At 43.9% G+C, this 68,669-nt stretch overlaps 7 protein-coding genes and 1 long non-coding RNA gene across 11 annotated transcripts; 3 read left to right on the top strand and 5 right to left on the bottom strand.

Annotated features, from left to right (window-relative positions):
• Positions 1 to 12,390: 12,390 nt before the first annotated feature.
• On the bottom strand, positions 12,391 to 13,642 carry LOC120660477. Its single transcript, XR_005669620.1, has 2 exons — positions 13,490 to 13,642; positions 12,391 to 13,380 (listed from the first exon to the last, which is right to left on the bottom strand). It is a non-coding gene; the product is annotated as an uncharacterized LOC120660477 (long non-coding RNA).
• LOC120660471 (protein HOTHEAD-like) lies at positions 12,773 to 18,602 on the top strand. The gene is made up of 6 exons (XM_039939014.1): positions 12,773 to 13,157; positions 13,637 to 13,991; positions 16,306 to 16,619; positions 16,761 to 17,149; positions 17,647 to 18,218; positions 18,322 to 18,602. The coding sequence occupies exons 1-6, from the start codon at positions 13,082 to 13,084 to the stop codon at positions 18,374 to 18,376; spliced, it is 1,761 nt and encodes a 586-aa protein (XP_039794948.1). The 5' UTR covers positions 12,773 to 13,081; the 3' UTR covers positions 18,377 to 18,602.
• A 112-nt stretch (positions 18,603 to 18,714) lies between these two features.
• LOC120660474 (putative hydrolase C777.06c) lies at positions 18,715 to 22,870 on the bottom strand. Of its 2 annotated transcripts, XM_039939018.1 has the most exons (12): positions 22,568 to 22,870; positions 22,293 to 22,459; positions 22,067 to 22,179; positions 21,940 to 21,981; positions 21,786 to 21,841; positions 21,557 to 21,633; positions 21,273 to 21,392; positions 20,707 to 20,783; positions 20,556 to 20,619; positions 20,351 to 20,401; positions 20,219 to 20,267; positions 18,715 to 19,071 (listed from the first exon to the last, which is right to left on the bottom strand). In XM_039939018.1, the coding sequence occupies exons 1-12, from the start codon at positions 22,740 to 22,742 to the stop codon at positions 18,953 to 18,955; spliced, it is 1,110 nt and encodes a 369-aa protein (XP_039794952.1). In that variant the 5' UTR covers positions 22,743 to 22,870; the 3' UTR covers positions 18,715 to 18,952. The 2 variants fall into 2 exon arrangements, with proteins under 2 accessions (XP_039794952.1, XP_039794951.1); XM_039939017.1 differs by having other exon boundaries at positions 22,293 to 22,785.
• A 152-nt stretch (positions 22,871 to 23,022) lies between these two features.
• On the top strand, positions 23,023 to 26,074 carry LOC120660476. 2 transcript variants are annotated; one of them, XM_039939021.1, is made up of 3 exons: positions 23,023 to 23,173; positions 23,929 to 24,165; positions 25,609 to 26,074. In XM_039939021.1, exons 2-3 carry the CDS (start codon positions 23,967 to 23,969, stop codon positions 25,806 to 25,808), a joined length of 399 nt encoding a protein of 132 aa, XP_039794955.1. In that variant the 5' UTR covers positions 23,023 to 23,173; positions 23,929 to 23,966; the 3' UTR covers positions 25,809 to 26,074. The 2 variants fall into 2 exon arrangements, with proteins under 2 accessions (XP_039794955.1, XP_039794956.1); XM_039939022.1 differs by lacking the exon at positions 23,023 to 23,173 and adding an exon at positions 23,235 to 23,382.
• A 178-nt stretch (positions 26,075 to 26,252) lies between these two features.
• LOC120660475 (THO complex subunit 6-like) lies at positions 26,253 to 30,136 on the top strand. The gene is made up of 12 exons (XM_039939020.1): positions 26,253 to 26,586; positions 26,686 to 26,795; positions 26,894 to 26,970; positions 27,409 to 27,454; positions 27,576 to 27,636; positions 27,767 to 27,820; positions 27,973 to 28,053; positions 28,146 to 28,185; positions 28,580 to 28,686; positions 28,824 to 28,934; positions 29,570 to 29,686; positions 29,781 to 30,136. The coding sequence occupies exons 1-12, from the start codon at positions 26,341 to 26,343 to the stop codon at positions 29,874 to 29,876; spliced, it is 1,146 nt and encodes a 381-aa protein (XP_039794954.1). The 5' UTR covers positions 26,253 to 26,340; the 3' UTR covers positions 29,877 to 30,136.
• A 235-nt stretch (positions 30,137 to 30,371) lies between these two features.
• On the bottom strand, positions 30,372 to 33,907 carry LOC120660473. Of its 2 annotated transcripts, XM_039939016.1 has the most exons (4): positions 33,567 to 33,844; positions 32,680 to 32,721; positions 31,644 to 32,577; positions 30,372 to 31,277 (listed from the first exon to the last, which is right to left on the bottom strand). In XM_039939016.1, the coding sequence occupies exons 3-4, from the start codon at positions 32,555 to 32,557 to the stop codon at positions 30,788 to 30,790; spliced, it is 1,404 nt and encodes a 467-aa protein (XP_039794950.1). In that variant the 5' UTR covers positions 32,558 to 32,577; positions 32,680 to 32,721; positions 33,567 to 33,844; the 3' UTR covers positions 30,372 to 30,787. The 2 variants fall into 2 exon arrangements, with proteins under 2 accessions (XP_039794950.1, XP_039794949.1); XM_039939015.1 differs by lacking the exon at positions 32,680 to 32,721 and having other exon boundaries at positions 33,567 to 33,907.
• Positions 33,908 to 36,256: 2,349 nt separating this feature from the next.
• Positions 36,257 to 42,264, bottom strand: LOC120662613. The gene is made up of 9 exons (XM_039941723.1): positions 42,182 to 42,264; positions 41,748 to 41,769; positions 41,647 to 41,666; positions 41,332 to 41,408; positions 41,127 to 41,222; positions 37,545 to 37,875; positions 37,290 to 37,426; positions 37,130 to 37,182; positions 36,257 to 36,689 (listed from the first exon to the last, which is right to left on the bottom strand). The coding sequence occupies exons 1-9, from the start codon at positions 42,262 to 42,264 to the stop codon at positions 36,555 to 36,557; spliced, it is 954 nt and encodes a 317-aa protein (XP_039797657.1). The 3' UTR covers positions 36,257 to 36,554.
• A 1,060-nt stretch (positions 42,265 to 43,324) lies between these two features.
• LOC120660470 lies at positions 43,325 to 49,142 on the bottom strand. The gene is made up of 3 exons (XM_039939013.1): positions 49,053 to 49,142; positions 45,870 to 48,856; positions 43,325 to 44,150 (listed from the first exon to the last, which is right to left on the bottom strand). The coding sequence occupies exons 2-3, from the start codon at positions 48,845 to 48,847 to the stop codon at positions 43,586 to 43,588; spliced, it is 3,543 nt and encodes a 1,180-aa protein (XP_039794947.1). The 5' UTR covers positions 48,848 to 48,856; positions 49,053 to 49,142; the 3' UTR covers positions 43,325 to 43,585.
• Between the last annotated feature and the right edge of the window lie 19,527 nt (positions 49,143 to 68,669).

Below are 68,669 nucleotides of genomic sequence, written 5' to 3'. Positions count from 1 at the left end.
CCATCATACAACATAATTAATTAAAAGTAGTACTTAATCCATTACAGAACTTAACAAAGGAGTACTCAACATGCAACTTAAAAATTCGCACAACAACACATAGTTTTTCAACCGTCCTTGCATGGGAACGTAGAATGCTTTGACGGATTTCTTGCTGTCGCAAAAGAAGATGGTGGAGCTGAAACCTCCGAGTTTGGTGGCGACGAACAGTAATGCCGCAACAAATCCTCAAGATCAAACGGATGTTCCTCGCCCCTTGCCACACATTCTCTATATTCTTTTTCCAAATAACGGAGCGCTGCCCTATGAAAAGCGCTAGGTTTCTTGCACCGACGACCTACTAGAGTTGTGCCCTTCTCTCCAGAAGGACAACGATCACCCCCACCGGCGCCACTCCCTCCCGTTGCTGAAGCCATATTTTACTGAAAACACTTTTATTTTTCACAAAATTATAAATTCTTACAATTGCAATGCAAATATTATTTACTATTACAATTACAATGATCAGATTAATTACTCTTGCAAATAACAATGAAAACATACAAAAAAGACAAAATCACTAATTAATTGAAAGAAATCTCTACAACTCCTAATTATTTTGACACCCTTCAGTTCCAGGAGAACACTCTTTTCAATATCCAGAAACCCTCTAGAAGAAAAAAAAACTTTATTTCAAAAAATGTATATGTCGGTAACCTCGACCCTGCTGTGATGACACTGTCTTTCGGGGGGACACGGTGCTGTACAAGTACGTCACCAATAGGTCAGTCGCAACACCAACATTTACGGTTGATAGGAACACATCACTTGGCACAAACAGCATGCTCGTTGATATGCTCTTAGTGCAACAACGGCCACGCTGACTATGCCAAATGTTGTGTTCGTATTAACCGCAAAAGCTGGTGTTGCGACCAGCCCATTGGTGACGTCCTTATAACGCATCGTGTATCCCCAAAATGTAGTGTCATCACCGTTGAATGGAGATTAACGCCGTATACTTGTTTCGAAATAAAGATTTTTTAAGCTTCTAGATGGTTTCAGTGTGAGCATGAACGAATACATCACTAGAGTGTCAAAATAATCCATTCATAATACAAAAAATTCTAACATACTCATTTCATCAATTCATTCATTAATACAAAAATCAACTATCCACAATATGATCATATATACAAGTAAATCACATGAAGTATCTACACTCAATCTAAAAATTTCTACTATCCACATACTCATCTAAATCTAAAAGAAAATCACACCCACATATGCAATCTAAATGTCCAAGAAATGAACTACACATTTTCTCTATTTCTAAAGCATGAAATAAGCTACACAAGCAATGAAAGAAGAGAAAAACAAGCCACAAACCTTTAGAGCCGATGGATGGACAGGGGAATCAAAGATCTTTACAAGTGTGGTGAAAAAATGAGCAATAACTCCCCTCTCCCGAGCCAAGAACAACAAGAACAAGTGAGCTGAATGGCTCGGGCGGGGGATATGGAATGGGATAAAGGGGTCAAGACCTTTTGTCCTTGTTGGAGACACCAACCGGGACCAAAGAAACCCCTTTTGTCCCGGTTGGTGGCTCTAACAGGGACAAAAGGTCGCGCAGACCTTTTGTCCTGGTTGGAGCCACCAACCGGGATAAAAGAGGTTCCTTTGGTCCCGGTTGGTGCCTCCAACCGGAACAAAAGGCCTCTGCCCCCCCCCCTCCCCCGCTGGCCCGGCTAGCCGTTGAATCGGGGACAAAAGCCACCTATTGTCTCGGACCAAAAGGCAGCCGGGACAAATGGTCTGGAACAAAGACCTGCTTGTAGTAGTGCACCACTGGACCTATGCTGGGTCCTCCCCTAATAAACACTTGGTAAATTAGAAGCGTTATTAGTACGTGTCGTGGTTTATCATCATCACCCTGTATTATTGTAACGGTATCATTCTTGTAATAGACGTACGGTCCACATGTGAAAGATTGAAAGCAACAAAACATGGGGTGTGTAAAAATTGTCCTATAATTCATAGTGTGTGTAATTCGAAACGGAAAAGAGCCTTGATCGACGTACGTCTCAGTTTGGAATGCATGAATCCCGGGAGCGAACTGCTAGCACCGGGGGCGCACGGCTTGAACGGTTCTCCCATGTGGCCTTCCTGCCGCTCATTTAAGGGTCATGACGACACACGGCAACCCCACTTGACACGCTGCCTGCGCACGCACGAGCAAGACGCCAAGATCAGCAGCTCGATCACTGTGTAAGCTGATCTCTGTAAACAATCAACTAACTGCGACATGATAGATGTCATGGAAAAATTCACCAATTTTATGGTAGTGTAGAGCATATACAAATACAATGATCTACAGTTTCATAAAATTTGAGCTCAAGCACCAATTTGTATATATAAGGTGAAAAAAAGAGAGAAAATTCATCTTGCATTGTGACTAGTATCCAACCGTTCCAAATTGTAGGTTGTTTGATAAATCTAGATACATAGTTTTTGCTATGTATTTAGACATGAGCGTATATTTAGATACATAGCAAAAATCATATATCTAGATTTGTCAAAACGACCTACAATTTGGAACAGAGGGGGTACCTGTTTCTGAATAACTGAACATTATATTTTGTTGTCTCCTTATTCATGTTTGTTGCTTGAGATCAAATTTTGGGAAATGGTAGATCATAGCTTACACTGTCATATTTTTGTTAGAATATTTTCATGACCCATAGCATGGCGTTTTGGCTGGTTGGTTGGTTATTGCGTAGAAGCTGCACACGTGAAAATTTCTTGTTGTAGAGTGTGGACCTTTTTTGTATTTTTTGGCGCATTGCTCAATTAATCAGCCTATATTTATGACTTTTTTTTAGTCATGATGGATGGTTCAGTGCTCTACTCATGCAGAGACTAGAATAAAACTGTTTATTTATATGCTCTAAAAAAAGTCTCATGTGCCTTTTGTATCGTGTACATCTCATTTGAATTTGTAGTGAATTTAAGCAATCATTATATGTGCATGCAAAATAGGCCAATATAATATCCTGTTATACATATCCAGCTGCACAGGTACCGTTGGTGGATTGATAATTGAAATGACGTACCGTTGCGCAATTTAAGTTTTTTTTCCTATACTAGAGCACGTACCACAGCACGCGCATGCATGGTACAAATTGAATTTCCTGAACTCGCGCGGACAAGAGAAAAGAACAAATGCGCTGGTTTGCTGTCAGTGATGTGTGCTGGCATGTCATCATGCTGAAAAATAGTAAACAAGGCAAAAGTTTTAGGAATTTGTTGGAACTTATTTTGCAAGTAAATCAAACCATTTTTTATTTCGGCGAACTACGACCAAATGAGACAAGTATTGTACTGAATTAGCATTGTCATCCAAAATCCGTTCTTGTACAAACATCTTGATGAACAAAAAAAAAACTCGACCTGGGGGGAGACCTTCCCCACGACATTGTATTAAGAAGAAGACCTTCTTACACAGGTCGAGAAAATCCCGAACCCCTGCACCCACCCGTACACGGGGTCCGTCGCCTTGTGAGTTAGGCCGGACCATACACGTGCTTTGGACATGGGGCAAGCGAGGGGATTTTTTTAACCTCAACCTGAAATTCGCTTCCACATGGAGTCGAACCCAGGACCTGAAGAGTGCCGCTAGATTCCCCTAACCAAGTCAACTAGAGGCCCTTTGGCGCATCTTGATGAACACGTATGAGTGGATGCAAACTATGACCTGAAATTACGATTGCAACAAAGAAACAGATATTTTCTTCAAAAAAAGCTTTGTTTTGTTGTAATTGGGCCACAATGTTGGTTAGCAAATGTGAAAATTAAACATTTAGTGTCAAAGTATTTGAAGGAAAGTTAGTTACAAGAGTGGGATAACCAGTACCTTTCATTTACACAAAGCTATATATTGTGATTCAGTGTGGTCGTTTGGGTGTTTTCATCTGTGGCATTTTGAAACTTCATGAAAAGAAATCATTGCCTTATATTGGAAGACACAAACATTGTAACATACTGAAAGATTTTTTTTTTTGTTTTACGAATAGACACAAAATTCATGACATGCGATAGATACGTTCTTGAAGAGAGTAGTAGTAGGTGCAGTGGGCAACGTCTGCACTACTACTCATGGTCGTGCGTGGTCCATGGATGCGGACATGTATGCATACACAATAGGCGGAGCGCGTCACCACTATGGCAGTTAGCGAGTCATTGAGTGCCACCGCTCATCAGCTTAATTATTGGGGCCGGCAGACTATCAATTTGAAACTTGTACATTTATCTCTATCATTAATATAAAATAATATATTATCCTTCTAGTAATGGGAGGTGCATAGCAGATTATCAATTGAATTTCATCTCCAATACTAAAATATTTGTGGTGATGGTCAAACAACACCTCACTCTTTCTTTCTTAAATGTAGAGGTTTCCTCCTCCAATATCTCCAATGCGGTAGGACATTCGACTAATAATGTAGCACACCTCGCGGATTAAATTAATGGAGCAGTGGCACAGACAAAACGGTGGCTAGTTTGGCGCGATTAAATTGATGGAGAGGACAGAAGAAAAGGAAGGAATCATTGGCAGCCAGCAGGATTTCGGCAGAGCAAGCGGTGGAGAAACTCTTTCGCAAAGAACCTCCGTCGCACCACATGGACGTGTTGCATGACATATTTCCGATGTTGAAGAACAAGAGCAAGAGCTCTCCCTCCATGGGATGGAGCGTTGACTGAGGGCTACGCTTAGAGTCAGTCGTTTAGATTGTGCGGGATGTGAGTAGTTCATGTTGGAGTTTCTCTTTTGGGTTGTGTTCAGCTGACTTGCCGGCTTGTGTCCATCTGAAGTTCGTTCCATTTGGGTTCTAACCGAATACTGTACCAATTTCTTCTTCGTCTTAATATAATGATACTGTTTGGGATCGCTACTTCCTTAGGTGCCATACCCAAAGGATATGGGCAGATCAGTAATCGTAAACTACCTCCTATCATAACCTTCGATCCGTTGTTGCCATTTGTTGTCTCGCAGATCGGAGGTTTTTCCAGTACTCCGCTTCCGCGCAGGACCAACGGTGTTAAACCTTTGGAGGTGAGCGAAGGCCCCTCGCGACTGACGACCAAAAGCCAAGGATCTTTCAGGAACCTTCGAAGGTACGACGGAGGCGTGAAGATCACGACTCAAGCGAGCTTGCGTGCCGTGAACGGCACTTCAGCTAAGGAGCGAGTACAAGGACCAAACAAGACCTTCAAAAATGCTGCTATAAGAGAAATGAGCATGGGCGAAGGCGTAATTGTATCTGAGGTCATCGGGAAAAGACTAGTTAGGACCCTCGATAGTGCTGATGTAAGGTGAAAAAGTATGGGCAAGAGTGTAAATGTATCTCAGGGCCTGGGAGTATAAATACCCTCAGTTTTCTTCACTGTAACAATTTTTTGATCATCGGAGAATTCACATTGTGTAATTGCTGGAAGGTCATTGAGTATTAGTTCCTCCTTGTCTGTCTGGGAATCCCTACAACCTTCGGGTACAAGGTCCCAACATATACGCTGCGCGCGTATTGTAGAAAAAAAATTGGCAGCTAGCAGCGCCAAGCAGCACAAGTGTAAAGCATCGTCCTCGCAAAAAAAAGGAGTGTAAAGCATCGGAGATAGTACAGCGGAGAGCACGGGCGAGCGCCCGGCGGGAGCAAAGCGAACCGGTGGCACACACCGCACCGCTCACGTCGAGGTCCAGCAGCTAGCCCCTATCCCCCATGTGGCCTCTTCCTGCCGGCTGCATCTCATTTACGCGCATCGTCGCCGTGATCGGCTCAGTGCATAGCCCGCCCGGGCGGGCTAGCTCTGCTCCTGCCGCCTGCGTGGTGCGCGCTGCACGCGGCCGCATTTACAAGCCCCACCCGCCGCCTGGATGGCTCGGTCGTGCGCGCGCAGGCAGCATATGACTTGGTAGCATAGCAGCAGCATCCGTTTCATGAGACCGGCCAGCCCGGCCGCCGTGAACAGTCGCCGTCGTACCGTACCGCCGTACGTGGACCGTGGTGCTAACTGGTGTGTCTACCCTCGTGACCGGCGGAGGACTTCCCACCGAAGATCGAGCCCGGGGCCGGCCGAGACTGCTGTTAACGCTCACACAATCTCCATTCGGATGGTCTAAATCCGGCTGCTGGCTGCTACAGTGGCTGCTGTAAGCAGACAGGCGGGCTACTGCTAGCTCCAGTCAAAAACAACTGATTGTAGGATAGCCGAACACTGTCAATGATAGACCAATCGTCCGCCACCAGCTCAACCGTCACTGCAATTGCCGGCGACGAGGTTCTTCAACTTTATCGGAGCTCGATCACGAGGGCGCAATGCAATGCAGTGCAAACAAGGCCTAGAAGTTTCATGCATGTCTTTTCCTATTGACGATTCGCCATTGAATTCCGTGGCAGGGTGGGGGTCGCGGGGTTAGGTCGCGAGTGCCAATGCCAGATCCCCAACTGGCACTGCCACGGGCAACCAGCAGCGTAATACGTAGAATTCAAGCCGCGCTGGCCCTGGGTCGGTCCTTGCTGAGTCGAGGAGGGAGGGGAGGGCTAGGGCCAGCGGGTTTTAAAACTCCAAATCTAATGTGGGGGGCGCCGCCGGCCGCTCCACTACGGCAAATCGCTAGTTTGCCGTGTGTCTAGGTCTTTGTCGTGTATTTCTTTGCCGTGTGCCACGACGAAAACACACGGCAAAAAAAAAGCACAAGGCAAAATCCATGTTTTATCGTGTGCATTTCTTTTTGCATTTGCCGTGTGTTATTTTTGGCACACGGCAAAGTCATAATTTTTTTCCACTTCTCACCTCGAAACTTTTTCTACCCTCTACATACAACATTTAGTACTCCATGTTAAAATTTCGTATAATTTTAAATTATTTTACTATATTTAACTAATTTATTGTATTTCAAGCAATTTTTTAATCAAGTCAAATTTGAACCGCAAGTGACTCAAATAATAGAATAAAAGTAGCGAAAAAATTATATTCATGTTATTTAGTCCAATTTGAGGCCTTACACATGAAATAAAAAGAATTTTTTAACATCTTGTCTAGAAAAAGCCCCCACGAATGTGTGTCCAAATAATTTTAAAATTCTAAAAATAGCAAATGAAGTCTAAAAATCATGAGATTTGTCTTGATGTGATGGTATCACACGTGGATGCTGTGATAAAAAGTTGAGAAGATTGCGCACACTTTATCATGATGATGTTTACAAAATTGAAACATCTCATAAGAAGTATATGTGTGATTATATATGAGAGAGTTAGTGAATGTATTATTTGAATACAAACTTTTTCATATGATATCATATGTAAAAAAGGTTTATACCAAAGTCGTACAGCTCGATGAAATCTAAAACTTTGTAGTTGTCAATTTTTATATTTGAGAATGTTTAATATTTTAAAATATTATTATAAGTTGTCTAATTTGAAATCATAAATTTTAAAATATTCAAATGACCTCGGAGGTAAATAAGTTATATATGAAAGTTATAAAACTCAACAAAATATAAATCTTTGTAATTGAAAACTTTTTTATTTGAGATTGTTTAGTACTTCAAAAGTACATTATAAGTAATCTGGTTTCAAATTTGAAAATTTTAAAAATTTCAAATGGCTTCGGATGTAATTAAGTTCTAAACCAAAGTTGTAGAGCTCGTTGAGATCTGAAACTTTGTAGTTGAACACTTTTTTATTTGAGTTCATTTGCCTATCCAAAAATACAGTATAATATCATAAAAAAACACAACTCGCCACGTCAGCAATCCAGTTCTTTGAAACGAAGGCTTCCTATTGGCTAAAACACCTTCCCACGGATCCATCCCCACCAGCGGCCTTCTTCTTCCCTCTCTCGCGCGCCTCTCTCCTTCTTCCCTGCAGCGGCGGCCGGTGCGCTCCCGGCATGCGCGCGAGGGCGGCCTCGGGCGGCGGCGGCCCCGGCGGCCTCGAGCGGCGGCGGCCGGCGGGGGCGCGGCACCGGGCGACGGCGCGGCCACGGGCGGCGGCGGCCCCGGCGGCCTCGAGCGGCGGCGGCCGGCGGGGGCGCGGCCCCGGGCGACGGCGCGGCCACGGGCGGCGGCGGCGTGGTCCCGGGCAGCGGCCCGGCCACGGGCAGCGGCCCGGCCACGGGCAGCGGCGGCCGGCGGGGCCAATGGGGGTGCGGCCCGGCCACGGCCGGCGGCCGGCAGGATCCTACGGGCGCCGCCCCCTCCCCTTCTCTCCTGGCTGTCCGGTGTGGTGGTGGTGACGGCGGCGTGGTGGTGGTGGTGACGGCGGCCGGTGGCGTGGTGGTGGTGGCCAGCATGGTGGCGGCAGTGGCTGTCACTGGTTTTTTCTTTTCTTTTCTAAAAAATACTTTGCCGTGTGCTACGTCTACAGGCACACGGCAAAGGCGGCCACCACGCCACTTCCCAAGTTTTCTGTTTTTTTTTGCCGTGGGTCAGCTTTGGCACACGGCAAAGGCTTTGCCGTGTGTCCGATAAATGGCACACGGCAAACGACGCCTTTGTCGACGTCTGAATGCCGTGTGCTCTTTGTCATGTGCATATAGGGTTTTACCGTGTGTTTTGGCACACGGCAAAGGAGCAGTCTCCCCTAGTGCTCGGCACGGAAGTGGCTGCCAGCTCTGGTGGTGCCTGCGCCAGGCGATGCATTGGCAGATCGTCACCGGAATGCAGAGATGGCTGCCCGTTTTCTGCAGGGGCTTTGCATTGCATTGAGGCAATGCTCCGATCCAACAATGGGTCAGGAGGCAGTAACTTGCAACCGCAATGGGTTGGATGCAAACTCCTGCCAGGGCTGGTATTTAGCATTTGTTTAGTTGCATTCAAAATTCCAAAACTTTATAAGATTTCTCGTCACATCGAATCTTTGAACGCATACATGAAGTATTAAATATAGCTAGATAAAATAACTATTTACATAGTTTGTCTATAATTTGCGAGACGAATCTTTTGAGCCTAGTTAACCCATGTTTAGATAATAATTATCAAATACAAACGAAAGTGCTACAGTATCAAAATTTCAAAAGTTTTTGCAACTAAACAAGTGCTTAGTACTGATCGAGTAGTGACCGAGGGCGTGTTTAGTTCGTGAAATTTTTTGGGTTTTGCTACAGTAGCATTTTGTTTTTATTTAATAATTAGTGTCCAATCATATACTAATTATGCTCAAAAAATTCATCTCATTATTTCCAGCTAAATTGTGCAATTAGTTATTTTTTAAAACTATATTTAATGTTTTATACATGTATCTAAAAATTTGATGTGATGAGAAATCTTGGAAAATTTTTAGAACTAAACAGGGTCCGAATCCACCGGCTTGAAGTTGCCAAAACCCCTCCGAGATCTCGCGCGATCCGGGCACGATTACAGTTCTCACGGTCACGGGGGAGCACAGGGCTGCACAGCAGACGGGGGAGCAGAACCGGACGGGACGGCTAGCTACCAGCGAACCGTCGTCAAGCAGCAGCAGGTCAAATCCTGCTGTCAGGGAGGCTTTGCCTACCTGTGCGACCTGAAAGACCGGCACCAGCGCTGCTGCTTCTACTGCTTGCTTCTAACCTCTTTTTCCTTTTTTGCCCCCGTACGTTTCACCTAATTTTGCCGGCAGTAATTCTGCCGGGTCGCGCTTCACATGCCCTTGTGCCTCCCAACCCCAAGCAGCCTGTTTCAAAAAAAAAAAAAAACAAGCAGCCAAGCTCAGCTCCCTTTGGTGAAAAGACAAAAAATGACCCCGTAAAACACGAGCCTAACTGTCCAAGGAGCCACGTAGCACCTGCAGTTACATGATGACAAGTCTGCTTTGCATGAGCCTGGCCTGAATCAGCGGACAGTAGCAGGTAGGTCGGTGATGGATAGATGACACACGCACAAACCGTCCTTTCATTTTAAGTACCAATTTGAAACCCCTGTCGTCAAGCTTTTCCAAATCCAAAATAGTACACTCGATCGCGATCGCAAGGGAGATATGACGAGAACCGGTCCCTCGCAACAACTACCAGTATTTCGCACCATGACATTTTTTCAATTACACAATATAACTCAGACACTCACAACCCTCGCACAGTCACCATCTATGAACACACGTATATAAACTCTACTCTTATGAGTATTTTTGAAGACTGAGCCAGCAAATTCTTAAAATTGACGAAATCACTACAGACGCCTCGCCGTCGACGAGTCGAATGCGTAGTTCATTCGCATGTCTTTCGAAGAGTCTACTATTTTGTTAACAAACATTTTTATGATTTGTTACACTCGCTACAGTATTTTATTGAGTTTATTAAGAATAATATCATGACCGCAGAGATCGTGGAAAATAAAAAAATCCCGGTCTCCTATATCCTCTTTACAGGATGAATGAATGGTGCTTGGCTGTTCAGTCGAGAGTAACAAAGATAGTCATCACACTATGATGGGGAAAAAGCATCAAACGGGAAAGAACACACCGAGCACCTTTCTGGTCCTTGCACGGGTCTTGGTGGGCCTTCCGTACTTAAAAGAGCAGGACAGATGCCGTGTCCCTTTCGCCCCAAAATCTGCAGACACGTAGACAGCTAATTAAACCCCACAGTTGCAAAGGAACCAAAAAGATGGTTGCATCCTACACTTTTAGTGCCGTTTAGTTTCTTCCCAGAAGTACTAAAAGACACTTTGACCACTAATTGCGGATATTAGATAAAGACAGTTTACAAAACCAACTCCAGAACTCTTGCTCTAGGAACCCTGACGAATCAAATAAGACCTTTGATCACGTGATTAGAGGATGATTAATGTAGCATCACTGTAGCCAATCATCGATTAATTACTATTATTAGATTCGTCGCGAAAAGTTACACTCATCCATAAAATTTTTTTACAAATAGACTTTATTTAGTACTCTATTTATGCAAGATTTCTTTCTCGGTTTGGGTGTCATGGAAATCTAGAAGGGAAACCAAACCGGGCCTTCGGTTGTGAGATAGCTGTAACACTAGGTTCCACGCTCATCTATCTGGACATTACTCATAGTAAGTTTCACGGATGACTCAGGAAAGCAGAAAAGTGTAGCTGGCGTTGCTAAAAATAATACTAAGTACTTCAATTTTTTTACTCTTTATACAACTCAAAGGTTCCATGGTTGTAGGGGAATGAAAAGAGAGCAGCCTAGTTCGGTTAAGGTAGCTGTAATACTTTCGGTTTCACTCGTTTCTTGCGCATCAATTGTTAGCCGCAACATAGATGCCGGCAGTTGATGATGGTGCTTTTGGTACTGTTCACTTTTTTGCTTTGTTGCACCCGAGTCTAATATAGAGTTAGTACGTATTTCTAACTTTAAGTTATGTTTTCATGTACTGCTGAAAAAAATCAGAGCCATTGAATGGACAGGAGAAGCCCAACACCGGCATTGTGCCTGTCTTTGATGGGCCTGAGTTTGAGTGACCGACAAATATGATGATGCTCACTCCCTAACCAAATGAAAGCATATAACAATGAATGTCACTTATTGTATTTGCTATGGCCATCAATACATTGGTTGTATTTAAAGATTCTAGTGACATGAATCCATATATGTACATTCCGGTTTCAACAAATTAAAGTATAACACAAGTTTGGTATGAATCAATCATAGGATATCCTCACTTAACTTTCTGTTCTCGTTTTCATGTTTTGCAAAAAGAAAGGGGAAGGATTCTAATTTGTTTATTTGAATCATATTGACCATACCTTTGTAAGGTGCGCCCTATGTCTAGTCTTTCTTTTTTCCTTTTTCTAGATGACGTATGTCTAGTCATAGCTTCTAGAGAGAGTTGCATGAACGAACTCAAACACAAATAGCAGAGAACGAGCCACATGTGCTTTTGATTTGAGCCATCATCTATGGATGCAAACTTCCATGGGATTTGCCAGCACACATTTCCTCCTGCAAATGATGCTCTCGATGGCAGGACACATTTTGGCTGTGTTTAGTTCATGAAATTTTTTGAATTCGGGTACTGTAGCACTTTCGTTATTATTTGGTAATTAATGTCCAATTATGGACTAATTAGGCTTAAAAGATTCATCTTGTCATTTCCAGTTGAACTGTGTAGTTAGTTATTTTTTTCAACTGTATTTAATACTCTATGTATGTGTCCGAAGATTCGATGTGACGGAAAATCTTGAAAATTTTTGGAACCCTTTCTACAAACTGGCGCTGAAAACAGCACCACGCATTACCTGCTGCTGGCATTCATGGTCTCGTGGATGGCGGCAGTACCTACACTGTATATCCATTTAAAAAATGGAGCAAACAGGTGAGGGGAAATAAAGAAACAATATTAACTCGTTGGCTCAACCAATTGGCAAAAACACAGGTACCAGAACCAATAAAGAAAAGGCAGGAGAGAGAAGATAAAGGGAGAGCTGTGCTGCCTGTCATTCTTGCAATTTAAGTCCTGTTTGGGAGGATTTCACGAGCGGCTCCAGGCGAAGCCCTCCCAAACGGCCGTTTGGTAACCGGCTTCACGTGTGAATCCGGTTTTGAAGCCATCAGCGGCTTACACAGGCAAGGTGAAGCCATAAAATCGTGGCTTCACACGGCTTACACATCAATCTAACAAGTGAAGCTATTTTGCTAAACATTTTCTAAAACGGCTCCAGCTCTACCAGAGAAACCGCTCCATCTGAAGAGCCAGAGTCGGAGCTATTTTTGGAGAAGCCGAAACCCTGCCAAACAAGCCCTTAGGAGGGGCGCCATCGCCGCAGCTTTGTGATGGTTGGTTGGTTGATGAAGCCCATAAATCCCAGTTGTACCAAGGTAGTGCTCCCTCGGCATTGAATGGCCCTTACTGCAGCCGGTGAGCTCTCTTCAATGCACCCTCAGCCAGCACTCTGATGTTGCCTTCCTTCAAGCACTCGAAAGTCTCCAACGCACCACGCCGGGCTGGCTACATAAACCAGCTCGAACGCGGCAAGCGAGGTTGAGAGGTGGGGAGCAGAGGGTTGAGGGAGGGCGGCAGGTCGAGCAGCTGGCCTGTTGCTGGTGAAGAGCTCTTCCTTGGCTTTCTTGGTGGAGGCTTCTCAAGGTTCAGTCCAATGGCGTTGAGCAGGGGAGCGGTGCTCTTCTTCAAGCTCCTGGCGTGCCTCCTCTGGCTCTTCGAGCTGTCCCATGGTGAGCGCCTCTTTCACATTCTGATACTGCAATGCTGAAAGTGAAAGATTGTCTTTCTTAGAAGCGCTGAAGATATGTTTCCCACCTTTCTGTTTTCTTGTTTCCTTCAGAGTTATTCAGAAAACTCTCTTCTCTTTCCGCCATCTTCTGTCATTGTAGTCGGTGGCTTTTGTTTAAGGCTATCATCTCACCTGTTGGCGTCTGCCACTATCGTTTCAGAATGCTGAAGTGGCAGACCATCTGTTAGGCTATCAATCACGTATTTATATATATTGAATAAATTAATGTTTAGGAAGAAATAGCAACAGACAAGAATATAAAAAGATACGCACCTGGTATGTCATCCACGGTGGCACAATGTCAGAGCCTTATGCCATGAGCTCATGTAAGCTCGTCAATCAGATCAAAAACATGTTCCGCCAAAAAGTGATAGGCTCAGTTTCAGTTAACGGTAACAACGTAACCGTCTGTCCTTGTAGGCAAGAAGCAGTTCCCCTTGAAGAACCTCCCTCCTCTCCGGAAGGCCAGCAGCTACCCCACGGGGTGCCCGGCGACGTACGACTACATTGTCATCGGTGGAGGCACCGCCGGCTGCCCACTGGCGGCGACGCTGTCCCTCAAGTACAAGGTGCTGCTGCTGGAGAGAGGAGGCTCCCCATATGGCAACCGCAACGTCTCCTACATGGAGAACTTCCACATCGGGCTGCTGAATATGGCGCCGGACTCGGCGGCGCAGGCCTTCATCTCCACCGATGGCGTCATCAATGCCCGGGCGAGGGTGTTGGGCGGTGGCACCTGTATCAATGCTGGCTTCTACAGCCGGGCCAGCTCAAGGTATGCAATGCATTGGATGCATGATATACTGCAGCATTATGATCTATACTGAGTGTGATAGCTCCCCCTGTGCATGACAAACAAGAAGATTTTTACCTGAAAAACGATTTCAGTTTTTTTACTGCCACTGCATAAGTGGGCAGGCCACTGCACGTACAAGAGAGCAAGTGCACAGGTTGAAATCAAAGTTTAGCTTAGGGTGTGTTTAGTTGGTGAAAAAGTTTGGGTACTGTATCACGTTTCGTTGTTACTTGATAATTAATGTCCAATTATGGATTAATTAACGTCGTTAGATTATCTCGTGGGAATCAGTCAGACTGTGTAATTAGTTATTTTTTTAACTATATTTAATGTTTCATACATGTGTTTAAAAATTTGATGTGATGGGTACTGTAAAAACAAATTTGGAAACTAAACGGGCCTTATTAGCTTATGGGCCTGTTCGGCTGATCGGTTCTCGACTTGTCTCGGTTTATTTCCTCTCACATAATAATATTCATTCTACCAGCCGAATACTATTCATCAGCCAGCCAGCAGTTTTTCACCTAAAAATTTTCACCTCCCCTTTGAACACATGTATGAAGCACTAAATGTAATTAAATAACAAAACTAATTACACAGTTTGGATGTACACGACGAGACGAATCTTTTGAGCCTAATTTGTGCATGATTAGTCATAAGTGCTACAGTAATCCACATGTGCTAATGATGCGGTCAAATGCCTTAAAAGATTCGTCTCGCGGTTTCCAAGTGAGTTCTGAAATTAGTTTTTTAATTAGTGTTCGAAAAAACCCTCCCGACATCACGTCAAACATTGACGTGACACCCAAAAAATTTCTTGTTTGGAAACTAAACGGGCTCACAGCAGCACACTGACCAGTCACTTTCACGACTGTAGAGTCAGTTCTAGGGTAAATAGAGAGCAGTGATAGCGACAGGATGAAATAAATGGTAAGGTCTGCCTGACTGCTAGCACACTGCTACTATCTGCTACTATTACTCTGCATCTTAGCAAGTGTACAGAAACATTCAGCAAGAAGCCAAGAACAAGTAAACGCCTATCTACAGATCACTGTCCTCAATAGCATTCAGTTATCCATAATGAAATGTTTCAGGCAAATAGGACCCTCAGGATATAGCCTATAGGCACTTACACCAACTCACTCACAGAGAAAAGAAACTATCAAGTAAGGCTCTGTTTAGTTGCCTCCCGTAAAGTTTTTAAAAGAGCATCTTTCTATATTTGAAGTACTAAATATAGACTAATCACAAAATTAATTACAGAACTCGTCTGTAAATCGTGAGACGAATTTAATGATTCTAATTAATCCGCCATTACTGTAGAATTATGACCTAATTAAGTTCATTAGATTTGTGAGACGAATTTAATGATCCTAATTAATGATCCGTCTAATTATGGCCTAATTAAATTCATTAGATTCGTCTCGCGATTTATAAGCAAACTGTGGAATGCGCCTTTTATTTCGTCTAGATTTAAGTCTCCATGCAGGTGCCGGAAAAAAATTTTGGAACTTTGAATTTGGGAACTAAACACGGCATAAGCCAAATGCATGCCAAAGCAGCTAGCAACCATAGCAAAACCGGCACGAAAGACTTACAATATACTATCTCCTACACTTGCAGCAAAGGGGACACTCAAACGCTGCACTTGAATGTATCATATATTTCTCTGTCCCCCTGGACATGATGATTCTCGTTGGACATGTTCTAGTTTTAGGGCACCATCACAGGAACAGTTCTAAAATCAGCTATAGTTCTGATTCTTGAGAAATAGCATACAAAAGAGTGTTTCATGATAACCTGATTACTTAAAGAGAAACATTCAGATACTAGATTAGTGTGTTTTGAAGTGCTTCAGCTTTGTTAGTGTCAAGATGCGACTAGCGCTGCGGGTAACACATGCTGTGGTTCTCTCCCAACAAACCTTTTAAATACCATCTCGTGTTTCTTGTTAGAGTCATACGGCTATGTACCACTACAGTCTACAACAGCAACCTAGATTTAAAAGAGGCAACAAAACAATATCACATGGGGTCATAATTGCTTTGATGCTATGGACTATGGTAACTATGTTGACTGGACAGCCTGAGAAATAACCTAGCCCCTGTACAGCTCAGGCCAACTACAACTAGAATCAAGATCAACCTACCAAGACATCACTTATTTTTAATAGTTTTCATGAACCTAAATTAGGAAAATTCATTGATCAAAAGGTGCAATATTTCTTTTGCACAATATTCCTGTTGGTAATTCAGTTTCTGTGACTTACATACCTGTATTACTGTACCAACAGCTTCATCCAGCAGGTCGGCTGGGATGAAGAACTGGTGAACAAGTCCTTCCCTTGGGTTGAGGAGAAGATTGTCCAGTGGCCTAAGATTGCGCCTTGGCAGGCTGCATTACGGGATGGGCTGCTACAAGCAGGTGTAGCCCCTTTCAATGGGTATACCTACGATCATGTTTCTGGGACAAAAGTGGGGGGCACCATTTTTGACGAGACTGGGTACCGCCACACGGCTGCTGACTTACTTGCAGCTGGAGATCCTAACAACCTGAGGGTGCTGCTCCATGCTAGTGTGCACAGGATAGTGTTCGACTCACGACAAGGTAATCATTAAGGACATATGCATCCAACCTTCCTAAGCTGTGTCTGTTACAAATCAGTAGAGTTATTGAAATACAAATAATAGAAAGACTAGAAACTGCAGTCAATACGTACCATTCTCAGAAACATCATTTCTGATGCAGGATGCCTGAAGCCAAGGGCCATTGGAGTCCAATTCACTGATGAAAATGGCGGGCACCACCAAGCATTTCTGAACAACAAAAAAGATAGCGAAATAATTGTATCTGCTGGTGCAATCGGGACCCCCCAGTTGCTTCTGCTCAGCGGAATTGGACCGAAGAACCACCTCAAAAGCCATAACATTCCTGTGGTTCTCCATAATAAATATGTGGGTAAAGGGATGGCTGACAACCCCATGAACTCCATCTTCATACCCACAAGAAGCCCTCCACGGCAGTCCCTCATTGAAACTGTTGGAATAACTGAAGAAGGTGTGTTTATTGAGGCTAGCAGCGGTTTTGGCCAGTCATCAGAGAGTGTCCACTGCCACCATGGAATCATGTCCGCCGAGGTCTGGCATCAATCACTTGCGTACCAGTTTCAAGTTGCGCAATTTTTCCACAAGCTTCATATTACACTATGATAGGTTTCAGACCACAATTAGGGAACCTGCTTCTTTGAGCTTTAGCATGCATAAAAACTAGTAAATACCCGAAGTGCATGTAGCAATTCGTATTTTGCTACATGAAGAACATAACTTAGAAGTAAGATCTACCCATTAACTGCCAATGGATATGCATCTGTATGTTATCGCACATTCTAATAAATAGTTGTAGTAAGCAGTGTTTAAGGCATGCCTTATGTTTAGACTTTGTTTTCTATATGCTAGGATTTCAGCTTGGAGCAAAACAAAGAAAAGAAAATCTCAATTTCATACATGGGCTGAACTCTTGCTGTCTTGCAATGCAATTATAGCTGACACCATACCTGTCATGATTATGTGAAATTTGTTATCACTTTGGTCTCATAAATCTAATGCACTACCACACTGCATGCCTGCAAATGCAGATTGGGCAGCTGTCTACAATTCCTCCAAAGCAAAGAACCCTGGAAGCAGCCCAGAAATACACTCAGAACAAACTTAACCTACCCAAAGAGGTATTCCATGGCGGTTTTATACTCGAGAAGATCGATGGTCCTCTGTCCACAGGTCATCTGGTCCTCACAGACACTGATGTCCGGAACAACCCAGCAGTTACCTTCAACTACTTCAGTCATCCACAGGATCTCAATCGTTGCGTCTATGGTATCAAGACCATTGAAAGGATACTCAAGACAAACCGTTTCTCTGAACTTTCTGCTGATGGCACCGGATTTTCAATGGAAAGGGTGCTCAATATGAGTGTGCAGGCTAATGTGAACCTGATACCCAAGCATACAAATGACACAGAATCCCTGGAGCAATTTTGCAAGGACACAGTGATCACCATCTGGCATTACCATGGTGGATGCCATGTAGGGAAGGTGGTTGACCAGCATTACCGGGTGCTTGGAGTCTCAGGTCTCCGTGTAGTTGATGGCTCAATATTTTCTAGATCACCAGGAACAAACCCTCAAGCTACTGTCATGATGATGGGCAGGTATGGCACCTCACACAGATGAAACTTGTTTTGCTACAAAATGAGTTGCAACTAAATTCCAATTTTAGAGTCTGAATCTATTTTTGTCATGTTTCTTGCTCAGATACATGGGAGTAAAGATCCTAAGGGAAAGGCTGGGACGTGCAGCTGGAGTGTAGTCGATTCCAGGACATTAGCTTTTTATTATGTGTGGCCTAGGACAGAGATTACTAATTTTTTGTGGGATCCAGAATGAATCACCGAAGAAAAACAAGCTACGAGTTTCATCTGTACCCAGTAGTCATTTGTCTAATATGATATTGTAGACTGAATGGTTGATTGACCCCTTCTTTTTTCTTGTTTTAATGGATTTAGGGAAACAAGCTCCCATGAATTACTCCCTCATATGCTCCCTAATCTTACAGGGAGGTTTGAGCTTGTTTAACAATACCACATCATATGCTCCTTGATCCATGGCATAGTGCAGTATATCACGAATGAAAAAAAAAGACCCAAGAAATCAATAATCTGACTTTATTCAACTGGATAATAATGGTTTGACATTGCCACATAAGTTTCCTCTTTTGAGAGAGGGGGGGGGGGGTGTTTAAAAGTTAAACTCTCAAAGCACCAGGCTCAACAGTACATCATTTGGTAATCATTTTACTCAACTGGGACTAAAGAAACTCCACAATCATTAATTAGCAGCACCTAACAGATAAAACAATGGGTGTGTTCCAAATAAAATAACAATTCTAGAGCCTTACAGGTATCCTGAGACCGTCATAGCTAAGCTGGATGTCAAGACCCTCTGTTTCCATCAGCCCGGAAAGATCATTATTTACTTTCTCATGGTCTATTAAGTGCATCATTCCTGCAGATACCATATGATTCAACTTAATGAATGGCAAACACAGGTCACTATAATCAATAAAATATGGGACATCGGACATGTAAATGAAATCTGGTCAAATTAAGCATTATAGACTTCCATGCCCATGGACAAGTATCATTCAAGTTTCTAATGCTTCAATGCTGGAGAAAAGAGGAGGAAATAATCCGTTTCTAATATTAGTAATTCTAAGTGGTGACAGAACATATATTTAGTCTTTTGTTTCATAAGTATTGAAAGAAATAATATCAAATAAGGGTAAACAAAAAATATTAACCTCAACTCGAGTTAGAACTATGCATGCAGGACTTCTTCGCATTTTTGTTCTCGCATATATAAGGTCATAAAACAGTAGTTTGATGGTTCATTTGTACTACCTTGACCATTTTTTGTTTTCTTTTGAAATGGGACCCAACCACCTAATCAGAAGGCATGCACATTTTGAACGAGCCGTTGGCTCAGTGGTTGGGTTCAGCTAGCGGAGCGCCCACCACAAATGTTTAAGCACCCCTCAGTGAGGGTTTTGCACCGGGGATTTGTTCCCCAGTTTCTTCTTGTGTAGCCTCACACATGGATGCGCCATAATGATCAGGGTGACTTGCCCATCACGCGCGAAGCTTGTTGGTGACACGCGTGCGTGTGGTGGTGTGAGTTCAGGTACTATAGCTTCTACTTGAAGGGTTGAGGCATAAAAAAAGGATGTTGACACGAAATCCGATCAACACACTGAATGTTTAATTCGATTGGGGATACCCTCAATCGGCCGTGGCCCTTCATATATACCGAAATCGTACCCCATTAGGAGTCGGTTTCTAAATCATCCCAAACTACAAAACCTAAACCTACTCAGATTGTAACAGGCCAGACCGGTCTGACCGATCGCCCTCGGTCTTTGCCAATTTTGGCTGCTAACAAAGGCATGTACATTTTTATGCTGTTAACTGTGTAAAACAATCATGCAAACATTTCTGTAGCAAATTAAGCAGTCTGTTCAACAGTGGGTTTTATTTTCTGTGCATCCACAGGGAAACCACAATGCAATAGTATTGAGAACTGAACAACTAGTTTGTTGCAATTCTCTATAAATTTATAACAGAAACATGCACATGAGTGGTCAATGAGTTCCTACCAGTAAACAGTGTTTTCTTTGGTTTGATTTTCCTAACTTCGTCGATGGCCTGCACAATTGAAGTTTATATAAAAAAGGATTAGTGCAACAGGAAGAAGCTAAGAGCTGTTATACTAGAGCTTTAGAACTAACCCTGGGTAGTCCAAAGTGTGTTGATGAAGAACGATCAGGTCTTAGAGCATCCTGTACAAAGTTATCCAGCAAACATAGATCCCATCAGTAATTAATACTTAAGAAGTCTGCACATGAAGTCAATAAGAAAAGCTTTACAGCTTTGCAGAAAACCCAATAACTTTATGATTTAATAATTAGAGATAAAAATTAAAATATATGATACCATTATGAGAAGTTCACAGTTTTCCAGAAGCTTGTAGGTTTCTTCAGGTATATCACTGACATCACTGCATCCATCATAGTAATTCAGACAAGTGACCTTACACCAACATAGTTCATTGTTGTAAATTAGCCTTGCATTGAACTCAGTTTACCTTATGTAGCATATGTCAGCAAAACGAAAACCAAGAGAACGGTAACCCTGACCATGCCAAACAGGTAAAGGAATCACCTGAGATGGAAAAACCATAGATTCAGAAAATAAGATGAAGCACCTCTATCTTTATATCTCTAACCATCAAAATACTGTTAGCAGCCACTGATATACAAGCAAAAACAAATCAATGGGCACTTACAGAAAATTGAAAGAATAAATGATAACTTCATGACAGATTTGCTAAAATTCAGATGCTGGCAAGTTTGCCAGTTTGCTTCGGTGGGCAGTCATTATAACCCAAATCACAGAAACTGTGGAGCTTCAAAATGCCAAATTACAAGAGGGAAATGCCATACAACCCATTTGTACAGCTCCTCTACAACCAAGTGGTTATGAGCCCTTGGTTGTAAAGGAGCTGTAAGGACTAAGGACATGTGTTACTAAAATAATCTCAATCAATTAAGTGAAGCTATCTATGATAGTGACCAAAATAAGGTGATACAAACAAATTTATAATTTTGGCCCCATACATCATTCCATTAGTTACGGTTTCCTATTACGAACCTCAAGATTGTGAACCATGAATGGTTCCTCATTTATAATGTTGAATTGCAATGCTGAAACTGCCGCTCCAGGTATAACTACACTTGTGTCAATCAAATAATAGTGGGTCATCTTCATCACCTGTCACAGAAAATTTGGCGGGGGGGGGGGGGGGGATGATCAGGATGAAATCATAATGAAGAAATTAATTGCTTTTTAAAACTACCACTTAACATGCTAAGATAGTTCTCTGTCTAATCGTAACCATATTCTTCTGTCTAAGTGTCATTACAAGTAATCCCAACCTCATAATCACGCTCCGCCACATAAATTGGGATTGATGGCTGCACATTGTTCGTCCAATCACGAAGACAATCAAGCCCTGCACCAGAGTAGAAATTATCTTCCTTTTTCCCCCTTTTTTTGAAAAGAACAAGCTAAAAAGTAGAAAGGATTATGTCCCAGCTAATACAATCACCCTTGCCTTGAGTTAAGCAGTTACAACACGATAAAGGGTTAGCAAAGGTGGCAAACCTCCAATGGCGTCAGCATGAGAGTGGGTAATGATGACAGCGTCGACCGTCCGCAACCTGCAAAGTAGCAGTGAAGCCAGTAAACACTTGGCATGACCAACAAGCACAAAGAACACTGAACAGTTTATCAGATCAGTTCAGATCAGAGACAGTACCCAAACGCAGGGAACCACTGGAGCGCAGAGTGGTAGAAGAACCTGAAAGAGATAAACAAAGCATAAGCTAGTTATTTGGGTCAGCGAAGAAATGAAGCAAGTTGTAAGGCTCATTGATAGCACATACTTGCCGGCATCGACGAGGATGTTAGCAGTACCAGAAGCTGTGGCGTGGCGCAGGAGGATAGAGGTGTTGCGCCTTCTGTTCGGGTTCCCCGGCTCGGCTGCCTTGGTGCAAACCTGCACGCAGGACAGGACAAGGAAAGCTACATTGAGCAACAACAATGTGCCGCAGACAATGCAATGTTGCTGGGATTGGCACAGAGATGGCGAAGGAGCGTAATGTGGCATACGGGGCAAGTCTTGGTGGGGTGTGTGAGGCAGCTGACACGTGGGATGCCCTCGCTGGTGCCCGTGCCGATGAAGATTAGCTCGGACTGCAACGGTTGGTCCCCCTCCACCGAGGAGCCAGGGGCCGCGCCACCGGGAGACGAGCGGGCGACGCCGCAGAATGAGCGCGCTGGAAGAGGAGCAAACAAGCAATCAGCGGGGCGAGGCGTTACGTCGAGCAGCTCATACGCGGCCGAGAGGGCGGCAAGTTCCGTGCAGCTCGGCGCACGCGACGCACAGAGGCGGAGGCGCGGGAGGTGGGGAAGCTGCGTCGAGGACGAGAATGAGGAGGGAGCGAAGCGCGTCGCGGCAGCGGCGAGGCCGGGGAACGCGCGCGACGCCGGCGGCGCCATGAGCGGGACCTGCCCGCGCAGGATCGCCGCGGCGATCGCGCCCGTAGCTGCGCGCGTCATCGTCGTCGTCGTCGGCGGCGGCGGCGGCCGGGGGGCGGGTCTCTCTCTTGCCGGCGGCCGCTTGTCGCAGGGCGAGGAAGGGACGCTGGCAGGTGGGGCCCCCGATCCCCGTGCGCGTCTGGTGGCAGAGAAAGCTCCGAAGCTTTCCGTACTTAGCCCGGAAAAGGTGTACGGTCACTGACATGTGGGGCCAACGAATTGCGGTCCCCGTATGTCGGTGAAAGGTGTTGACGTCTCATTGATAACAGTTTTCTTTTAGGGCTCTGGAGTTTGGGCTTTGGACTCGGTTGGGCCGGGCCGATGAATATACCTTCGCCTCCTCCTCCTTTCCCCCAAGCGTGCGCTGTTCCGAACTTGCATCTCGGCACCTCCCGGAGACGATCGACCTCGCCGCGCCGGCGACCGTCGCCGGCGACGCCATCTAGCCACAGGCACGACCGCTCCCCTCTCCCTCCCACCGGCCTCTCTCTCTCTCACTCACTGTCTGAATCTATTAACCCTTTTCTTTATGTCGGTTGGTATCGGCGTGAGGAGCAACTGAGGCATGGTGTTCGCCTGATCCTCGGTTGGTTTCAGTCCTAGGAATCGTTGGTTCTTAGCAGCGCCCATGCTTCGATTCACAATTCATAGAAGCTTTCGGGTTAGTGAATTAGCGAATCGCATTCACGGTACATTCTTGCTGTCCCTAATAGAGCGATAGATCGGTTTATGCCACTGAAAGGGGAAATGGCAGTTCGTAGGGTTCCCAAATTCTTTTGCTGGAGAATGTGTGCACCCTAGCCGGTTCTTAAATATCCTCCCCACAACCAGACCTCTGGTGGGCTTCTGTTCCCCGGGCATTATCTTGAGGCCACGACAAGATATCCATGCGTATATGTTGCATCCTTGCTTGAATAGTATGCTGCTAGTTTTGTGAACATCGCTACCAGATGGGTTGCCTTCTTCAGCACTCCCAGTATAGTATTAGTAAGATCATTAACATTTTCGAGGTGGACTACATACGTGATGCAAGCTAGCCCCTCGCCATTTTTTTTCCAATTAAATGAGCTGGAACAGGAGTTTAATATTATGTTGTGCTGTTTGCTCATCCCTTCTCTAAGTGAAAGCCACAGGTCTTTTTAGCAAATAAATCTTCCAAGTTTTTCCTTGTTTTTTTCTGATGTGCTGAAAGATCTTGCATTTTCAGGTACAGTGGAGTGCTGAGGTGGAAGCACTCTGCTGTGAATGGGGAATGCTATGAATAAAGACAAAGTTCATGGCAAGGAGACTCACGGAACAAGCAGCGATATAAACGAGAATACATCTGTGGACGAGGTGAAGGGTCCTAATCTGCTTGAGAGAGCAAAGGAAGAGATTGAAGCTCTCGCCAGGGCTGTTCATACCAAGATGGAGCACCAATCCAGTCCCCATGAAAAGGAGGATGGTAATTTATCTAAACTGATGATACTTCACCTTTACTACTATGATTTCTTTGAACTCGACCCACGGCTTTTTCACGAAAGAAAGAAGACATTTCTCACACAGGCCGAGAAAACCTTTGAACCCCCGCCCCATCCGTACACAATGCCCGCATCCCGTGAGAATGGGCGATCCACGCTCATGGGGGACCAGCGACCAGGGGCGAGTCCAGTTGTGCTTTGGACATGGGGTGGGCGAGGTTTTTTTTTTGTGCAAACCCCAGGGTTCGAGCCCTGGTTGGTTGGCAGGACCGACCCCTGCTCAACCATTGGGCTATCGCCCAGCTTGCTAATATAGAGAAAGGGAAGATGGAAAATTTTTAGGATAAGGAAGAAAGAACAATAGTTACACTAAGAAACAATTAACACCGTACTGCTTTTTGCAGTAGGATTATAGTATACTTTTAACTCCGCGAATTGTTCATCTATACCAATTTGAACTAAGTACAATTTGGCTACTTGCTGGTTACCATGAGGATGGGTGATCAAATCCTTCCTACCCAAGTGCATTGTAGGTAGTTCACAGGAAAACCTTTTGGCCCATCTACTGCAGATCTACAGCTTGAGCCTTCCTACTCAGTGTAGTGATTAATATAATTGCACAAGGTTTACCCTGTCATTTGTTCACACTATTCAGACTTTAACGTGATTCATGACAAAAGCCAGTGATTTAGACCAAAGACCACTTTGGCCCTGCTTTATATTGGAAGCAAAAGATGGTTCGTGATTGGGTTGCCAGCTATTACATAGTTTATGGTGCACAGTTTAACAAAAGACCCAGAGCTTACACAAAGAAGTATGATAAGCTAAGGGGAATTCTCTCCAAACTAACTCCCTCTAGATGAATAAGTGATTTAACAGTAAACTATTTAAAAATGTGAAAGTTAGGCTTCCTGCTCTAGTGCTCTACTAAATTATTTGCAAATGTGACAACTTGGCTTCCTGTTCCCTTCTAGAGCATGTGCATTCCCTTTGTTTATATTGATGAAAAGCATGTATTATGCATTTGTCCTAATGCTTTCACCTTTTGGGAAAGAGTAGGTTTGTCCAATTTTTCCTGTGAGATATTAAAAAAAAAATGGAGAACATTAGCATGCAACTTTTTCCTAGTTGTAGAAATAACTTATTGAGCGTACTGAGTTCATAATAATCGTCATAATTAAATTTACTGCTGATTGATATTGGAATGTTGTGGATAGTCTTTCAAGCATAAAAGTTCTCTGCTGAGGTGCTGCTTTTCTAGATACTAATGCAAAACAGGGACAGAGTTCAATGGTTGTTTAGAACAGTATTGATTATCTTAAATTCTTAGCTCCAAGTTTTTAATTCTGTTTACATATTACTAGCAGCACGTAGATTTAGAGCTTATGTTAATATGATGCGGACCTCTGAAATCTGAATACATGCAGAATCACATAAGAAAGACAAGGAGGGGAGCCTGCAGGAAATAAAAACCCACACAAATGAAACTCATGGAACAAGTACTGACATAAGCGAGAACACACCAGTAGACAAAGTCAAAGGCCCGAATGTGTTTGAGCGTGCCAAGGAAGAGATCGAAGCTATTGCCGAAGCTATCCATCCGAAGAAGGGACCAGACAGTAAGTGAGTGATCCTGGGGGAATCATCACCTTCACTGGCTGCAAAAACAATAACATGAGCTATAACCAGATGAATGCATTTACGCTTTGGAGCTGTAAGAGCTTTGTTTGTTTGCTACACTATTTTTCGTTGGGCCATTGAGGTTTTTCTGCTTAACAGAGAGGCATGTAAAAGTACCGAATGTGGAATTGTGATGCGGAAATTATGTAAAAATACTGAATGTGGAATTGTGATGCAGAAATTATTGTGCTCGACAATATGTTGGTTCACCAATTCACCATGCTCGTAAGCTGTAAAAAGTGTGAATATGAAACTGCACACAACACAAATCCGTTTCTCTTTTCTAGATTTTTTTTTTTTTTGGAAAAGGGTTGATGGTGGTAAAATTGGACGCTTGTAGTTTTTAGGTAGGCCAGGATACAGAATCCTGGTTGAAAGAAGCCCAACCCAGCCACGCTTGCTCGGCCCAGCCGCCTCTGCATTCCACTCTCCGTTCTCCCTTCGCTTTCCCTAAGGAACGGCGCAGCAGCAAGGCAGCCATGGCGACGGCGGCGGCGCAGGCGCTCCCGGCATCGATGGACGCGCGCGAGTGGGACGAGGCATCGTACCGCCGTGGCATCCTACGTGCTCGCGACTTCTCGTCGCGCACCCTCTTCCGCGCCGTCTTCTTCGACCACGGCGACGACTTGGACTCCGACGTCCTCCTCGCCGCCGCCTCCAGCGATGGCTCCCTCGCCTCCTTCTCCCTTTCATCCTGCATATCCGCCGCTTCCGCATCCTCCCAGGTGCCGCCTCCCCACCCCCCCCCCCCCACCCCACCACCACCCGCCGATTTTGGGGGAGACTGACGGCCGGAGATTGAGTTTTTTCTTGTTGGTTCGCAGGCGGAGGCCGCCGTCACGCTGGTTGATCCCGTCTGCATTGTGCAGGCGCACAGCGGCCCTGCCTACGATGTCAGGTTCTATCCCGATCCGCAGCAACCGCTGCTCTTCAGGTGACTGAGTGACTGACTGTTGTGGCAATATTCTTCATCTGGATAGAGATGGTGAGGGTTAATTGCAACTAACATGGTTCATTGGTTGTTTGTTGCAGCTGTGGGGATGACGGACGCATCCGTGGCTGGAGATGGCACGAGATGCAGAGCTGCCTTGCCCCGCTGTCTCTGCAAGGTACTGCATTGGAGCTTCAATTCTTGTTAATATGCTTTACTAGACCTATAGGGCACTGAGATGTGACTAGAACACAGGCTCACAAAGAAAAAAGAATCACACATTTTTGGTAAAGGTGTTGGATTTATGCATAATCTCACCTTATCTAGTAGAATTGTGCCAGTTGAATAAAATCCACAACCTTGCTAGTGGAGAACATGATTGTGGTGCAAATGCTCGATAGTTGCTACTCAATTCATCTATGAATATGCATCCAGATATTTTATAGCTTTATGTGAGTGTTGCCCCTTGAACCAATGCACAAGCTGGTATCCTTTCAATGCATAATCAATACAGAGTGAAACAAATCATCTGCTCTCTTTTCTATCTCTTTTTTAAAAAAAAAAACAAAGTATCTGTGTACACTCTTTTACCAATTTTTCTGTACATTTTACCCAGGAGATCATCTAGAACCAGTACTTGACTTGGTCAACCCTCAGCATGAGTAAGATTCTATAATGGGATTTGCAAATCATAGACCTTTCAGTGTACAACCTTTTTCACAGACAGCTGCACGATTTGTCCCATCTACTGTAGTTTCATTGTTGTTGCTGGTAATTTTGTAGGGGTCCTTGGGGTGCTCGCTCTCCAATACCTGAAAACAATGCCATTGCAATTAATAAACAGGTTAATAACTGAAGCTTTTTCATATTTTCCATCATTTCGGGGAAGCATGACATTACCTAATGTTTGTTTGTCATGCATATTGATTGATTCAATATGTCTTGTCTACTGTTATCATCGTTCTTCCAAACAGGATGCATCCATTTTTGCAGCAGCGGGTGATGCGTGTGCTTACTGCTGGGATGTGGTATGTATTTTCTTAAGGTAAATACTACATATAGGATTCACTTAGAAAGAACTGCTATTCTGCTTTAGAGTCAGCATTGCAAGCATTCGATAATATCAATGTTCTGTGCTTGAGAAGGTATCTGACACTTTTGTCTTGGCTGCTTCTCTCAGGAGACTGGTAAATGTAAAATGACATTCAAGGGGCATACTGACTATTTGCACAGTGTTGCAATTCGCGAGTCAAACCGCCAGGTTATTTAATTGTGCCATCTTTCCATCATTTCATGTTGATCTTGCCTAAATTTTTGTACCTTATGTCACTCAGTGCTTCATTTTTCTTTCAGGTGGTATCAGGATCAGAGGATGGAACAGCCCGTATATGGGGTGAACGATGATTTCAAATTAGTGATTTTTTTTCTTATCTCGTGCTTCACATCTAGCTTGATGAATTTCTTCCTAACTCTATGACAGACTTTTTACAATTTAGGTGGCAGCGAGAAATAGAAGAATCATTTTTATTTGATGAATGAAGCACATGTACCTATTTATCCCATAATAAGAGAGAGAGAGAGAGAGAGAAGGGGGGGGCATAACAAGCTCTAACAGTCTCTGTTCCTACTGATTATTCATTTTTTCTTCTTATTTTCCTGCATTATTGTTGGTCATAGCACATAGGAATATAGGATGCTCATTTACCCATATTACAGTGAGATTTGAAGTTTTAAACTCTTTTTGCCATTTAAAGGCTGCCTGTTCATGCTCTTTTTGGACATCGCAGATTGCAGAAGTGGGAAGTGTACTCAGGTTGTACATCCAGTAAAGAAGATAGCATTTGAAAACTCATGGGTCAGTTGTGTTGCCATTGATGCAAGTGAAAGTTGGCTGGTATAACCGACCTTTAAAATCCTTAAACTGCATTAAACTTGTATACATGAAGTATCTTGTTACTTATATCTAGGTTTGCTTAGCATTATATTCTGTTTATCTTACATGTTCTTTATTCTTGTTTGTATGGTCGTAAGGCTTGTGGCACATCTAGTGGTATATCAGTTTGGAGTCTTCTCTCAAATGAGTGCATCTTTAATTTGGATTGCCATGCCCCTGTTCAAGACTTACTGTTTGATAAGAACCAAGTGAGTGCTTGTCCCTCCATCTCCATCTACTTCTTGTTTAAACTAGTGTCCATAAACTAGCAAACTGATCACTATTTGACAGCAAAACATGTTTAGACAGATCTTTCATCATTCGTGTTGGTTGTGGCAATTTTACTGATCCGCCTATTTAACTACTTAAGTTATTTTCATGATCTCATTTGATTAAGGTTATGATACTTGCGCCAGTGCATGATATGATATTGTTCTAGTGCCCTTTTCCAAGCTTTCCTCAGTTGTTTGAACGGTTCATGCAATTAGGTATTGATAGTGCATGTTCTTTGGGAAAAAAATACATTTGTGCAGAAAGAAAATACAAACAAAAGGGGGAAATTGATCATGATACACTTTAGCCTGCAGCCTGCCAATTTTTCAAGCTTTGCAATTTTTCTGGATTAGAACAATTGAAAGAAAAGCTAACGATCATGATAGGATTTAACTTGTAACTCAATAGGTTAACAGCCCTTATTCTTCTAAAGAATACCAAGGTTTCCATATGTTATCTGTTATTGAGATTTATCGAGGGTGCATAGCATCTATTATTACTCGAACTCTCCTTGATCCAGAAAGCATTCTAACTATGCTTTTTCCTTTTCATTTCTTTTGCATCCTTTCAGATTTTGGCAGTTGGTGCTGAACCTGTGCTCTCCCGTTTCACAATAAATGGGACCGTTCTTTCGCAGATAAAATGTGCTCCTCAGTCGGCATTCTCCATCTCCATCCATTCATCTGGGGTATGTACCTATCTTCCTGCTGATCCTCATTTGAACTTCTCGGTAGTGTTTTCTCATGCACAATCTGTTCATGATCACAACCCTTGCCGTTCAGATGGCAGCTGTTGCTGGATACGGAGGCCTGGTGGATGTGATCTCGGAACTTGGGAGCCATCTGTGCACATTCGGTAGCAGGGGCCTTGACAAGTAAATTATCCGTGAGCAAAGACACTCTTGGAACGTTGTGAGAATGTTATTTCCACTGACATTGAGCTTTGCTGTGCAATGTGATGGCTGTATTTTTTGCGCTGCTCTTTAGCTTGTTTCGTTCAATGTTGTCTGACCAAGATGGTTCCTAACAGTAAATAGATGCTAGTAGCTCATGGAAATATGGAAAAGATCTGTTTCTTATTCTCACTGGTCTAGAAACGGGTGAACGCTTTATTAGCGCACTGCTTGTTCATCACCCTACGTCGCTATGTTTTTAATTGGTGCCCCTGGCATTCCCTCTGTTTCTCATGTATTCCGGTACCCAACCAAGAACTGGCAACATTCATGCAGATAAACATCTTACCCGCTACCACGACCCAGTTTTGAATCTTCTGCGGCTTGAGTTTGTGTGCCAGTTTCCATATAAAAACAAACCTTGTACCTAGAGAAAGGAAACACAAAAAACGAATGCACAAAATGATGAATAGCTGCCGAATGCATGGAATTATGACTAGCCACTGTATTCCATATTCTCCAGGTGAAAAGCAGACACGTGCAAATACGTTTAACACATTACAGCAAGCTTATTTAATACAATAATTCCTGCTAGATTAAGCAGATAAAAGCTGCATATTTACAGTACTAGACTACCACTGCATACATTGTTGAAGTCGACTGATTTCATCTTCCACCAGACCACCACTGACCCCTGTGTACAGCACGCAGAGTCGCAGATGAACACCCCATCCCTGCTACCAACCTAGTACCCAGTTTTCTGGCAATATGTACACCAAATCCCTTCTATATATACAGGAACCAACATAAGGTATCAAGCTATCATCCCTGTGGCTTAACTGAACCAACAGGATAGCATGAATGCATTCTAAGAATAACTTCACCCTCTTGCTTCCTTCACAGCTTGGGCAGCAGCCATCCAAGAGTCCAGCCAAGAAGCAATCCGGCACCAACAATCCCAACACCAACCGCAAATGCAACAGTGTTGCCGAGACCACCTCTCCTGTTTGGCCTCCTGCCTCTCTTCCTTGTCCCATCTTTGTGCTCTTGACCTGGTGCCACCTTTTCCTTCACCATCATCCAGGGAAGTTCTGGGAACATGGCTGCTATCTGGTGATCTTTAAACCTGAGCTGGAGGCAAATGTTCTCAAGCTGCAGCATTTTAAGCCACTGCTTGCACGCAAAGAGGTGTGAGGCCTGACGAATCAACAGCTTAATGACGTGTTCTTTCTCATCATAGGCTTTCTTGGCAGCAATCTCAGCTTCCCTAGCACGTGTTTGTGAATGACGAAGAGCATCTAGCAACTTTGCCCTCTCAGAGGCATTCTGGTATGTTGGCTTGCTGTCTGGAGTATTGTTAGTGGAACTATAAGAATCCTGTGCACCCCTGCATTCAAATATGATGACATTACAACATGGAAGGGGCCACAACAAGGGGCTTTGGACAAAATGCAAGGGTTTTCCAGTGCTGGAGAACACATGGTATCCTAGATGCGACCTTAAGTGTTAACAATAAGAACTAAATCAAATTTGTATTTACAATAAGAAACCAGAGGATTAGGAGGAAGTTATATTCTTCATATTTAGCCGCACTAGATATTCTATGTCAAACACAATATATCGAAATGATGATCGATATGAATTTCTCTTTTAGTGAGGAAAACAACATAAAACAAAAAAAAAGATCCATGCAAATTCACAAAACTGGATTTTTGGTGATTATTGTGAAACAAGATGAGTGAAGAACACTTACCCAGTTACATTAGTTCTCCGTTGCTGTCCCCAACCTCCCCCATCAGATGAATTTGTCTCGATGGTGGTGCTTGAAACACTGTAGCTGCATGCCATAGTGTCACATACACGATTTAGCTCTTTACCAGAAGGCAATGGCAGCTCGTAATCAACCTTGTTTCCAGGGCTGTTCGGTTCAGCTCTATGAAGCATTACTGTATTAGCCGGTCTTGGCAGATCATTGTTCACAATGTTCTCCATTGCTCTTTCGGCGACAAGGGACGCCAAACCATCAACATCAGCAACTTGCCACCATGGCTGGGACTTCTTGTTATCTTCCCAAGGTGCATTCATCCCGCAATATTCCTTTTGCGGCTTCTTCGAAAACAGAGGATCAAAAGCTTTGAACTCCGCAAACTCTGTATCCTCATAAATACAATTTTTTGTGTTTCCTTTGCACTTGAGACTTGTCGGAGCATACCCAGCAAGAGTCTTCAGCTCTTCCAAACCTGTTTCAGATGATTGCTTCATAAAAGTCGTTGAAACGATCCACGGAGGCTCAAAAGGATCAGCACCCTTCTTGGCTCCAACATCCTCAGGTCTAGACAATGGCACTGAACCTTCCATTTTCTTCTCTCCAGCCTCCCCATTGATATAGTTGAGGTGCTCCCTAGCAAGAGCCATCTGGCACCCGAAGTTGGGCTGCAACTGGAGCCACCACTGGGTGTCTGTCGGCAAGTTGGAGCTCATCAGGTTCCAGTTTACGGGCATAAAGTTAGGGATATGGGGATCTTGTGGGTTCGTAGGGTTGCTCGTATCATGCTGTTGCACAGACTGCGGACAGCAGGCCAGCTTCGGGGCTCTCTTTGCATCCTCCTGAACCAAGCAGCGATTCGCAGCGCGTTGCCAGGCAGCTCTTGCTTCAGCGGCCGCCATCTTTCTCACATGCTAACAACCTGTCAATCACAAAGTTAGTCAAGGATCATTTCAGTATGCAATTGTTCCAGAAAAGAAAAGCTAGAATTGCTCTAAACTGGAGGTGACAGAAGATGCACTACCCATAAATGTTCAAGTTATCATTGGGTAGACGTAGCATCACTCTGTCCATCAAATAATTGGTTAGCATCGTAGGAGTGTTGTAGATGCTACCAGGAGGCAGATAATCTCAATCAATAAGGCCGTGTTTAGTTCTTTTTGCAAAAAAAATTTGCAAAAAATTCTTATCAATTTGAAGTACTAAATGAAGTCTATTTACAAAACTTTTTGCACAGATGGATTGTAAATCGCGAGACGAATCTAATGATGCTAATCACTGTAGCATCACTGTTGCAAATCATGGATTAAGTAGGATCATTAGATTCGTCTCGCGATTTACAGGCCATCCATGCAAAAAGTTTTTTAAATAGACTTCATTTAGTACTTTAAATTAACAAAAAAATTTCACAAAATTTTGCGTTTACGGGTTGGGAACTAAACAGGGAGGACAGGTGTCCCTATAAAAAACTAAAGGCGGCTTGTTTCCAATAGACGCACGCAACGTTTAAGTACACGGTTTGTTCGCACTCCAGAACCAATCAATCAATTGGCCAATTTTGGTGTCGAACCTTCCAGAGGGAGGAGATTGAAAAAAAGAGAGCAGAGATTGCGCAATCCGAATTGATGCATAAACCACAGCAGTCGGATCTGACTGCGAGTGCCGAGTTCTCTGAGTTCACAATATAGATAGATGAACCGAAACCAACATGCGTGGCCGCAGACAAGATCATCATCGTCAAACAGGCCAAGGATGGTGAACCAAGGTGTTCCTCCGTGCCCAAGATCACACGCAAAAGAAAGAAAGAACGAACGAAAAAAAGAACAGAGCTACTAGGGAGAGAGAGAGAGAGAGAGAGAGAGAGAGAGAGAGAGAGAGAGGAAGAAATCAGGGGAAGGGAAGTGGCCTGACCTGGAAGCCCGGACCAGCGAGACGGCAGCACGCGGGAGGCTCTTGGGCGCAGGAAGCTGGCACCGCGCAGCCGCGCGACGGTGGTTAAAGCCGGTGGATCATGGGCTCTGACTGAATCTAGACCCGTATCCCAGCGCGAGGGAGGAGGGAGAAGGCGACGAGCGGGACGGGAAAGGGGGAGGGAGTAAAAGAAGGGATCTTGACCCGCCCGTCCCCTCCTCGCTTCCTTCCCCTTGCTGTTCTGCTCTTCCGGATAACGACGTGGAGGAAGCCCAAGGCGGCAGCTGAAGAAACCGCCGAGTAAAATGATATTTTTCTCGGCCCCGATCAATCCTTTTCGTCGGATGGATTATTAGTACACTAGTAAATGGCTAAATGCTATTCTTCGGCCGCCGTCCCCGCACTTGCTGCCCACCCTCCATGAAAGCGCCACTCTACCATTTTTTTTCTCTCTGACAATTTTTCATCTCCAGTATCATTGCCCTAGGGTTTACTAATCCAGGAAATGGTGCCACGGATTTTTTTTTTCACTAGTCCAAGAGAGAGGGGCAAAAAAAAAAAGTTCGGAGAATCCGTGCCGTCTCGTGGGAGCATGATGAGAGAGCGAGCGTCCCTTTCATGGATCTGGGGAGAGCCTATCCTATCCGTTCGGTGCTGCCGGAACTGCTGCGCCGCGATCTGCTGACACACTGACGGTGAGGTGAGGGAGGGAGCGTGCCTGCGTGGGGGCACGGCGGTGGGGGCAGGTCACAGGTGTCCCGGCGGTGGAGCCGCCACGGCGCCACCTCGCTCTCCTCTCCTCTTCGCCCGCTGCTGAATGCTGATTCAGATAGGGAGAGCGAGAGTGATGGGGTGCCAGACAAGCTGTATTTTTTTAGCTTTTAGAAAAACAGTATTTTTTTTGTTTTTGGTTGCAAAGAGATGACTAGTTTTTTTTAGTAGGACACGCTCCTATCCTAGGCAGGACAGGAGCCGTGTGAACTGTTATCATGGCTACGTACTACGTACGTTACTAGCGGCGACTTAAAAACGATCATACGCTCCAGAGTGGATACCAATTACCGAAGGACCAAAACCGTTTTTTTATGTTGCGAAACCTTCTCGTACCAGCAGGAACAAACATTTTTTTCTCCTTTTAAAAAATGGAAAAAATTGCATTGCTGGCTCGTCACAAGCGCGGAATGAATCTGCTTCGCACCCAAGCAACCACCTGTCCCCCACTCGTGCCGTGCAAAGGCAAAGCCTTCAAAAGCGACCACTCATTTACCAAAGGAAAAACAGGCGGAAAGAAAGAAAGAAAAAAATAGGGGAAAAAAACTAAAAAAGAAACCGGTAGTCTGGTACGGTGCAGGCTTGAGGCTTGAGCACGCACGCAAAGCAAGGCCATGTTTGGATGTGTAGTGAAAATGTTTTGATGAGAGAGAAACGATGTTTTGACCACTAATTAGGAGTATTAAATACAGTTTAATTACAAAATTACCTCCACAACTATGGTACTGTAGCAGTTGCTCTAGCTAATGAGGCCTTTGACCGCACGATTGGAGGATGATTGAGCGTGGTTACTGTAGCATCACTGTAGCCAATCATGATGGAACTTGGCTCATTAGATTCGTCTCGAAAAGTTACACCTATTCTTAAAAAGGTTTTGCAAATAGACTTCATTTAATAATGCATGCGGGCATTCGTCTTTTAGTGCAAAATTTTTTATGGATTCATCCAAACACGGCACAAGATCCCCCTCCCCCCTCTGTATCAGCCCATCACTTCGCCCGCCAAACCCGCCCATCCCTCCACGAAACCGCTCAACCGCTCTAGATTGGATTCAGAACCCTAGCCTGGCCTGGATCAGGAGCGGAGACCCACCGAGGTCCCGTTTGGTTGCGAAATGAAATCTATTTATAAAATTTTTTATGTGATGAATCTAATAATGATAATTAATCGAAAATTGGCTATAGTAATACTATAGCAACCATCCTCTAATTATGCGGTCAGGGTCTTATTAAATTCTTCTCACGAAGCAGCGCAGAATTGTAAAATTAATTTTATAAATTATATCTACTTAATACTTAACAAGGCAAGATGCCATGCCCCTTCACGACCCTGTGGGTTCCGGAGGCGAAGAGAAACCGCAGGAACTGCTGGGTACTGGCACTCCCCTCGCGTGGATATTTTACCCTGCGCAGCCCACTTTTGTCAAACCAAGCAACCAGGTTCAGAACCTGGAGCGGATACGTCTGTTTCCGAGACTTCCCGCACGCCAGCGAGCGGACGACGCGGACAGAGGGGGATATCCTTGTCGCGCGCGAGCAACATGCTTCCGCTGGCTGCTTGGCGCTCAGCAGTAGAATTTCAGGCCAGCTGGGGAGGCTTCACCTAACAACAGTTGCCGGTCCACAGCAGGGAGCACGGACCAGTCCCTTTCACCGTCACGTGATGAAAAAGGAAGGCCAGGAGACCCTAAACGTCGAACGAGCAACGACCGGGGGAGCATTATTCCTATTCTCCCGTGGATGATAGATACGCCTGCAAAGTTGCATGCAACGGAGCATGGATCGTGCTTTGGTTCATGCCCTGAGGTTGATAGATATATATACATGACAATGCGAGACTGTGATCCACCTATTACTGTAAACCGTAAGACAGGACTTGGTAAATCAACACAAATTTTGGGGTAAGCTGCACGGATGCCATGAACCAAACACCACAGGCTATTGCTACCTCGTTCAGTTATTACTGACTCTAGCATACCATCGACAAATCGATGAGGCAATTCGAATTTCAAACTGTAGATGGGAAATTTAAATCATGCTTAGCTCGCTGGAAACTATATGTTGCGAACAGCCCAGGCCCCAGGCTACGCTATGACTGCTAACCGTATATACATATATTCAGTGTTGTAACTATATAGGCCTATATAGCCCCTCTTTCTTGTATATCCTGTAAACCCCGAGTCTACGGAGTGAGCTGCTATTTCTCAGCTCCTTATGCTTAGAAGCCAAGGTCGAACGAAGGGCAGTCATCTACTAGCTCCTGAATCTTGGGATCTTTACATGTCAGGGTGTATGAAGATGCAGGGGCGGGGCCATCGCATTTCCCATCCGCTATATTGTTCTGTGTGCTTAGCTGCAAATGCACAGATACACAAGTCAAATGACTAGCATAGTACCCGATAAGAATTTCCTGCAATAATCACTAAATGAACATCCTCGTGTCAGTCTGTGAGGTCAATTTTTTAAATTTTAGACTTTGGTATCTGTAAAACTATGTACACCGGCAAAAGTAAAACAATACCATAAGATTTGTCTTGGAAAATACTTTCACAATCACAAGCCAAACCTAGTATAAAACAATTGTGAACACGTTGCATTGAAAGAATGAAATGTTAAAATTGGCCTATATCTAATGGCACAGCATGACAATACACACCAATACTGCCGTACCCTGATCTCACGAGAAACAAACAACATCTGTGGGCAGGCCCTATAAAGCCTAACAATATCAGATGCGCATATGATACTACTTCCAAAGGTTATACTTGCTCCAAAGTGGGGGAAAATGCATACCTGGTTTGCTGATTGACTCTTGTCTTCTTGTAAGCCTGGGTCGGTACCAATATCTGTCAAATATGACCAACATAAGCAACATTTATCGTTTCAACAGTGACATGAGAACTTTGCAAACTGCAATTGTACACGTTGGATACAAAGCAGTACAGAAACTTACTACAGCAGCTTTCTGTGCCACTAGAACTTCCAGTGTGCTGACTGCTTGAGTCTAGTTTCTGTTCATCTGCATTGGACATATCAGATGCTGGGATATTGAACATGGCCAAATCCTGACGCTCAAAAGCTGCTGGTTTCCTAAAAAGCATAATTAAAGACTCATCAGTTATTCTATATTTCTATGTCATGTTGGAGCTTAAAGTCCAAAAAGACAACATTCAAGGATACATATATTAAACCCGCAAAAAAATCTTACATGAAGGTCTGACGATCATAAGTTGGATCACTGTTCCCTGATGATTTGCCCCACTGATGAGCCCTTACTGAGTTCAGTCGCGGCAGAGTTTGTAAGTTCAAGCATGATTGTATTGATGTACGAAGCTGGGTAGCAAAGCGAGATAGTCCAGAGTTCCCACTACCATCAAAATTTCTGTTTGAATCATTGACCACTGAGTTCCTTCTACAACTTGCATCCAAAGCTATCCTTGCCTCAGAAGATGCTAAAGAATAATGTGTTTGTCCAGATTGAGAGCTTTGGGAAATTCTTGCTTCTGATGGGAGCTTCATGATGGACAGTATTTGGGATGCTACAGACAAAGATGGCATGTGGTTAGTATTGTAGAGAGGTAGAGAGAGATGGGAAACACCGCACACCCTAATCAGGGGGGTGACCTTTCATTATATAGGCCGGATGGCTTGGAGTACAAGTTGTACATGCCCAATATGGGCCTACACGCCCAATATGGGCCAAGTGTATACATACACAATATACAAGCCTATACATGCCTAATACCCACCCGCAGTCAAAGCGTCAGGAGAGCGAACGCAAAGACTGGACGTGAAATCCTGAAACAGCTGAACAGGTAACCCCTTCGTCATGATATCAGCAAACTGATATTGTGACGGCACATGAAGAACACGGACTTCGCCTAAGGCCACCTTCTTGCGGACGAAGTAAATGTCGATCTCAATGTGCTTGGTACGGCGGTGATAGACCGGGTTGGCTGTCATGTAGACAGCGCTGACGTTGTCGCAGTAGACGACAGTGGCGACCCGCAGAGGAACATGCAGTTCCTGTAGAAGCTGACGAAGCCAACAACACTCAGCAACAACGTGAGCAACAGCCCGATACTCGGCCTCCGCACTGGACTGGGAAACCGTGGTATACCGCTTGGACGGCCAGGACACCAGGTTGTCTCCGAGGAAGACACAGAAACCTGATGTGGAGCGGCGGGAGTCTGGACAACCAGCCCAGTCTGCGTCGGAGTAGGCGACCAGCTTGTCGACGAGCCCAGTGCCGATGTGGAGGCCGGCCGACAGAGAGCCCTTCACGTAGCAAAGGATGTGCTTGATCAGCGCGAGGTGAGGCTCCCGAGGGTCGTGCATGAACAAGCAGACCTGCTGAACCGCGTAAGCCAAGTCTGGGCAGGTCAGGGTGAGGCCGATACTCGGTAGGATCGGCAACAGGAGTCCCCTCCGAAGCGGACAGCTTGGCACGAGCGTCAACAGGTGTCGACGTCGAGTGACACTCGGCCATGCCAGCACGCTGTAGAAGATCTAGTGCGTACAGGCGCTGGGAGAGGAACAACCCCTCGGACGAACGCGTGACGGAGATGCCGAGGAAGTGATGAAGATCGCCCAAATCTGTCATGGCAAACTCGGAGTGTAGTCGCTCCGTGATACGGCGAAGAAGTGCTGGAGTCGACGCTGTTAGGACGATGTCGTCGACGTACAGGAGCAGATACGCCGTGGCGCCCCCCTCTTGTAGGACAAAGAGGGAGGTGTCGGAGGACGAAGCGGAGAAGCCGAGCTGACGGAGGTAAGTGGCGAACCGTTGGTACCAAGCCCGTGGAGCCTGCTTGAGGCCGTACAAGGAGTGCTGCAGGAGACAGACATAGTCAGGGTGAGCAGGGTCGACGAAGCCGGGCGGTTGCTGACACTAGACGGTCTCCTCCAGGTGACCGTGAAGAAATGCATTCTTCACGTCAAGCTGATGAATGGGCTAGCTGCGGGAGGCGGCGATGCTGAGGACGACACGAATGATGGCCGGTTTGACAACCGGACTGAACGTCTCGTCGTAGTCGATGCCGTGGCGCTGAGTGAAGCCGCGGACCACCCAGCGGGCCTTGTGACGGGCAAGGGTGCCGTCGGAGTGGAATTTATGCTTATAAATCCACTTGCCCGTCACAACGTTGGCACCTGGAGGCCGGGGTACAAGGAGCCATGTGTCGTTGTCGATCAGGGCCTGGTACTCGTCTGCCATGGCCGCCCGCCACTGTGTGTCAGCAAGGGCGCTCCTATAATTCCCCGGGATCGGGGAGATCGTCGAAGTAACCACGACGTGAGCCGAAGGAGCAGGGAAGCCGAAGCGATCGACCGGCTTCAGTGAGCCGGTCTGGGACCGCGTCACAGGCCGGCTAGGAGCTGGCGGTGGCACTGGAGGAGGCGGTGCCGCGGCGACGGGAGGAAGAAGCAGCCCAGGAGGGTCCACGCGGGCCCTCCTGCTGTAGACGCGACCGAAAGCGGCAGGTGGTCGTGTCGGAAGAGAGGCGGCCTTAGGTCGTACCGCGGCAGGCACAACCACAGTGGGGGCAGCCGTGGAAGGTGAAGACGCCGGATGTATAGGCTTGTATATTGTGTATGTATACACTTGGCCCATATTGGGCGTGTAGGCCCATATTGGGCATGTACAACTTGTACTCCAAGCCATCCGGCCTAATAAGTATAAAATACATGAGTCTAAAGTCTAAACAGGTAAGAGTAGTTACACATCTCATCCAAGTTGGTTCTGAAATCCACTACAATCAGCAACAGACAACTTCTAGTTCTAGGGAGAAATGAGTATTGTAATTCTTACGTGATTAGTACAGCAGCATACCAAAGAAACAGCCAATTATTAAATACAATAAAGACTGTTCTACTATACATGTTTATATGACGTGTTCAGTTTTGATCTTAATTACCATTCCTGTAAACATAATGAGCATCATGAAGGCATAACAGCAGGGTTTCCAATTTTAATGAAAATCTTTACTGTGCAAAACATCACTAGATTAACTATTTACTCATGCACCTAAGGAATAAATTAACTATTTACCTACCCAGTTGATTGAACTTTAATTAGTTGTAACTAAATCAGGGATTCTCAGTAATACCGAACAGCCATTTTTCCATATCAGGTAATACGAAGATACCATAGAACCATATTTGTCCATAAGGAAGTGAACATCTTGAAACCCAAACTACTAATAGAAACATATATAGAAGACTAATTTGAACTCTGCAGTTCATACCATGGAGCTATAGAAGCAATCTTAGCACATCTAAATATTAGACTTAATAACAATTTCAATAGTTCAAAATTAACTTTGGAATTATACATGAACATTACTGAAAGTCTTTAGTAGAAAACATGTCTTGTATTCTCTAAACTGTAGATACATGGAGACAACCAACTAATTTTACTAAGCAGTGCCATTACAAACATTGTGTAACAAAAAATTATTGTCAGGTCATGTTGAAGGTTCTTATTAGCAGCACCTCTGCCAGCCTACTTGACCACACTGGCACTCTAGCATCAACCATAGGGTACAATAGGAAATCAGTCTACACGACACTTATCAAATCTGACTTGGTTTACATGATACTGTTAAAATAAATTGTTTGCAGGACAGACAAAAAAAAAAGTTTCCTGCAGACAAAATCCCACAGGCTGTCACAGAAACTCAGTGTCACATGGACAAATATCTCAGCTATTTATCTATTGTTCTTCCCAATTTTCTTACATGTGAGGAACTGTGCAGATTTTTAAGCTAGAAATAACTAAAAGTGTACAAACCAGTTCGCAAAGAATTATCCATGTCACCAAAAGTTGATTTGCCAACCTCTCTCCTGATAACACTATTGGAGCATCCTGATTTACCATCCTGAACATCTGCATATGGGGGAGACACATGGGTACACTGCATTAGAAATTTTAGAATATAGCATAACCAGGAAGTAGAACTAAGTGAATGTAAGCTTGTCCTATTAAATTCCACTACCATGAAATTGTAGTGGATCACCATTTCTGCTAGAAGTTGATTCCCCTAAGTCAGGCAAAAAGTTGGTAGCTGCAAGTCTGGATGAAGATTTATATAAAAAAAAGAATAAGGATATATGCCATTGCATTTTGCTGCATTTTAGCCTATATATGCCATTGCATTTTGCTGCATTTTAGCATGTGCCAGTGCACTCTGAAACTTGAAATCAAACTTCTTTTTGCATATGTAAGTGCCTGAACTGAAATTCTTCCACTGTTAGTCCACTGTTGCCTGCTGAATATTCAGAAAGAAATGTTCAACTTTGCCTTGTCTTACCTTTGGTCCACTGTTGCATGCTGAAGGTAGTGTCATATGTTCAGCAGGTTCAAGTGAAGCAGGTTTTCTGTATATTCAGTTGAAATTATTGTCAGGTAAACCATTAGGATCAGCCTGTTGTACCTGAAATGATATTACGATTTTTTTTTACATACTATCCACAGAACACTATCAGTGTTCCCTAAAAATGGACAGGACAAACCATGCTGCAGCAGGACCACTAGAAACTTTCAGCTTGCCTAAGCTTCTTGGTAATCATATGCTGCAGGGGCGCAAGAAGTCGTGTGAAAGCTTTGGTGTGTCCATGAAGAGCTTTAATTTGATAACATGCTGCAAAAACCCACTTTTGGACTGATAGGTGGCTGCTTGGTCAGAGCTTGGAGCAGTCCATCCCTCACCTATTTGTCTCAGTACTGTTTGGCTCAGTTGCAGTTCGACAAACGAAGAAAACAGTGTATGATGCCCTTACAAATGGAAGATGGATCTCTGATATACAAGTGGCTCTTACTCTAGACGTCCAGGTTGAGTATCTCACCTTGTTGGATCTTCTCTCCAATGTAGAGCTGCAGCTAGAATGCTAGATGCTGAAGATTCACACATTTGGTTGTTCTCCGCCATTGGGAAGTATTCAGTTAAATCTGCTTATGAAGCTCTATTTATTGGAGAGACAAGTTTAGAGCGTGTGAAAGAATTTGGAAGAGCTGGATGCTCGGCAAATGCAAATTTTTATGTGGACAATTGCTTACAAGAAATGCTGGACAGCTGATCAGGCCTTCCTACCCTGCAGTCTGCCCCCTTTGTGACCAAGAAGATGAAACAATTGACCATCTTTTAGTTTCTTGTGTTTTTGCCCAGCAAGTTAGGTCAGCACTCTGCAAAAAGTTGGCCTGCAGGTCCTAACTCCACAGCCAGATGATTTATCCTTTGATGATTGCTGGTCTGGAGCAGATGCGAGAGTTGAAGGGCTGGCCCGAAAAGGGTTAAACTCTCTTATCATTCTAGGGTCCTGATCTATTTGAAATCATCGTAATCGCTGTGTGTTTGAGGAGATTTCTCCTAGTTTGCCTAAGGTCTTATCTGCAATAGCAAGCTGTGGGCTTTTGCTGGGGCTCGAGGGGTTTCTTACCTCCTCGCTCTAGTGCCACCAGCTGTCTAAGGTGGTCTGGTCTTTCTTTTCTTCTTTTAAAAGAATAATTTTGTTCTTTGTATCGGGCGGGTTACTAACCCTTGTCTATAACACATGAGGCTCTTTCCCCCACCCTTTTTCTTCTTAATGTATTGATACGCAGCTCTGCTACGCGTTTGAGAAGAAAAATGAAGCTTGGTTGCAGTTATGAGAGGAAATTGCCAAGCGTCTTGCTTCCTACTTTTCTGTAACTGGGAAAGATATGTTCCGGACATGGAAACGATTCAAGTGACATACTGACATGTATTTGAATTCAATTGCGAGTCCATATATCAAGCAGATTACCTCACCTAGTGGTACTATATTTCTTCAATTGCATCGATTGACACAAATTGGTTTGATTTTAACAACGCACATGCAGTAAAGATAATAGCGGATCAGTTCTATGGACGACTTGCAATATCACCCATCAGTTCTATGAAAACATAACACTACAGCATGCTTACATCACCCGTTACTGCAGAATTCTACCATGCATCATGTTGTTGAATATATCAGGCAACAACTGCTTCATTGCACGCAAACTTCATTAAGTGTTTAAAGCCCAGTACAATGGACCGAAATGTTTTCTACAAGACGAGAGGGAGAACAAGAGCAGCTCGATCTCTACAAAATTCATCTACATTTTTATCTGTGGGATACTAACTTGTAAACATTACAATGCCCACAAGTACAAGATGAACCGATGAATAAAGGGTATTGCGGTGCCATGGTACAAATGTCCACCACATAAAACACTAACAGCAGTCTGTCTCAGTACAGCCTGCCACAGCAATCAGAAGCGCCACAATAGCAACGTTTAACCTTCTCCATACCATTCTCGTCAAAGACCTGACCTACTGTATAATTATAATGGTAGGTCAGCTCTTGTAGTGGTGGGATATTCTCAACAGCAAAAAGCATGACATGCGGCATCCTCATGTCATCATGGTCCCAGAGAACATTTTGGGCATAGAGGTTCGGTGAACAACTATGGTTGATGAATCGTCCGACATTGCCACACTCAGCTGCATCTATTGTAAAACCCTCCATTGTCTTGGAGGACGAGGTAGAAGATTGTACACCAACGACCGACTTTAGTCCCTCCCAAACTTCTCCATCATGGTAGTTACTACCAATATCAAATAGATACTCATCATTCTGTCTCTTTTCAGCTTCTTTATCTTCCAAGAGCTCGCCGGCATACTCACATATGAAACTGCCTGAAGATATAGAACTGAGGGATCTTACACCCCAACCTGTCTTACCTGTCTTGAATATTTCTAGTGGAATTTTGACACCATGCTGACTCACCCTATTGTGGCATGTTGGCGGGCACCTGCAAAAGTAGTGGTTTGAAATTTTGGTTAGCCCACTTGCATATAAAATAAAGCTGGACTATTAACTCAGTTTGAAGCTAACTGTCTGGCATGCATCAATACGTTTGCTTGTTGTCAAGATCTAGCAAACTTCAGCAGAACAACTAAACTTTGTGAGAGAATCTTTCATATGTTAAAGGAGGGAGGGGATTTTTATGGAAAGGGAGAAAGGATGTTAAAGGAGGGCATTGCTTAGTCGCTTGGCCCAAGGTTACTCATCCACCTGAACTAGGGGGCTTAGGCATATCTAATATGCAGCAGCTTGGTTGGGCCCTTAGAGTAAGATGGCTATGGCTGCAAAAAAAAAAAAAACCTGATGAGCCATGGGCCTTTTTGCCCATACAAGTACATCAATCAGTCAAATCCTTCTTTTCTGTGGCCATCATCTCGGAAGTTGGCAATGGCAGGAACACTCTATTCTGGACCGACAAATGGATACATGGACAGAGCCTTGATCAGCTTGTACCACATCTCTTTGGCTCAATTTCCAATCAAGCAAAAAGAACAGTTTATGAGACCTTAACTGATAGGATATGGGTCACTGATATTAAAGGTGCTCGCACCCTGGATGTCCTAGTTGAGTAACTTGGGTCTATGGGATTTACTTGCATAAAGAGTATTGCAGCCTGAAGTGGAGGATTCACACATCTGGAAATTCTCAGCATCTGGACAATATTCAGCAAAATCAGCATATGATGCAATGTTCATTGGAGCCATTCATTTCCAACCTTGGGAAAGGATATGGAAGAGCTGGGCCCCGGGTAAATGCAAATTTTTTATGTGGCTGGTTGCTCATAACAGGTGCTGGACGGCTGATCGGCTTGCCAAAAGAGGATTGTCACATCCAGAGACCCCCCCCCCCCCCGGTATGATCAGGAAGAGGAGACTATAAATCATCTGTTATTATCTTGTGTCTTTGCGCGCCAGATCTGGTTTGAAATCCTGCAAGGGCTTGGTCTGCATGTGCTTGCTCCCCAATTGGAGGATCCTTCATTTGAGGAATGGTGGCACAAGGTGAGCAGTAAAGTCAGTGGTCAGGTCCAAAAGGGGCTAAACTCAATCATTATCTTAGTGGCCTGGTCGTTATGGAATCATCGAAATCGATGTGTCTTTGATGGTCTTCATCCTAACCTAAATGAACTTCTGTCCATAATTAGAGAGGAGCTGCACTTGTGGGGGTTCAGCTGGGGCTCGAGGAATTAGTTATCTCCTCGCCCTGGTACCTAATGATTAGGAGTTTTGGTGTTTTTCCTTTAGGTCAGGTCCTGCCTGTTTTGAGGGTATAGTGTAATCTCGTGTGTGTACTGGGGGGGGGGGGGGGGATTCAGGGTTTCCCCCCTCCAAAAACCTGTGTAACTGGGTGTCTCACCCTCTTTCTTCTTAAAATATTGACACGCAGATCTCCTGCGTGTTCGAGAAAAAAAACCTTTTATATGTTCACCTTCTGCTGTTCCTAATGTTTCAAAATATGTCTCATTATCATCTGGATCTAAAACCAGCCATCAGCCTTAACATGCATCACATAGAAGTTTCAAGTGAATGGGACAATTTCTCCTTGATTGAAATTTAAATGTGTTAACTTCAAAACTCAAAAGAACTAGGCAACTAAATAACAACAAACAAATATTATGTCAGGTTGACAGCTATTTAGGTTAATTAAAGTATTTGCACAGGCATACCTGCACGATGGACCACACTCATATATGAGAGGGCTGGCCTCGACAATTGCACCATCGGAATTGAACGGGATTTCCCCTCCATTCTTCACTGCACAAGCACATGTAATAGAGTCCGAGCAGCCTTTTGTGCAGTCACAACCCTTTGGAGGTTCTTTCTCATACCAATTTGGATATATGACTTTGTTGATGTATTTAAATGGTGCAGGCCTCATGTCATCAATTGTGTTGATGACACATATGGGTATCCTCTCGCTTCCTTCAGATATATCAGGCAAACAAAGACCTTCACGAACTTTGGACTTTCTTGTCGCCTTGACTGCATGTAGGGCTAATTCTGGTTGCCCTGCAATTCTCTGTAACTTGTACTTGAAGACCCTCTCGCCTATCAAGCCTTCTTGCCAGCACTCTAACACCTGATACAACCCATCATAAATAAATGTTGAAGTTTGCTTGCCTTTAGAAGGACCTACTTCACTTCTACTTTGACCTTTGAACCCATGAATCACTCTAACCATGGTCTTGGTATCTATGCAATTCTTCAGGGCGAGATTACCCCTCTCAAGCTTTTGATCATCTCCTTGTTTATTACCGCCAGCCTTTCCTCCGGAGCCAGTGTATATTAGTTCATCCGAGCTTGACAATTCGTCAGGATAGCCTCCAGATGCGACAATACTTATAGCAATAGGAACACCATTCACCTTAGTAGTGTCAATACCTCCTTGATATGGGCGATGAAGCCCAACCATCGACAACTCAACTCTGAAGTGAAATTCATCTCCAACTTCAACACCAGGAATATTGCCAACAATGGGCCCAGGCTTGTTATAGATAGGGTCTTTCTTCAAAGCTTTAATTGCTTCAAGGTCAACCCTTCCGAGATCACGATTACCCTGTTCCACGAGTTGTGTAAGCTTTCGGTATGCCGCCTGGAACAATTGGAGCAACTTTCTAACTTTGCTTCGGGCATCTACAACATGGTCCCCAAGTTGTCTGTGGTGTGACCCGGAAGGAACCGACGGAAGAACCATGACACATATGTCTCGCTTTTCTCTGCACACAACTAGCGCCTTGGAGTTGTCGTCATCTTCCAAGTAAGGGTCGTCATTGTCCTCCATTGTCTCATTGTTGATCGATTCACATGAGGCCACTTTTCCTATAAGTAATTTTCTTTGAATAACATCCTTTCCATTAAGTTTGTTCCTAGGAGCAAGCGACGTGGAAGCACTTGCAATAGATTTCCTTCCTCGAGTCCAAGGGCATCTGTCAGGAGCCATCAATGCTTGTACAATTAGTTGGTCAGGGATAAGGTTCATATCGTCACTTTCTTCGATTTCATTGGTTGCAACATGTTTTCCAAACTTGTTCAGTTTACGAGCAGATTTATTTTGCTTAATATTCACATTTGAGCACACCACTTCTTTCTTAGTGATCAAAGTCTTAGTTTGCATCTTCCCCCCAGCATTACCAAGCAACGCCACATTCAACATGTCACTCTCTGACCTCTTTCCTTTTGTCTTTGCATCAATGGGGTCGCTCAAAGGTGTCTTAAGAGTACTTCCATGCAAGCTTCCTTCAACTTTATTTTTCATCTTATCATCCACCACTACTCGTGCTACCTGCTGCCCTTCATGTTGTGAGAGTTTCCCTTTCATCTTCCCATCGGAACTATTCCTAGGTGCAGATTTTGTGTCAACATTTCGCTGCATATTGCCATCTTGTTCAATACCTACAAAATCATCTGAAACATGGTCCCTACTGTGAGCATTGTTATTTCCTTTATCCACCATTCTCTTACTTTCCATTTTCTCATTTGAGACATCTAGTGCTAATGTCGGAGAAGCAACCCCTCCTGAAACTGGAATTGCCACCAAGGCATCACCGTTGGTATCCTCATCTCCACTGCCTGTGGTAGTAAGAGCAGATCTCACATGGCTAGGAGGAAATGTGCGTATGGGTTGCATATCCAAAACTTCACTCTCTGTGGCGGTAAAACTGGCCCTCCCACAGCCAGGACGAAATGTGTGTGCAGGTGAGACCTCCAGAAATCCACTTTTTTTGGTGGTACCAGCAGTCCTCTCGCAGCCAGGTGGAGTTTTGCATTCGGCTGCGACCGCTCTCTTCTTAGGCGGCTGATTCACAGTAGGCGTCAAGCATCTCTTTGTTCTGCTACCTGCAAATCCATTTTCCTTCCTCTCTGACTCACCACCACCCGCTCTGTTTCCTATCTCCATGACATCCCCATCACCAGCAACCTCCTCCCTCCCCACCTCTCCCTCTGCCACCAACAAACCACACCTCTCACCACCGTTCTGCGCGGAACTACCAGAACCAACAATGTTGCAATCATCCAGTACCGCCACCGCTGGTGCCATTACCTTGACCAACCTGTTCCCCTTCTGACCATCCAATGCCAGCACGCCTGCATTATCCAACAACTGTGCCTCTACATTATCCCCCCTGCATCCCTCCTCCCCTGCCTTCTCCAGGCCTGACTCAGGCATGATACGCTGGAGGGCGCCATTGCACGCCACAGGCGAAACAGCTGCAGAAGCAAGAGTCCCACCCACCTTATTTTGCCCCTGCCATGGAGGAACGCCGCTCTGCGCGGGGGCGAGCGCCACCTCCACCTTATCCAGACCCTGCTGCCGAGGCAGAGCGCCGTTCCGCGCCACAGGTGAAACGGCGGCGCGGGCGGCCGCCTCGTCCATCTCATCCGAGCCCTGCTGCTGAAGCAGGGAGCCGTTCCGAACCGGAGGCGGAACGACCGCGGGGGCGGCGACCACCTCGTCCGCTCCGCCGCCGAGGACGCGGGCGCCACCATCCAGGCCCTTCAAACCGTCGCCTGCCGCGGGGGACCGGCCGCACTCGGGCGGCCAGGACCGCTTGGCGGAGGCCCCCCGAGACCTCGGCCTGCGCGGCGACAGCCCTGCCGCGGCCTCCGCGGGCGGCGCCGGCGGCTCCACCCCGACTCCCACCATCCTCAAAACCTGCAAAAATCCGGATCAAATCAGGGGACCAATGCCGATCGAACCGCCGCGGCGCCGGTAGATAGCCGCGACAGAACCCTAGAAATCCCCACCCCAAACCAACAACAACTCCGCACCGGCCGCCACGCCAGCGAAACCGGCGGGAGACCCCCGACAGGACGACCGTACCAGGAAGAGGGGCGCGCGAGGGTCTAACCTTTTTCCTTCCGAGACGCACGGGGCGGGGCGGGGCCGCGCGGGCGTATATTGCGGCGGCTGCCGGCACTACTGGAAAAACGGGCCTTGGGTAGAGAAGGGTCAAAGACATCGGTTTGCTAACCGGTGTCCCGGACCACGATCAATGGTCTCGATTTAAGACACCAAATTTTTTAACCAGTGCCTTAGGCTTCCATTGGTACCGGTTGGTATTTCCAACCGGTACCAATGACATTTTCTCTTTTTTCCCAAATCCAGTTTTGTTTGTTATATTTATTACTGTTTATTCTTTTATAATTACTAAACGCACACAGGCTCTACAGTACTCTACGTTCATTGATCGTTCGTATTCGTTTTCAGAGAATATTTGAAACTAACTAAAAGTGAAATGCGAGCATATAATTAAGCTAATTAGATGAACTAATATATTTACAAATTTACAAACATCAAGACATAATGTTTAAAAATATTTACAAATGTACAAGTCATGTTAGCCGTCCAACTACTAGTCTCCTCAGGAGGTCGATGGAAGTCCTCTATTGATGTGACCGCCGTGGTAGAACTCGCCTCTAGGATCCAAGATCTCGTTCAAAATGAATCCGGCGAGCTGCTCACACACGGCGTTGATCCGATCAGTAGAGTAATATTCATCCCCCATTTGAGACATATATCATTTATGAAAAAAAACATTAACATTATGTGCGTTAGTACAATTATGAAAATATACTAGTGAACGGTTTGGACGTACTCTCGTTTCTTCATCAGTAGCCTTCCCGCATGGAGTCATGATGTGCAAGTAGTCACATACGTAGTACCCGCACCAATTAGTTCCTTGTTGTTGTCTCGCACACTTAAGGAGAAACAAATAAATTACTCAATTTAGAACAATTTGGGATTATATACTTAACTAGACAAATCTTTATGAATGAACATACCGGATAATCCATGTTAACGTTCAGTTCGGGCCTCCATTGACCACGTCCTTTGTTATTTTTCACAATTTTTTTCCAAACCCTGCGCTCAAAGTTAAGTTTGATATTCAGGAATTGTTATTAACAGAAACAGGATTTGATTGTGCAAACTGAACTTACCTGTTCGAGGGGTCTATGATATATTGGATTGCGGACTTTGGATTTCTCATTGAGTCAAAGACTATAAGATTGCCGGTCTCTACGGAAAGTATGAGTAAAATCCAATGATAACTGCAGATATAGATAGGATATATACATAAAGCTGGTTACAAGTTAAACTATTAACTGCAAAATATTTTTTGGGAGCATTGTGTTTTCTCGTGTATGATCAAGTGCAGGGATTGGACACTGAAAGGCAGCGCTGATTTTTATCAAAGACTTACTCGAGGACGAGTAAGGTTTAAGCATGGGGGAATGTTGGCGCTCCTTAAGTATCCATTTTACCCCCTATTTAACTTTGATAATGGCATGAATTTAATATCAGAATCACTAACCATCCTAACCTCGGCCCAATTATTGGTCGTTTTTCGCATTTGCACATATATTTTGGAGGTACTTCGTTTTTGCAGGTTTTTGACCAATTTTGGAGCATGAAATGGCGAGGCCCACGATCACGCAATGACACGAAGAAAGACAAAGGCCAAAGCCCGAACAAAGGATCGAAGGCCGTGATGATTAGAGGCCCATTCATGCACATCCACCCTCCAATGAAGCCCAAAAGACAAAGCCCACAAGATAAGATCAAGATACTTCAGGGCTAAGCAAAGTAAAGAGATATTTAAGGAAGGATTTTCCATCCTATCTTTCTCCTTGAAGAAATCTCGAAGATAACGACGTCTAATGGGGTGCAATCGTGAAAGACATAAACTCTAGAAGATTCCAGGAGACTTAGGGAGAAAGATAAACACGAGCCGGCGAAGGAAAGAGCCAGGCCGGCCGGCCTAGGCTCATTGGGCCGGCCGGCCCAGCCCTTTTTAGGTCGGTTCGACCTCTCCTTTGACCGAGGGTTCCCTGAGGCTATTTAAAGACCCCTCCCCAAGGTTCACGCAGAGATCAATTCGGGAGACGACGTCAAGGAGCAGAGAAGATAGAGGGACACCTCTCGGAGAGCCGAGGGTCGTGCTAGTTGTCTAGGGTTCGCCCTAGCCGATGTGGGAACCTTGCAAGGAAGACCACATCGGAGTTCTGGAGCTAGGATCATCAAGATCAAGGTAGGGCCCCGGTTGTGATCTTGTGATGTACTATCATTCATGGTGAAGTTATTTGTGATTCCGAGTGTTTAGCGACCATGTTCTCTCTTTCGATTTCGTTCTTTTATTTGGGTTCGCTTTATCCTAGATCTATTATCGAGATAGATCGCTTAGCATGATCTTGTAGTCATGGTGGCTAGAGGTTCATGGCGGAACTACCAAAGGGGGTTCGACTTGCTTCAGGGTATTTCGTTCAAAAGGGGGGCGTCGTGACAGGCCGTCTCCACAGAGTAGGCGGAGTATCGAGGGATCGGATTGGAGATTTTGGGTTTAAAGAGGCTTTTCATTGAGATTCACATCTATTTTACTTTACTTTATCTAGCTAGAACTACAACATATGCATGATCTAGGTGATCTAGATTGGTTATCTCTAACTTTCTCTCGCTACCTTCGGTGTTTGTCGTTTTTAGTAGATTAGATTCGTTTTACACCACATCAACACAAAGAAATCTCTATGTTAGTAGATTGTTTCTTGTCTCTTTGGTTCCGTGGATTGATAAACCTTGGGGGAATACTCTAAGGGAAAAGCTACACGAAACCGTGCGCTTGCGGTATATAAATCGGGGGCGCTAAGGAGCGTCAACAAGCTTTTCTGGCGCCGTTGCCGGGGAACCATCGATTTAAGATCCAATCCTACTTGCATTCGTAAATATTTATTTTTCTTGAATTTTCTTTTTGACCTTTTTAGATCTCTTATTTTTCTGAACTAACTAAAAAACGGATATATTTCACGAAAATCAATCTAATCTAGAGTTTGCTTTATTTTCTTTTATGTTTTAGATCTTGTATATTCATCTTTTAGATCTGATATATATTTTTCTTTTTCACTAACCCCTAACAGGAGATGGACGGGAGCCTCTCCAACAAACCCGAAAATTTTGTGGATGATCCAGAAAAAATTTACAGGCAAAGGAGACGAGAAGCACGATCAAGGAAGCCGGAACTAGTAGATCCAAAAGTTGAATCCGACGATTCATCGTCTTCACCTCAAGCAACTCCACCAACAAGTCCAAAGGAGGCACCACTTCACCAAGGGATGGCGCTACCGGAGCCGGAGCGTACGATCGGAGAGCTATGCACTCCGGACGTTCAGGACTTGCCGATCCAAAATCTTGACAATATCGGAGTTCCGTTCGAGATCAAGACTTCAATCATAAGGATGGTGCAAAGCTCGCCCTTCACAGGAAAAGAAGACGCTAATCTACATCTTCAAGCGTTCCTCCAACTATGCCGCACCTTCGACATGCAAGGGATGACTCAAGATCAAATAAGAGCGAGGGTCTTTCCGTTCTCTCTACTTGGGAGAGCGCTGTAATGGTTTCATTCTCTACCACCGCGCACGGTGCAAAATTGGGAGTCCTTGATGAAAGAATTCATGACGGAGTTCTACTCGCCAAGCAAGACCCAAATTCTGCGCAACAAGATTGCAACATTCGCGCAAGTCCCAACAGAGACTATTGCGGAAGCCTATGAGCGCTTCAACGACTACATCCGCGTCGTACCTCATCACAAGTTCTCGAGGGAAGATGTGGTCCAGAAGTTCTATCAAGGCCTCACTACTGCATCAAGGGGGATCATTGACGCATCGGCCGGAGGTTCTATCATTGAGCTCACGCCTACTCAAGTTTTCAAGCTATTCAAGAAGGTGGCGGACAATGACGCATGGGCATCATCGGGACGCCTACAACCACTCCAAGCCATGGGCGCCGCGAAGAGTGTATTACAAGTGGAACGCGAAGAAGTGCTAGAAGGGAAGATCGACTCGCTCATGAGAAGGTTGGAGAAGATGGAAGTGGAAAAGAGAGAAGCCCAAGCTATCGATTTAAAGGCGGCCGAAGCAAGGTCTACATGTGAAGAATGTGGAGAGTACGGCCATGTCCAAAAGAATTGCCCGGAGGAAGTCAAGATGCTCGATTACATGAAGAAGGGAGAATGGATTCCGCCGACCAACTTCCGCTACGGGCAAGGTAGACCCCAATTTAATGCAAGCTCTTCCATTCAAAACTCGGTGCCTCTTCGTATACAATTGAAGGAGTTCATGGAGGAGCAAGGCAAGATCAACAAGGACACCGTCACCAAGTTCAAGGCTATGGACAAGATTTTGGAGAACATTGATGGCAAGGTGACAGAGGTCGGGAGCTCTAACCTTCAAGTACTCAACATGATGAAGATGCTAGAAACACAAGTAGCCCAGCTCACCGGACGCCTATCTAGCAACGAAGGAAAATTGCCCGGGCAACCTCAAAGTCTGGAGACGGCTAAGGCAATTCAAACTCGCTCGGGAAAGCAGACCAAAGAACCCGAACATGCAGCGGGAGCAAGGAAGCCTAAACCAAGAGTTGAAGTGGAGACCATCATCAAGGAGAAGGCACCTACTCCTATACCAGAGATAGTCACCGAAGAGCCGGAGTTTGAGCTAGATGATATAGACACCAAGATTCTACCGCCAAGGCCACGATACCGCAAAGGTAAACATGAAGATGAGCAGTTCAACAAATTTGTTGACATGGTACGCAGGTTGAGCATCAATATGCCGCTCTTGGACGCTCTACAAGTTCCGACATATTCTCGCTACTTCAAAGACATCATGGGAAACAAGCGCGAGATACCGCCAAGCACTGTCAAGCTTACCGAGAAATGTAGCGCGGCAATCGCTAATGAAGCTCCTGAAAAGAAGAGGGACCCCGGATGTCCTACCATCCTGTGTTCCATTGGATCTCTTATGTTCGAAAGAGCACTTTGTGATCTCGGTGCAAGTGTGAGCGTCAAACCAAAGAATGTGTTCGAGAAGCTACGCTTACCGGAGCCGGAGCCCACTGTGGCGGAACCACCCAAACTAACTGGGCCCGGGTGCACTGATCTTTGTTGCTAAGCAACTCTGACCCAAATTGGCACTCACCGGTAGTTCCTCGAGTGAAGCCTCGATAAAAGCCACGCTCTTCCAGGATCAGCAGACAACACTCACACGAAGGTGAGCCCAGAGATTACAACACAGAACATTTCATACATCTCAGAGTGATTGCAGCGGAAAGGAAAATTTTATTACAAACCATATTCAGATTAGTAAAGTACTACAGAGTTCCATCTACTCAAATTATTCAAGTCTCATTGTTCAGCGGAAGCATTAAAAGATAACTTGTGAAATAACGTGACGCATCGATAAAGCCCGCACGAAAGCGTCACTCAGCGGGAGGGTGGTCAGCGCCAGCTGAAGGACCATCCCACTCAAAAGACCAGCCCGGAGGAAAGGTACACGGCCAAGCAAGACTTGCAAACAGGTCTTCGAAGTTAGTACCTGAAAAACAGTGCCACAAGCAAGGCTGAGTATACTAATACTCAGCAAGACTGACCCGTCACCGGATATAACATAGTCCGATAACTAGACATGCAAGACTTTTTGGTTGGTGGGGTTTGTTTTGCCAAAAACACCACTAAATGTTGATCCTTATTTTCAGATTTTATTTAGCCATCTTCCAGTTGGATTAAGCATTCTAAGTTTGCATCTAACTCTACACAAACATGGTAGAGTAACCATTTAATCAACCAGCAGTATTATCATCATCATGTTCCACTTGTTACTCTATGTGACCGAAAACATTAAGCAGTCTCATGCCGTGAGAGGCGGACGATTCTGAATCGGATTTCAACCTGGCCAGGGGAACCTAGACCACACGTATGGGAACCAAGTCACCCACACAACATTTCCCCTTTCTTTCCAGTCCGTGGATCCGGAACACCCTCCCCGACTACAGAGCCCGACGTCTCTGCACCCGTACGTCCGGACAAAAATAAAACCTACTTCTACCAAGAGGGTGCGAGATCGTTCCACTCGCTGGTCCAATCAGGTACTTCAGCTTACCGATTACCATATTTCTCGGCATGTGGCTAGTACTTTCAAACGCTTAACGAAATGAGCCACACACCGCGACCTTAGCCATTTTTGACTACACCAGCGGGGTATCACAACTACACAACCCCGCCCGTTGTCCTTATATTTCAGCAGGAATTAAAGTCAGTCAACTCCTATAATCTCGCGAAAGGCAGGAAACCTCTCGACTTTTACCGTACCTAGTTAGCGGGGCAATTAGTCGAGAAAAAGATCCGGATAACAAACATAGGTACCTAGGGATCATGCACCTAAGGTTTTCGATCAACTCCTAGAAAACGTGAATGCGCAATAAAAATTATTACAACATATACAAATAGTAAGATGAATATAAAGCGTAAAATAATGGGATTATGCACCGGGGCTTGCCTTCTTGGGCACTGTTCAAAAGTAGCCTTTTGCTCTTCCGAACATTGGTTCGGGTCTTGATTCAAGTCAGTACAAATAAGAGAGACACTCTCCGGAGTGGTAGTATTCGCGGGCACCAACTCGTAATCACCGTCGAGTAGATTAACCGTTTCTATATGCAATGCAAGATTATGAGTTATTCACGGATAACAATTTCTTTCCTTCACGATAAAGTTGTAGTCCGATATAGCATGTGTTTGTTGTGGTGGTCTTAGTTAACTTTATTTTCTGGGCAATCGTTTATAGAGTAGTTATTAAATTCACTTTACTTCATAAAAGAGCTGTGTGGTTTGGTTTTCATTTTTATCATTAAAACATAGCATGCTTTCACTATTTCATAACAACAAATTTACTGATGAGCTAGTGATGAAAAACTAAAGTAACACAGATCCCAAACTTTAACATCTATGGTGTAAATTTCAGCATCTAATCATAAAGCAATTAACCATAACAAAGCATGTAAGTAGATTACTCTAGTTGCTTCACCTTTTTGCAAAGAAAGCTTGACATGGGTTCTGGTGCTACAAATTTTATGGAAGCATCTACCAAGCATCTACTCAGTACTGTAATTTTTCCAGATTTTATTCACTTACACAGCTGAGGTAATAAAAAGAACAAAAACAACAAGCCATTAACTAAGATTAATTCTCCAGAGAGTTGTACTAGGGATATGGTTCTCAAATTTTTACCAGAGCCTACTCATGAGCTAAACATACTCCAGAAAAATTATCGAGCTTTATAACCACCAGATAATTTAGTTATGCATTTAACTTAACATGATTTAGCATAAATTTCTCAAGGTGCATTTAACTAGTACTGCATATGAAATTTTTATTACAGATATAACATACTGTAAGCAAGATCATATCCAAAAATCAAGATCAGTTATGGTATAGATTACTCAGAACAAAAATAGTAAATCTAGCCCTAAGATGCTAAGCATGATTATTCAACAAAGCAAAACTCAGTAACTGCAGCTCAAAATTTTTAGACAGGAACATATAGCTAAAAAGAGACTTCAGAAATAAATATAGATTTTTCTGAGCATAAGAACTATATATGGAGAATTAAGTTGATTAAACAAGCATAAAACATGGTATATAGTAAATGAACTCAAATAAATCTGAAATTTATGGATTCACAAGATTTCGGTTACACATGTATGTAGTAAAAATTCCAGAGCAAGTTAATGTGCATATTTTCCAGTATTAAATCGAGAAATCTAGCAACAGATTAGAGAATCTTGATTGTTCTAACATGATAACTGTTTTGGTTGGGTGTCATCTTTTTACTGTGATCTTAATATTCCATTAGTGATAACATATCCAAAAATCAAGGTCATTTGATGAGCAGAACTTCATGAACATGCATAAGGTGATTTTCTTATTATTTTTCTCAGATTAAAATAAAAGCAAAATATGAACATGTGAATGTAACAAAAGTTGTAGTTCTTGTTCTAAGGATTCCAGAACAGTTGAGTTTATATTTTTCTGATTTTTCTACGATTTTATATGGAATTTACAAGTTTGCAGCTTTGAAGTTCATGTACATTTTGCAGTTTGACCCCTGAAAATTTCGTGTCTTTTAACTTGGGGTCCCTGGCGGAAGTTCACAGAACAGGGGAGGTTTGGCGCGGCGTTTCCCGGCGAGGGGCTTGCCGGCGGCGAGGGCCAGGTGGGGGAGGAGTGAGAGGAGGTCGTGCTCTACCGATTTGAGGGTCTTGGTGGCGACGAGGATGACCGGAGGGGAGGGCTCCGCGGTGGGGGCGGCCGGCGGTGCATCTGCTCCGGCGCGGCGGCGCTCCGGTGACGCAGGGGCTAGGAGGCCGGGCTTGGGGGCTTCAGGAGGACATGGAGAAGGTTGTGGAGTGGTTCATTTAGACCAATCACAGGCGGAGGAGGCTGTCGACGACGAGCTCGAGCTCGCCGGAGTTACCGAACGGAGCGGCGGCGGTTTCTGCGCGCGAGGAGGCCGGCCTAAGCTTTTATAGGCGCATGGGTGTCACTGGGGGCCGGTTTCCTTCGCCTGGGAGGCAATGCGGGGCTGGGGGAGTGCGGAACCGGGGCAGCTCGGCCTGGCGGGCAGCGGTGGCCGGCAATGGCATCGTGGCAAGCACAGGAAGGGTGGGGGCGCGTGTCGAGCTCGGGTAGCGCCAGGAGAGCTGGTTTGGGGCAAACCCAGGGGCGCGGGAGCGGTTTTGGGGCTGGGGCGCGACGCGTGGGCGGCCAGGTGGCCGGCGCCGGCGTACGGGCGTCGCCGTGGGCACGGTGCAGGGAAGCTGGAGGTAGGAGAAACGGTCAGGGGCAGTGTCGTAAATAATCCGAAGTTCCAAAATCAGTTCTGTAATTTCCATTTTTCTCCCTCATCTTGGCCTCAAATGAAAAAGTGTTGAATACCACTTTTGCTCAGTTTTTCGAGATCTACAACTTTCGTGTTATGCACTTTTTCATTAGAGCAATGGTTTGAGAGTTATTCAATTAATTCAAAAACTGCCATTTAAGGTACTCATCATTTCATGTGAATTTTGTCACTTTTACTCCTAGGCTTCAACTAGGTTTTTGTTGAACATGACATGGTGAATATGCCTATTCATTTTCATAGGCTTCATTGCATTGGTTTGAAGTTATTTTAACTTCCTTAACACTAGAAATAGCTCTCCTATTTATTTGATTTGTTTAAATCTTGAATTTGCCAAAACATCTTTTAATTTAAACTATGTGTCACAAAAATATGAATGTGTCTTTTAACTACATTGTTATGACAAGTTTAGCTTGAAAGTTTTGAGAATATTAAAGTAACAAGTTTTCTATCCACACATACTCCTATACAAGGATGCATTAGTGTTTTTTTTTATAAATCTTTGTTATCATGAGCCAAAGGAATGTTTAACCTTTTGTTCGAATTTTTATTTTGTTTAAACTAGTAGCTCTTCATAAATCAAATAATGGTTCTATTGATCTTTGCATTTGAGGGCTTTCCAGTTTGGATTTGATTTGCACAGCAAGTTTATAGCTCATTATGAGAAGTATATTTATTTTTTTATTTTTGCCTTATTTACCACACATGTCAAGTCAAGTTTAAAAGGGTACCAATTATTGTGTTTCAAACACATTGCACTCAAACACATGCACACATACATTTACACACAGGTTTGCAAGAACTAGATATAGGGTTCTTATTTAAGTTTTCTTAGCTCATTTGTGTGTGAAGTTATGTTAATTGCCTAGCTTTGGTTAAACTGACACCAGAGGTGTCACAGCCTACCCCCCTTAAAAAGAATCTCGCCCCGAGATTCAGGTGAATAAACTAAGTGTGGACAGTGTGCGTGCCTTTGGTTGGTGAAACCAGAAGGTAGACATTATTACCGACTTCGAGTTGCAAAGATTTTCTTCTTTTTATCCAAATAACTCATTTGGCTAGAGTGTTCAGCTCTAAGATTTTCTGGTATTATCTTTGGTTGTTATTCTGCCTAATGATCAAGTCTGGTCCAAAATGTTATGGTCTTTGGTTTGTGACCAACTCAAAGGAGTTCGACACCTTTGATCATACGATGCTTTAAATAGTGCCATTTTCAAGCTTGCTTGATAGCTGGGTGAGAACTCTGCTAAAAACGGGCATTTGTCTTCATGGTTGTCATGATGTAAGATCTTAGCATGACTTTTAAGATTCGGTCCACTTTTCAGTTTGACGTCGGTTCCAGGATGATAAGTTGAACTTTCGGATCAATTTGGTACCGGGAGAAGATTGCAATTGGTTTTCCAAAAATGCGCTAGGAGTTGAGCACCACTATTGAATTTAATTGTATGTGGTGTGATATGTAGACCACAATATGATCAAGAGGAATACTGGCTCACTTCTTGGTAGTATGAATAGGGTGTAATTGAAGAAAAGGTGTTGGTTGTCGATAATGATCCATATGGAATCAGGCCTTGGAGAGGTGCTTAGCAAACCAATCATGAAATCCATAATCGGCAAAAAGTTGGAGTGTAACGGGTGTTTATAAGTGGTCTCGGTATAGCATTATGAGATATATTTAGCGAGAAATTTTGCCTAGGGTCTTGATATATTTCATTAATACCCAAGTGATTGGAAAGCTTTGGAAAAAGGTGACCTATCAAGAATTGGTTTTCAGAGATCACGATTCAGTTGATCCACTATAGAGATTCAAACCATACAACTCTATCCTTGTCGCAGTAAAACATTTAGGCTTCTCCATTCTTTAAAAGAGCTCGTGCTTGACGATTTTCGCAGGACAGATTCTGAGTAGCTGATAGAATTTAGCATAACTGATGAATCCAAGGTCGAAAAATTGTCAAATTTTTACTGGGGGTGCCTAAGATAATTTTGATCATTTCCTCTAGTCAACTCTAACTCAGAAACAGAGCTTAAGATAGTCAAATCCTTATGTGTTTGCAGGAAGGTTGACCCAGATTTCAGACTGAACAGAGGGCTAGTATTTTGATTGTAAGTACCAAACCACTTGAAATAAAATTCTAAAAAATTTTCAATATCTTCTATACTCAGTTATCTACAACCTTCATGTTGAATTTTTTTTCTCATTAAAAGTGTTTAAGTGGGTCGAAAAATTCATGTGGCCAGACCGCTACAAGTTGATAGGATCATAGGGGTTTACCAAAAGACTGAATTTTGAGGGTTACAATTCTCCCAAAATTTTCAAAATTTTACAGCAGTAAGGATATTTGTTTTACTACATTTTGTTCCACAGGCTCAACTTATTTTGAGGTAGTTGATCAGGTCTAAAAATTTGGGTTTCTCTTATGTACCTGGTGGTCCACTTATATCTGACATCTTTCTAGTATGGAGATCTTATTCTTCGGCAGAAACAAACTTTTCTCAAGACATTCTTGCTCAAGATACTTTTATTTAATAGTTGGTACTTGTTTTGAGAAAGATGCATATTAGTTCAATGCCATGAGGTATTATGGAGATGCCAACATGTCATGAGATTGGTGATACACAATGACAACTTAAGATGCAGATAGGTTGCTTGCATTTAGCTTATGCACTCATGGTATGGATAGGATGATGCAATGCAGGACGAGATGACCATACTTGAGATACTGATGCATAGGCTTGATGCATTTGTGCAATGCTAGTTGGTTGGTGTGCGGGTCATGGTGTGTAACTGTTGATGCACATGGTTTAGATGCATGATGTGGCATATCTGTTTGGTAGGATGATCATGCATATGAGCATGCGGTGCTCAGGTTGCAATGTAGATTAGCTACTGGAAGGTCAGGCAAGTACTCTTAATTTTTGTTGAACCAAAATAGAACTCAAACAATTCAACACATTATTCGGGTTGCAAGAAAATAGATTGCCACGGAGTCGCTATCACAGACCAAGATACCAGCACGCACCTAGTAGCACAATCGTGTTGCGGTAGCACACACGAGGCCCTAGGTTCCATCACGGCACCTTAGGTTAGTGACGAACACCACAACAAGGTAAAAACATAGCAACCCAATTAATGCTCGGGGCAAGAAAGGAAGATGAAGAGCCAGATAATATTCACAATTCCTTCCCAGATGCATATGTGATTTAAATCGTGAGAATGTAATAACAATGCATCGGTAGTACTTTTGCTACAAGTATTGCATGAATGTTGCAGTCATGATTATGCATGATATTCTAGCATTTTTGTGCACCTATATTTTTTTTTCAAAAGACCCATTTGAGCAAGAAGGGCAATGAGAATTCCTTCATCTCATCCAAGTAATTTCAGTCATTCCTTGTGTCATTCTTCTTTTTGTTCAGCTATTGATAACCAGCATCCTGAGGTTGGAGAACATTGCGCTTCAACAATATGGAAGGGTTAACACCAGCAATATGGTCCCTAACATTGGTATGATTCAAAGGATAGATGGGCAGATGAGTAGAACTCGAAAGGCATGGTTAACCGATCATGCAGGAAGCTGCAGGTTACGAGAAAACTCATAACTCACGTTCCGTTCATCAAAATGCCTTAAAATTTTGACAGGAGTTAGATAATTTCATGTGCTACAGCTTTGGTAGTCAACTCAGAGGCTAATTCTAAGAGTAAGATGGTCGAAATTGTCCATTACTATACCTCTGGTTTTCTGAACAGAGTCTCAGTATTTAGGGCATAACTCCGACTATATACATCTAATGAAGTTGAAATTTTGTAGGAATGTAGCTTAGGAAATTTGGAACAACTTTGGTATTCAACCCAAAGGCTAAAACAATGGTTAAGATGGTTGAAATATTCGGTCTTTGCTTCTCTGTTCTGGCTGTTTTCAGCAGGCCGGGCGATAGTGTTTTGTCTATAGTTTGGAGTATACTAGCTTCATGGATTTGAAAATTTGTGAGAACCTAGATCATGAAATTTGTGACCACTTGGTTATTCAACTCATAGCCAAGAAGAGTCATATACAAGGGTGAAAATTTCAGCAATATCCCGTAGGATACAGATTGGACAAAGAGATTTCAATTGTACCGGAAGCAAGTTTAGAGTTTCGTCACTCTAAATTGAGGAGTCCAATTTTTTTTTTTTGAAATTTTACTAGGGCATTCCTAATATCATTGTGCACAACTTTTCTAGTCAAGGCTAGGTCTAATTAAAACTTTATGATGGTCTTTTCCTTAAAAGTTTTCCTCACTGGATGTCCAAGAAATTCAGCAAATAGAGGGCTAGTCTTTTCTTCACCAAGGACAATATACTTGGTCAAAAATTCTCAAAATTTTACAGAAGATGCCCAAGGTAGTGTGGAACATTTCATCTAGTCAACACTAAGGCCAGTTCAGAACCTAACAAGGTGACATGCTCAAGGTTTGGAAGTGATGTCAAACCAGAAAACAGATTGTCCAGAGAGTGAGTAAATTGACCATATCTCCCAAACTATTAGGCAAAGATAATTCAAAATTTTACAGTGAGTTCTATATTAAGTTACCTAAAACTTTTGTGTTGAACTATTTTTCAGATAAGCATCTTAAGGTGGTCGAAAAATTCAGTTTAGGCAGACTGTTCCAACTTGACAGATTTGCATAGGGTTACTATAAATTCGAAAACACTATGGTAGAGAACTTCAAAAATTCTCATATTTTTACAGAAGCTTGGAATTTTGCGTAGATACATTTCATCTTACAACAAACTCATTTTGAGGTAATTTTCATATTTTCAAAATTCGAGGAAACCAGAATTTTAGATTTTACAGATTACCTAGATGATCCTTAATGATGGATTTGTAACCTTTTTGATTGGGATTTCTTTTAAACATTTCTTTGCTAAAGGTTTAGGGATGAATGCAGAACATATTCGTCCTCACCAAGGAAAATAATTGCCAAGTAACCTTGGTCTTACGTGGTTAGTTTCGGTGGCATATATAATACGTCTCTCACTATGTAGCTACTCGATATAGCTAGATAGCCTAAAATTCGATTTCGGGTTAGCGTACCTGCAGAAGAGTGACAGTATATAAAATGAACCTTTCGTGCCAGCACTCACGAAAGCATTCCCATACATTACCGATCACTATAGAACCGGCATCCATACAATTACCGCCGTATGGACAACGTTAAACATACGTTATCGAAACAACGTATTGACTGAGTACCGTCTTTGACGGGGAATTGAATTCCAATTTCGAACCATTACTCCCCATATAATCAACCGAAGTTGGTATATGGGCAGCAGCTCAAGTAGGCCACTGCTTGAGCTTCAGCGTTCGGCTCGCATCACCGAAGGGAAGGTCAGACTCCCTCAGCTGACTGAGTAAGCATACCTCCGCGGCGATGATGTAGTTGCAGAATTTAAATTACGGAATTTAAATACTGAAAAGTAATGTGCTGGAAGTTAGCCATACAAAATAAGCCACCTGATTATACCCATAAGATTCCCTAGGGCTTTACGTCCTAGACTTGTCCTTGGAGATCCTAAACTCTTTCAAAAACTTTAGTAGTTTTGAAGTCAAGTTTTAAATTGTTGTTTGAAAACCGAGGTTGCCATCTCTGGTAGGCTGTCTGCGAGCTCTGATGCCAGCTGTGGCGGAACCACCCAAACTAACTGGGCCCGGGTGCACTGATCTTTGTTGCTAAGCAACTCTGACCCAAATTGGCACTCACCGGTAGTTCCTCGAGTGAAGCCTCGATAAAAGCCACGCTCTTCCAGGATCAGCAGACAACACTCACACGAAGGTGAGCCCAGAGATTACAACACAGAACATTTCATACATCTCAGAGTGATTGCAGCGGAAAGGAAAATTTTATTACAAACCATATTCAGATTAGTAAAGTACTACAGAGTTCCATCTACTCAAATTATTCAAGTCTCATTGTTCAGCGGAAGCATTAAAAGATAACTAGTGAAATAACGTGACGCATCGATAAAGCCCGCACGAAAGCGTCACTCAGCGGGAGGGTGGTCAGCGCCAGCTGAAGGACCATCCCACTCAAAAGACCAGCCCGGAGGAAAGGTACACGGCCAAGCAAGACTTGCAAACAGGTCTTCGAAGTTAGTACCTGAAAAACAGTGCCACAAGCAAGGCTGAGTATACTAATACTCAGCAAGACTGACCCGTCACCGGATATAACATAGTCCGATAACTAGACATGCAAGGCTTTTTGGTTGGTGGGGTTTGTTTTGCCAAAAACACCACTAAATGTTGATCCTTATTTTCAGATTTTATTTAGCCATCTTCCAGTTGGATTAAGCATTCTAAGTTTGCATCTAACTCTACACAAACATGGTAGAGTAACCATTTAATCAACCAGCAGTATTATCATCATCATGTTCCACTTGTTACTCTATGTGACCGAAAACATTAAGCAGTCTCATGCCGTGAGAGGCGGACGATTCTGAATCGGATTTCAACCTGGCCAGGGGAACCTAGACCACACGTATGGGAACCAAGTCACCCACACAACATTTCCCCTTTCTTTCCAGTCCGTGGATCCGGAACACCCTCCCCGACTACAGAGCCCGACGTCTCTGCACCCGTACGTCCGGACAAAAATAAAACCTACTTCTACCAAGAGGGTGCGAGATCGTTCCACTCGCTGGTCCAATCAGGTACTTCAGCTTACCGATTACCATATTTCTCGGCATGTGGCTAGTACTTTCAAACGCTTAACGAAATGAGCCACACACCGCGACCTTAGCCATTTTTGACTACACCAGCGGGGTATCACAACTACACAACCCCGCCCGTTGTCCTTATATTTCAGCAGGAATTAAAGTCAGTCAACTCCTATAATCTCGCGAAAGGCAGGAAACCTCTCGACTTTTACCGTACCTAGTTAGCGGGGCAATTAGTCGAGAAAAAGATCCAGATAACAAACATAGGTACCTAGGGATCATGCACCTAAGGTTTTCGATCAACTCCTAGAAAATGTGAATGCGCAATAAAAATTATTACAACATATACAAATAGTAAGATGAATATAAAACGTAAAATAATGGGATTATGCACCGGGGCTTGCCTTCTTGGGCACTGTTCAAAAGTAGCCTTTTGCTCTTCCGAACATTGGTTCGGGTCTTGATTCAAGTCAGTACAAATAAGGGAGACACTCTCCGGAGTGGTAGTATTCGCGGGCACCAACTCGTAATCACCGTCGAGTAGATTAACCGTTTCTATATGCAATGCAAGATTATGAGTTATTCACGGATAACAATTTCTTTCCTTCACGATAAAGTTGTAGTCCGATATAGCATGTGTTTGTTGTGGTGGTCTTAGTTAACTTTATTTTCTGGGCAATCGTTTATAGAGTAGTTATTAAATTCACTTTACTTCATAAAAGAGCTGTGTGGTTTGGTTTTCATTTTTATCATTAAAACATAGCATGCTTTCACTATTTCATAACAACAAATTTACTGATGAGCTAGTGATGAAAAACTAAAGTAACACAGATCCCAAACTTTAACATCTATGGTGTAAATTTCAGCATCTAATCATAAAGCAATTAACCATAACAAAGCATGTAAGTAGATTACTCTAGTTGCTTCACCTTTTTGCAAAGAAAGCTTGACATGGGTTCTGGTGCTACAAATTTTATGGAAGCATCTACCAAGCATCTACTCAGTACTGTAATTTTTCCAGATTTTATTCACTTACACAGCTGAGGTAATAAAAAGAACAAAAACAACAAGCCATTAACTAAGATTAATTCTCCAGAGAGTTGTACTAGGGATATGGTTCTCAAATTTTTACCAAAGCCTACTCATGAGCTAAACATACTCCAGAAAAATTATCGAGCTTTATAACCACCAGATAATTTAGTTATGCATTTAACTTAACATGATTTAGCATAAATTTCTCAAGGTGCATTTAACTAGTACTGCATATGAAATTTTTATTACAGATATAACATACTGTAAGCAAGATCATATCCAAAAATCAAGATCAGTTATGGTATAGATTACTCAGAACAAAAATAGTAAATCTAGCCCTAAGATGCTAAGCATGATTATTCAACAAAGCAAAACTCAGTAACTGCAGCTCAAAATTTTTAGACAGGAACATATAGCTAAAAAGAGACTTCAGAAATAAATATAGATTTTTCTGAGCATAAGAACTATATATGGAGAATTAAGTTGATTAAACAAGCATAAAACATGGTATATAGTAAATGAACTCAAATAAATCTGAAATTTATGGATTCACAAGATTTCGGTTACACATGTATGTAGTAAAAATTCCAGAGCAAGTTAATGTGCATATTTTCCAGTATTAAATCGAGAAATCTAGCAACAGATTAGAGAATCTTGATTGTTCTAACATGATAACTGTTTTGGTTGGGTGTCATCTTTTTACTGTGATCTTAATATTCCATTAGTGATAACATATCCAAAAATCAAGGTCATTTGATGAGCAGAACTTCATGAACATGCATAAGGTGATTTTCTTATTATTTTTCTCAGATTAAAATAAAAGCAAAATATGAACATGTGAATGTAACAAAAGTTGTAGTTCTTGTTCTAAGGATTCCAGAACAGTTGAGTTTATATTTTTCTGATTTTTCTACGATTTTATATGGAATTTACAAGTTTGCAGCTTTGAAGTTCATGTACATTTTGCAGTTTGACCCCTGAAAATTTCGTGTCTTTTAACTTGGGGTCCCTGGCGGAAGTTCACAGAACAGGGGAGGTTTGGCGCGGCGTTTCCCGGCGAGGGGCTTGCCGGCGGCGAGGGCCAGGTGGGGGAGGAGTGAGAGGAGGTCGTGCTCTACCGATTTGAGGGTCTTGGTGGCGACGAGGATGACCGGAGGGGAGGGCTCCGCGGTGGGGGCGGCCGGCGGTGCATCTGCTCCGGCGCGGCGGCGCTCCGGTGACGCAGGGGCTAGGAGGCCGGGCTTGGGGGCTTCAGGAGGACATGGAGAAGGTTGTGGAGTGGTTCATTTAGACCAATCACAGGCGGAGGAGGCTGTCGACGACGAGCTCGAGCTCGCCGGAGTTACCGAACGGAGCGGCGGCGGTTTCTGCGCGCGAGGAGGCCGGCCTAAGCTTTTATAGGCGCATGGGTGTCACTGGGGGCCGGTTTCCTTCGCCTGGGAGGCAATGCGGGGCTGGGGGAGTGCGGAACCGGGGCAGCTCGGCCTGGCGGGCAGCGGTGGCCGGCAATGGCATCGTGGCAAGCACAGGAAGGGTGGGGGCGCGTGTCGAGCTCGGGTAGCGCCAGGAGAGCTGGTTTGGGGCAAACCCAGGGGCGCGGGAGCGGTTTTGGGGCTGGGGCGCGACGCGTGGGCGGCCAGGTGGCCGGCGCCGGCGTACGGGCGTCGCCGTGGGCACGGTGCAGGGAAGCTGGAGGTAGGAGAAACGGTCAGGGGCAGTGTCGTAAATAATCCGAAGTTCCAAAATCAGTTCTGTAATTTCCATTTTTCTCCCTCATCTTGGCCTCAAATGAAAAAGTGTTGAATACCACTTTTGCTCAGTTTTTCGAGATCTACAACTTTCGTGTTATGCACTTTTTCATTAGAGCAATGGTTTGAGAGTTATTCAATTAATTCAAAAACTGCCATTTAAGGTACTCATCATTTCATGTGAATTTTGTCACTTTTACTCCTAGGCTTCAACTAGGTTTTTGTTGAACATGACATGGTGAATATGCCTATTCATTTTCATAGGCTTCATTGCATTGGTTTGAAGTTATTTTAACTTCCTTAACACTAGAAATAGCTCTCCTATTTATTTGATTTGTTTAAATCTTGAATTTGCCAAAACATCTTTTAATTTAAACTATGTGTCACAAAAATATGAATGTGTCTTTTAACTACATTGTTATGACAAGTTTAGCTTGAAAGTTTTGAGAATATTAAAGTAACAAGTTTTCTATCCACACATACTCCTATACAAGGATGCATTAGTGTTTTTTTTTATAAATCTTTGTTATCATGAGCCAAAGGAATGTTTAACCTTTTGTTCGAATTTTTATTTTGTTTAAACTAGTAGCTCTTCATAAATCAAATAATGGTTCTATTGATCTTTGCATTTGAGGGCTTTCCAGTTTGGATTTGATTTGCACAGCAAGTTTATAGCTCATTATGAGAAGTATATTTATTTTTTTATTTTTGCCTTATTTACCACACATGTCAAGTCAAGTTTAAAAGGGTACCAATTATTGTGTTTCAAACACATTGCACTCAAACACATGCACACATACATTTACACACAGGTTTGCAAGAACTAGATATAGGGTTCTTATTTAAGTTTTCTTAGCTCATTTGTGTGTGAAGTTATGTTAATTGCCTAGCTTTGGTTAAACTGACACCAGAGGTGTCACACCCACGGCCATGTGCCTAGAGTTAGCGGACAATTCCGTTCGCTATCTTTTGGGAATCGCCGAAGACGTGCCCGTGAAGATTGGAGAACACTTAGTCCCCGTTGACTTTGTGATTCTCGATATGGGAGAAGGGAGCAAGGCGCCTCTCATACTTGGGAGGCCTTTCCTCAAGACCGCAAGGGCAAACATCGACGTTGGCAAGGGGGAGATAAAGTTCGACATCAATGGCACCACAAGCGAATTCAAGTTTCGTCCACGCCTCGAGGTATGCAACATGATCAATGTCAAATATGTTCCGCCTCACCGCCGTGTCACAAAGGAGAAGCCAAAGAAAGAAGAGGAGCCGAA

This window comes from Panicum virgatum, chromosome 2N, assembly GCF_016808335.1.
Source record: "Panicum virgatum strain AP13 chromosome 2N, P.virgatum_v5, whole genome shotgun sequence".
In the NCBI taxonomy this organism is placed as follows: domain Eukaryota; kingdom Viridiplantae; phylum Streptophyta; class Magnoliopsida; order Poales; family Poaceae; genus Panicum; species Panicum virgatum.
The sequence above is the reverse complement of the archived record's forward strand: the minus strand, read 5'-3'. Positions and strand labels throughout refer to the sequence as shown.

What these genes read in the sequence shown, in the direction of transcription:
- LOC120660471 (XM_039939014.1), top strand. Translation starts at nt 13,082, where the DNA reads ATGGCGTTGAGCAGGGGAGCGGTGCTCTTCTTCAAGCTCCTGGCGTGC. An exon ending in GCTCTTCGAGCTGTCCCATG is followed by an intron (nt 13,158 to 13,636) that starts GTGAGCGCCTCT and finishes CTGTCCTTGTAG; the next exon opens with GCAAGAAGCAGTTCCCCTTG. An exon ending in TACAGCCGGGCCAGCTCAAG is followed by an intron (nt 13,992 to 16,305) that starts GTATGCAATGCA and finishes CTGTACCAACAG; the next exon opens with CTTCATCCAGCAGGTCGGCT.
- LOC120660474 (XM_039939017.1), bottom strand. Translation starts at nt 22,742, where the DNA reads ATGACGCGCGCAGCTACGGGCGCGATCGCCGCGGCGATCCTGCGCGGG. An exon ending in CACACTTTGGACTACCCAGG is followed by an intron (nt 20,268 to 20,350) that starts GTTAGTTCTAAA and finishes TCAATTGTGCAG; the next exon opens with GCCATCGACGAAGTTAGGAA. An exon ending in AAAGAAAACACTGTTTACTG is followed by an intron (nt 19,072 to 20,218) that starts GTAGGAACTCAT and finishes TGGTATCTGCAG; the next exon opens with GAATGATGCACTTAATAGAC.
- LOC120660476 (XM_039939021.1), top strand. Translation starts at nt 23,967, where the DNA reads ATGGGGAATGCTATGAATAAAGACAAAGTTCATGGCAAGGAGACTCAC. An exon ending in TCCCCATGAAAAGGAGGATG is followed by an intron (nt 24,166 to 25,608) that starts GTAATTTATCTA and finishes GAATACATGCAG; the next exon opens with AATCACATAAGAAAGACAAG.
- LOC120660475 (XM_039939020.1), top strand. Translation starts at nt 26,341, where the DNA reads ATGGCGACGGCGGCGGCGCAGGCGCTCCCGGCATCGATGGACGCGCGC. An exon ending in CAGCAACCGCTGCTCTTCAG is followed by an intron (nt 26,796 to 26,893) that starts GTGACTGAGTGA and finishes TGTTTGTTGCAG; the next exon opens with CTGTGGGGATGACGGACGCA. An exon ending in TGCCCCGCTGTCTCTGCAAG is followed by an intron (nt 26,971 to 27,408) that starts GTACTGCATTGG and finishes CATTTTACCCAG; the next exon opens with GAGATCATCTAGAACCAGTA.
- LOC120660473 (XM_039939015.1), bottom strand. Translation starts at nt 32,557, where the DNA reads ATGGCGGCCGCTGAAGCAAGAGCTGCCTGGCAACGCGCTGCGAATCGC. An exon ending in CGGAGAACTAATGTAACTGG is followed by an intron (nt 31,278 to 31,643) that starts GTAAGTGTTCTT and finishes ATTTGAATGCAG; the next exon opens with GGGTGCACAGGATTCTTATA.
- LOC120662613 (XM_039941723.1), bottom strand. Translation starts at nt 42,264, where the DNA reads ATGGCGGAGAACAACCAAATGTGTGAATCTTCAGCATCTAGCATTCTA. An exon ending in ACAACAGGCTGATCCTAATG is followed by an intron (nt 41,667 to 41,747) that starts GTTTACCTGACA and finishes CACTACCTTCAG; the next exon opens with CATGCAACAGTGGACCAAAG. An exon ending in TGATCCACTACAATTTCATG is followed by an intron (nt 41,223 to 41,331) that starts GTAGTGGAATTT and finishes CCCCATATGCAG; the next exon opens with ATGTTCAGGATGGTAAATCA.
- LOC120660470 (XM_039939013.1), bottom strand. Translation starts at nt 48,847, where the DNA reads ATGGTGGGAGTCGGGGTGGAGCCGCCGGCGCCGCCCGCGGAGGCCGCG. An exon ending in GAGTGTGGTCCATCGTGCAG is followed by an intron (nt 44,151 to 45,869) that starts GTATGCCTGTGC and finishes CTACTTTTGCAG; the next exon opens with GTGCCCGCCAACATGCCACA.